The sequence below is a fragment of the Pezoporus wallicus genome, unplaced genomic scaffold, assembly GCF_028554395.1.
Source record: "Pezoporus wallicus isolate ANWC-B61680 ecotype Strahan unplaced genomic scaffold, APGP_CSIRO_Pwel_v1 contig_13071, whole genome shotgun sequence".
In the NCBI taxonomy this organism is placed as follows: domain Eukaryota; kingdom Metazoa; phylum Chordata; class Aves; order Psittaciformes; family Psittacidae; genus Pezoporus; species Pezoporus wallicus.
Genome location: NW_026641407.1, coordinates 623,310 through 690,409, shown reverse-complemented (window position 1 = coordinate 690,409; position 67,100 = coordinate 623,310). Strand labels below are relative to the sequence as shown.

General features: G+C 54.2%; 4 protein-coding genes across 6 annotated transcripts; 3 read left to right on the top strand and 1 right to left on the bottom strand.

Moving 5' to 3' along the window:
• The first annotated feature begins 11,366 nt into the window (after window positions 1-11,366).
• SPDEF (SAM pointed domain containing ETS transcription factor) lies at window positions 11,367-17,964 on the top strand. The gene is made up of 6 exons (XM_057423560.1): window positions 11,367-11,811; window positions 15,622-16,098; window positions 16,584-16,781; window positions 16,859-16,904; window positions 17,325-17,470; window positions 17,569-17,964. Exons 2-6 carry the CDS (start codon window positions 15,651-15,653, stop codon window positions 17,745-17,747), a joined length of 1,017 nt encoding a protein of 338 aa, XP_057279543.1. The 5' UTR covers window positions 11,367-11,811; window positions 15,622-15,650; the 3' UTR covers window positions 17,748-17,964.
• Window positions 17,965-20,170: 2,206 nt separating this feature from the next.
• PACSIN1 (protein kinase C and casein kinase substrate in neurons 1) lies at window positions 20,171-36,004 on the bottom strand. 2 transcript variants are annotated; one of them, XM_057423587.1, is made up of 10 exons: window positions 35,847-36,004; window positions 24,948-25,080; window positions 24,458-24,614; window positions 24,087-24,322; window positions 23,797-23,952; window positions 23,321-23,496; window positions 22,890-23,010; window positions 22,685-22,809; window positions 22,277-22,470; window positions 20,171-21,941 (listed from the first exon to the last, which is right to left on the bottom strand). In XM_057423587.1, the coding sequence occupies exons 2-10, from the start codon at window positions 25,008-25,010 to the stop codon at window positions 21,832-21,834; spliced, it is 1,338 nt and encodes a 445-aa protein (XP_057279570.1). In that variant the 5' UTR covers window positions 25,011-25,080; window positions 35,847-36,004; the 3' UTR covers window positions 20,171-21,831. The 2 variants fall into 2 exon arrangements, with proteins under 2 accessions (XP_057279570.1, XP_057279571.1); XM_057423588.1 differs by lacking the exon at window positions 35,847-36,004 and adding an exon at window positions 30,833-30,943.
• A 761-nt stretch (window positions 36,005-36,765) lies between these two features.
• RPS10 (ribosomal protein S10) lies at window positions 36,766-42,826 on the top strand. The gene is made up of 6 exons (XM_057423591.1): window positions 36,766-36,855; window positions 37,670-37,819; window positions 38,270-38,441; window positions 41,687-41,764; window positions 42,155-42,210; window positions 42,738-42,826. The coding sequence occupies exons 2-6, from the start codon at window positions 37,670-37,672 to the stop codon at window positions 42,777-42,779; spliced, it is 498 nt and encodes a 165-aa protein (XP_057279574.1). The 5' UTR covers window positions 36,766-36,855; the 3' UTR covers window positions 42,780-42,826.
• Window positions 42,827-44,624: 1,798 nt separating this feature from the next.
• NUDT3 (nudix hydrolase 3) lies at window positions 44,625-66,893 on the top strand. 2 transcript variants are annotated; one of them, XM_057423589.1, is made up of 5 exons: window positions 44,625-45,022; window positions 56,838-56,948; window positions 63,927-63,971; window positions 64,506-64,590; window positions 65,851-66,893. In XM_057423589.1, exons 1-5 carry the CDS (start codon window positions 44,924-44,926, stop codon window positions 66,018-66,020), a joined length of 510 nt encoding a protein of 169 aa, XP_057279572.1. In that variant the 5' UTR covers window positions 44,625-44,923; the 3' UTR covers window positions 66,021-66,893. The 2 variants fall into 2 exon arrangements, with proteins under 2 accessions (XP_057279572.1, XP_057279573.1); XM_057423590.1 differs by lacking the exon at window positions 63,927-63,971.
• Window positions 66,894-67,100: the final 207 nt, after the last annotated feature.

Genomic DNA, 67,100 nt, shown 5'->3' with positions numbered 1-67,100 from the left:
GAGGCAGGAAAGGAACCCTGAATTGTGGGGATTTGGGTTTTTTGCTTTTCTTACTGTCTCTGAGGGAGCAGTGTTCCTGTATACCAGGATGAGGATGTGTGAAAGCCTCTGCTTCGGTTTGCCCTTCCCTGGTCATTGCAGGCTGCTCTTCTTTCCCAAGGGACACTCGAGGCACCCAGCCCAAGCATTTGCCTATATAAACTATATTGTGGAGCAGCTTAGCTGAAGCCTTTCTCTTTGCTTACATGTGATTTTGTTACTAATCCTCGCAAGGAGCCTCAATGTGTGCACACGGGGTTTGCTTTTTACCATTTAAATAAATGCCTGGAGCTTTCAGCTGCTGTTTCAGCTTCACTGAAAGCCTTAATGGGAGCAGACATCCTGCTACCTGTGCCTACGGGTATTTGTTTTGTGCCTTGAAGAGAACGCAACCCTTGAGCTCTCGGTGCTCATGGGTGCCCTTGCAACCAATCTGGGTGGGTTGGGGTTGCCTCTCTGCCCATCTTGTCATTTCCTAGTTATTTGCTGATAGAATATGTTTGTCTTTAGGGTTGCAACCTGGCGATGCCAGCGCAGGGCAATACAGGACGGTACAGGGCAACAGCATCGCGCCTTCTTGCACTGTCCCCTGAGCAGCCAGGGTGCCCTCAGGGATGGCTGTAACGGAGGTCATCCTGGCCCTGTGGTCCCTGCATGGGGGCTGGCGGTGGTGCAGGGTGGCAGGGCAGCCCAAGGGCTCCTGCAGTCACCTGTGAGCTGCCTGGCTTTGCTTTTTCTGCCTGTTGATTGTTTCAGAGGGTCCAGGTTGTTGCCTGTTGGATGTTATAAAATAACACAGGTTTTAAGCAGGTTTTGCTTGGCTCCTGAAGCGATGCTGCGGGAGGCAGGAGGGTGCTTTTCTACTGTGTGTGATGAGCTACACTGAGGGGGGCATGCTCAGCACGCTGGGTAGTGCCCAGGACCGAGCAGCAGTGTCCCCTGCTCCAGTGCTCCTCTGCAGTGCCTCGGGGTGCAGGGTACTCCAGAGCCTCCACAGCATCCTGGTACCTGCAGGCTCGAGGGCAGCAGCTCTGACTGCAGCAGAGAAGGGAAGGGCAGGGGCTGTGAGTTCTTTATCCCCTCCACACCAGCCACATGCACTAAATCCTGCGGTGCACAGGAGGTGCTGAGGAGGGGTCTGTGCTTGCTTCACCTCTTCCCTTTGCTCTTGCTTCTCTGCAAGTACTTTGGGGATGCACAGTGAAATATTAACAGGTCAAGAGGGAAAGGCCATGGTGGTGAAGGGGATGATGTGAGGGAGACCCTGGGGAAGCGGTACAGGATCTGCATGTGCCTGCACAGGCTCGGGAATAACTTGTGGTGTAGGCTTGCTCTGGCCTCTTCTGCTGCTCACCTGCTGTACCTGTGTGCTGGAAAATACCCGGTTAAACAGGGATTGCTTAAGGAAACCTAATCTCAAACGCTTCCTACACCATCATAAAACAGCTGAGTAGTAAATGCATGCAGCAGAGACGGAGCCAGGAAGCAGATGGCACACGCAGGTAAGGACCAGCCTTGTTTGTCCCATTGAATGCCGTGGGCAGAAGTGGTACCTTCCCAACAACTTAAAGGGCATAAGGGGGGGATGTTTTACACCTATTCACAAACCAAGTAACCAGTGCAGTGTCCTGTGAGGCTGCTTGGTTGTGTTGGTGACACTGGAGAGTTGTGGCTCCATCTTCTGCCATGGTGCTGGTGTTGGGACAAGGGGATGCTGCGACCTGGGTGCTGGGGTTGACCTGAGCAGGGTGTCCTCTAGAGGAAGAGCTCATTGCTTGGCTCATTACAGTTCACAAGCTTCCCGGAGGCAGCATCCCCGGGCTCCTGCCAGTCAGGGCTCTGTGTTTGAGCACCACCTGCATAAAACCAGTTGTAGAACCAGCTTCCCAGAGGCTCCCATGGGCTGCCCGAGCTGTTCTCCCAGCTGAGGTGTATTCCCATTCAAGCTAAGGATGTTTGAACAAGCCTGGGATTGTACGTACTGACCTTCACCAAGTGATGTGTTTTCTTGCAGCAGTCAGGTGCCAGCTCTTCATCTCTGGGGCTGCCTGGGGCTGCATTGGCTGCTCATGGGAATTCATTAAGGATCTCCACGACCAAGGATAAACCTCCTCGCAGGAGCTTTCCCACTTGCCACAGGGCTCAGCCCTGCGCTGCTTCGCTTGGCTGGCTCCAGGTGCTGCTTCAGGTGTGTCCTGAGAGAGCAGGACTGAGCTGGGCGATGCTGCTGCTCCTCCTAAGGCACTGCGAAGCTCCAGAGCCACTGATCTCTTGCAGGTGAAGGTGCCTGGCCAGGAGATCACGTTGCTTCGCTCCCAGGTATGTTCCCACCGAGGTCAGCGCTTGCTGTGATTTATAAGTGGGAGAAGCTGAGGCTGGAGATCCCAGGTCCCCCCAGCCACCCCCTGGGACTGCCCCACAGGACCCATCTAATGCCAGGAAGTGCTGGTGGGTGCCTTGTCTTTGCTCCACAGGGCTGTGGCTCATCCCTGCTGCCCCGGCTGAGCTTCTTCACCAGGGCTGATTGCCCTGAGGAGGGCGGATGGATGGATGGATGCATGGATGGATGGATAGATGGGCGGATGGATGGACGGATAGATGGGCGGATGGATGGATGGATGCATGGATGCGCTGTGTGTCCTGCACAGGCTGTGTGCTGGGTTGCAGCATCCTCCCAGCTGTGGCTGGGCGGGTGTCACCGTGTCCCACAAGGCCGAGAGGTGCGGGAAGCTGCTTGGGAATGTTCTTTATAACCAGGTTTTCCTGAAGCAGGAGCCAGCAGAGGGAGCTGAGGCTGCTCCTCCATTGGACCCCCCCCCGGAGCTGAGATGCCTGAAGGCAGAGCTGTCCCGTCAGTGGGGATGAGGAAGGTGTCTGAACAGCAGCAGGTCCACGCTGTGCTCCAGTTGGGAGGGTGCTGTGCTGCTGGGGGCAATGCAGGCTGCAGCCAAACGTTGCTTGGATCCAGCTGAGAAAGGGTGAGAGCTTCCCCTTAGTTGGGACCCTGTGCCTGTTGGGGTGCAGTGGGTACCGGAGCTCTGCTGGCCAGGACCCTGCCCTGCCTCTCCACCAGGGTAAAGCAACCCTGTGGTCACCTCACCCCTGCCTACCTCCATGTAGGACAGTGGGAGGGGGGATTCAGTGTTCCTTGGGGTCCTCACGCTGCTGGCAGGGAGCAGCCTGAGCCAGGCAGGGTTTGCCAAGCAGAGGGAACCGCAGCGAGAGCCCGGCGTTCCCGGTTATCTAATCTGCCCCTGCCTTCCCTCCTCCTTGTTTGCCGTGGCCGGGTTTCCTCAATCAGCTCTGACAGCTGCAGGCTGGGCCCTGACGTCAACCACTGGAACCCAAACCCCCGGGGTGCTGTGGGGCAGGCACTGGGGCACGGACCCCTCGCCCCCAGCCGAGCCTCCTGAGTGGGTGACAGCAGGAGAGGCCTGTGGAGCCACACGAGTCCAACAGCAGCGATGGTTCTCTGTCCCCAAAGACCCATAGGATGTCCCTTGTCCATGCTCATGGGACACTTGAACCCATCCCGCTCTTGCCCCCATTGGCGCTGGGTGCTGGTCTCACTGGTGCTGTTGGTACTCGAACAGCGCTTGACTGGACCCTGCACAGGGGTGTGTTGAGCAGTTGTGGACATGGCTTCACAGCAAGCAGAGCTGGGGGGAGAGGGCTTGGCCAGCACCAGGTTCGTTCCTGCTCCCTCTGGTCCCCAGCAAAGCCTCCGGTGCCTTTCCATGGTGGGAAACGTGTGGAACATCATTTTCCTCCCCAACCCTCTCGCTGGCATCACTGCTCCCCTGAGCTTGGCAGCACTTCGCAGCAGCCCCAGAGCATCTGTGTGTGCTGCCATGGCCCGTGGTGGGATGGGGAGAGGAGGATGAGCTCCCCCAGACACAGCTTTGGAGCATCCCGGTTTGTCCATCTCAGAAAGGAAGGGGTAAGCAGGGGCTTGATGCTCCACACATCCCTCCCCAAGCAGGGGACCCCGTCCTGGGATAAGCCTGCCTGCTCCGCCTTGCCTGCAGGCAGCAGAGGGGGAAAGCTGGAAGGAAATGGGTGCTGGTGCCTGAGAATCAGGTTTGTCAGAATTTTAAAGGGATCTAAATAAATAGCGATAAGGAAACGATTAAAGAGCAAACAAATGGAAACTGCTTAAATGTACTCGCTGTTATTTCCTGCGGGTGAAGGGCGCAGCGCCGATGCCATTGGGCGCTGGGAGAGGGCCCCTGCAGAGGAAGATACCCCCAGGCAGCATGGAAATGAGCCTCGCCGTGCCCAGGTGTGCTTCATCCCACCACGAAAAGGGCTTTATGGGTCGTCTGCAAACGCCTGTCCCCAGGTGAGCCCCTTCGTGCAGTCACTTCAGAGCAGGGATGTGCTGCTCGCACCTCCTGCGTGGTCCTGCTCAGGTTTAACCAGGGGCATTGATGTGTGCCTGCCCTGGAGCCATCCCTGCTCTGATGGAGAGCGTTCCCCTGCTCCGCTGCAGGCTGGGGGATCCTCATTGCCCTCGAGTCCCAGCCACACCAGCACTACCAGCCCTGGAGATGCCATCCCCTGCTCCGGGCTGTGGCTGTCACCACTGGGGCTTTGTTTCAAAGGGCAGCTCATTCCCATCCTCCCTCCTCCCCTCCATGGCTTTTTCATCAGCTTTTCGCTGGGGATTAGGCAGGTATTGACAGAACAAACATTTTGCTGCCCTCAAAATCCACCACTGAGGAGAGAAGCGATGTCCTCGCTCTGCCGGTGCCCAGAGCCAGTGTGGGGATGGAGAGAGCTGGGCCCTGGGGCAGCCCTTCAAGGAGAAAGCAGGCCTGGGTCTGGCCAGAGCCCCCAGTGCTGGTCACAGTTCCATTGCCCCCCAAGGCAGGCTCTGGGAACCAAGGTGTTGAGGAGATAATGGGGCTGGGGAGTCAAGGCCAGGTTGGACACAGGGGCTTGGAGCAAGCTGCTCCAGTGGAAGGGGTCCCTGCCCGTGGCAGGGGTTGGAGCTGGAGGAGATTTAAGGTCCCTTCCAACCCAACCCATCCCGTGATGCCATGCCCATAAACTGCCCCCAGGACAAGGGTGCCTTACCCAAGCATTGCTCTCTCTGCCCGCTGCCATCTCTGTCCCCAGCTTTCTTCCAGCCCCATGGGTTTTAACCATGGCCACAGCTCCATGCGATGCTGAGGGATGTGGAGCAGCTTTAACCCTTGTGGGGTCCCTGCCCTCTGCCTGTGTGGGGTACAGAGGAGCCATCCCCCTTCTGCACCCCTGCAAGCCTGGATCCCCAGGGCTGGGCCTCTCTGGTGCCAAGATGGGAGGAGGGTGGCTCTGGTCACTGCTACCTTCCCCTCTCCATTCAGCTCTCAACAGGGAGAGGTGAGCACGGGGTTTAGGGTTATTTGCCCTGTGGCAAAGCCTCCTGCAGGCTCCCCAGGGGTGGATTCATAGGATCATAGAACAGTTCGGGTTGGAAAGGACCTTAAGATCATCCAGTTCCACCCCTCCTGCCATGGGCAGGGACACCTCACACTAAACCATGGCACCCAAGGCTCTGTCCAACCTGGCCTTGAACACCACCAGGGATGGAGCATTCACAACCTCCCTGGGCAACCCATTCCAGTGCCTCACCACCCTCACAGGAAAGAATTTCCTCCTTGTGTCCAACCTAAACTTCCCCTGTTTCAGTTTGAACCCGTTACCCCTTGTCCTGTCAGTGCAGTCCCTAATGACGAGTCCCTCCCCAGCATCCCTATAGGCCCCCTTCAGATACTGGAAGCTGCTCTGAGGTCTCCACGCAGCTTCTCTTCTCCAGGCTGAACAGCCCCAACTTCCTCAGCCTGTCTCCATACAGGAGGTGCTCCAGTCCCTGATCATCCTCGTGGCCTCCTCTGGCCTCGTTCCAACAGTTCCACATCCTTTTTACGCCGAGGACACCCGAACTGCACACAATGCTCCAGGTGAGGTCTCGCAGGAGCAGAGCAGAGGGGCAGGATCCAATGGACTGAAGGCGAAACCGCAGCCAAGAGCCTACCCTGCTCTCTGGGGCATTGCGTGCTGCCCTCCTTGCCTCTGAGCCCATTGGAGCCGCTCGTCCTGCGCGCTCCCACCCTGCCCCGGCGGCTCCCACGCTCCCCAGTGGCCGCTCTATGGGGCCGTTTCCCCGGGGATCGTTTTTCCTGCGGGGAGAAACCCCAGCGGCAGAAGAATGGGGAATTTGCATTTCTCGGTGGCAGCCGCTGTGGGAAAAACGCAGCCGGGCCCCGCAAGCGGGGCTGTGTGAAAAGACAACATCGCGTCTGCTGGCCGCGGGCCCGGCCGTCTCACCTGGCTGCCTCTGTGTGCCTGGGAACAGCCACCGCAGGCGACCCCGAGCGCGGCACAGGGAGGGGATGCTGGCCCCCTTGCCGCCGGTGGGGTGGGTAAGTGATGCTGGTACCTGGCCTGGAGGGGGTTTGGATCGGGAGCATCCCCATGTGTAGGTTTCCCCTTTCTGCACCCCGAATTACTGCTGACTGGGGGGGGGGGGGAGATCTTTCCTCCTCCTGCCAGGCTTCACCGTGCCACTGAGCTGGCGCACCCATGCCACCCTGAGCCATCTCCTCCAACCAGCGGCCCCTTCTAGGCTTTTAATCCCAAGAGACAAAAGCAGGAGTTTAATGAGATTGGAGTGTTTGCTGTTCCCTGCTCAAAGCCCTGCTCTTTTCTTCCTCCAGTGGATCCCATTGCTCCCAGCCCGGCCGGGTGCTCTGCGCCCTCCCCACCTGCGTCACCCGGGGTTTGCGTTTGGGATGAAGCATGGGAGAACCGGTGCTGTGGGTATGGAAAGGGCTGGGGGCAGGAAGGGCGGTGTGGTTTGGAGGTCCAGGATGCTTCTGGCATCGGCCTGATGTACTCATCACCCACCGGCTGGTCCTTCCTTGCCCATCCTGCCCCATGGCTGGGCTGAAGGGGTGAGGATGTGGCAACCCGGAGGCAAACCTCAGAGCCTCCCACTGCTGCAGGGTGTGAAGAGCCTTTGTGCTGACACCTCCATGCTCAGCCGAGGGATGGCTCTGGGACCTCCAGCACCACCAGCACAGAGCAGACACTGGCCCCTGTGCTCCAGGATGGGGCTGGGTTCTCCAACACTGCCTGCAAGCACCCTCGAGGGCTGCCCTGTCATGTAGGTGACACCACTTGGGTATGGGACCATTTACTCTCCTTTAGTCTGTTTGGTTGGGTTTTCTTGCTCAGGTCTCCCTGCCACAGCTGGGAATGCCGGGAGCACCTCGCGCAGCATCAGAGCCCAGCTCTTTATCAGGGTGGGCCCTGCAGGCGGGTGCCAGCTGCAATAATCGTGGCTGTTTGCGTCAAGCATACAAGCATCCCCTGTAAACGGGGTTTATGGCAGCATCTGGAAGATGTGAAGCCAAGCAAAGGTGGCCAGGGGAGGTAATAAAGAGGAGCGGCCCTGCTTGGCCCCGGGGCTGCTTGGGAAACGGGTGTATTTGGGGTGAGGAGGAGTTTAAGGAGATTCAGTTGTCTCCGCTTTGGAGCGGTCTTAGTGATGCAAGAGCTCCAAGCATGATCCTGGTGGACCTGCACAAACAAAAAGGGTGCTGGCTGCTCTGTGCATGCCTCTGAGCTCCTTCCCTTGCACTCTCTGGCCCATTGGTTACCTTCAGGGCTGCAGGGACCTCTTCCCCTCCCAGGTTCCCTCCAAGGGTAGAGGAGGCCTTGGCTGATGCCCACTCGAAGTACCCAGTCCCAGGATGCCCAAGCAGCATCTCCCTCCCTTTCCCCACGGTGGTGCCTGCTCACACCCCATATGGAGGGGTTTGGGGGGACACGAGGGGAGCAGGAGCAGCTCATGTGGATGCCAGTGTTGTGCTTCCTGCTGTTCGCTCCAGTTTGGTGTCACTGCAGACACGCCAGCTGTGGGACTGTGACCGAAGGATGCTGCTCTGCACCGACGCCTCTCACCAGAGCATCTCCAAAACTCACCTGCAAAACCCAGCCTCCCCAGGGCTTCCTGGAGAGCAGGAGCCATGCATCGACCGGTGAGCTGGGCAGAAGAGAGGGGACCTCTCGGAGGGTGGGCTCTGAGCAAAGCACCTGGGAGCTGGGATAGGAAATGTGGCTGGTTCCCACCTCCTGCCCTTTATGGGGAAAGAGGAGCCTGAGGGCAGTGGGTGAGAGGTGTCTGAGACCCGCTGCCTCCCAGGCCTCTGCCTGCTCCAGGCTCTGACCCTCTGTATGTGCGTTAGCTTGAACCAGCATGAGGGTGATGAACCCTCTTGGTGTGAGCTGGGAGGAAGCAAAGTGCTGTCAGCAAACAGCAAGTGAGGAGCAATCAAGATTATGGGTGGCAGGAGGGGAGTGAGCAGCCACCTCTTCCCACCGGGACCTTCCTCCTGTGTGGTGGATCTCAGGCTTTCCTTCACCCTTAGCAGGGATTCCCTGCGTCCTGGTGCTTTCCCAGTAATGGGAAGCTGGTCATTTGTAGGCTGGTTTCTGCCTTGGTGTCAGCCCAGTGCAGGGAGCATCCCCAGAGCCCTCGCAGGTATGAGGGCAGGGGTGACGGTGTTGGAGAGGTGGAAACCTAAAGGATGCTTGGTCCAGTGGCAGCACGGGAGCATCCATCCTCATCATGCTGCTGAGCACTGCAGATCTGGCTCCTATGGGTTCACAGCTGCAGAGCAGGACTGAGCTGGGGGATGCATTAAAGGCATTCAATCTATTTCCCCATTTCCATTCTCATTGGGCTGCAGGAAAGCCTGGGAGCAGGATCCACCTCCTTTGTGAGCATCACCCAAAAGCACAGATGCGGGATGCAGGACGAGGCCTCTCAGAGGGACCCAGACTTACGGCTTTGCTTTGCATGGAGACCACTGCTGTCTTCAGGTGCTGTGTGGGAACCAAAGCAGAGGAAACACTGCTGCTGCAGGGCACCAGGAAACACCACTCGGGTCGGACACAAACGGGGCTCAATCGTCTCTGTGGTTTCTGCAGTGACATCAAGCGCCTTCAATAGTTTTATTATCTATTACATGGCTGCTGATCTATTATTCTTGTGATGGAGCCAGAGATTAGCTGCAGGCAAGCGGGCAGAGAGATTCCTCCAGGCTGATTCACGAGTCCTTTCTCCATCCCTTCCCTTGGGCTGCGTTCCCAAGTTGAGGTTTCAGCCATGGCAAAAGGCACCGGAATTGGGTTGTCAGGGAGGACAAGGGAAAAGCGTTGAAAGCTGCGCACACGGGGCAGAACATCCAGACTTTATTTCCCCTCTTTTGTTGTTTCTCAGGTGTCGCAACCTGTCTTTGCCTGGTTTGCATAGGCAAGCATGTGCCGAGCCACCGATTGCGAAAGGCGGCGGTGAGAGCATTGCAGGGCCGGTGACGCCAGGCGGCTGCAGCCACCAAACCTGCTCTGGGGAGGAAGGCAGAGCTCTCACTTTTGGGCCTGGTTTTGCTGCTCTCCCCAAGCGCAGCAAAGCAAATGTTGTTTGCCTTTAATCTCTTTTCCTTATCGGGATCTCTGGTGCTACTGATAAGAGGAGCAGGGAAAGGTTTTCCAGACCCAGTTTGGCTTCCCGACGGACCAGGATGACCGGGGTCCAGGATGCTCCAAAGCAGGGACCCAGCACCAGGTACTTCCAGCACATCCCCTCTTGCTCGGTGACCTCCTGCTTGTATCCAGCATCTCCGATTGCAATCACTTCTTCATTGCTGGCTCCTTTGGGTGACTGTTTTGGTGTTTGCTCCGGTAACGCATAGTAATGCAACCTAATACACAAGGGAGAGCTGGAGGTGATGTCACAGCAGGAGGTGCAAATCCAGCTCGCATAACCCGTGCAAACTGTAACCTGCTCAGCAAACTGCTGCTGTGGGATGGCCGCAGTGATTTCCTACCATGGCTTGTGTGCAGTTCATACACGGTTTCACTCTGTACCTTAAGTTTTCACAGCCAAGATGCCTGCGTTTCTATGCTATGATAAAGGTACCCGCGCTTGGAGGGCTACAGCCTCATCTCTGGAGCTGTGTTGGGATGCTTCCGCCCCTGGATCCTACGTGGGGATGCTGAGCTGGGACACGGGAGCAGGATTGGGCATGGTGCCCACTGTCCCCAGCTTCCTGCAGTGGCTCTGGCCGGGACCTGGCAGCTCTCAGGAGCTTTGCAATGGCTGCAGGAGCAGGCAGAGCTGCATTGTGCTCGTGGTACCTGGTCTGAAGCAGAGGGGTGCATCGCCCCTCAAGGGGTGCAGGGAGATTTTGCTGTGGGTGCTGTGAGGAGCAGCGCAGAGGGCAGCGGGCGGCTGGGCCCGCTCCTGGCTGTGGCACATCCCCATCTCCTGTGCCTGCCCCATGGCAGAGCCTGGGGCTCCCTCCCCACCGCTGCTGCCCCCCATGTCCTCCCAACCCACATCCCCACCACCACCACCGCCACGTGTTCTGGGCCTGGCTGTGTTTACCGAAACAGGGCAGGAAAGCTCCCCCCCGGGTGCAGGAGCCTGAATCCGGGGGCAACTTTTTCCCCACCGATAAGATAACATTGAGGCGATTCAGAAGGGACAGAATCCCCTGGTCCTGGCGATACCGCGGTGAAGCCAATGCCCGGGGCAGCCGTGACACCGGGGTCGCCTCCTGACGGGGCTGTTTCCACCCCGGTGCATGGTGCCGATGGGCTGCGTGGTGCTGAGCCCGGCTGTGACGGCTGCAGGGCCACGGTGACGTGGGTCTGACCCTGGGTTGCACCACGGCTGTTTGCGGCCGGGGTTTTGTCTGACGTTGGGGTTTAGGGCATGGGAGGGTTTGGTTTCAGCAGCGCTACGTGCGCGGGGGACCTGGCTGAGCTGCTCTGCTCTCTTCATGTGTTAAAGAGGGACAATAAATACCAGCTGGGTGTCTGTCTCGGTCAAAACAGCTTTTTCCTGCTTATTCCGGTGGGGACAACCCAAGCCTGGAGCGCTGCACCTTTTGGCCATGCCCTGGTGCCTTGTGCTGCTCCCAGGCAGCAGCAACGTGGACCCTTTGGATACCCTTGGGGCCATCCCTGCTGTGCAGGGTGGTTGGGTTGGGGTGAGGGGCTCCTGCTGTCCCTGTCAGCCCTGAGCATCCTCACTCACAGTCCCTATTGCAAGCCCCTTGCACTTGCATAGGGGATGCTCCTGGCCCTGAGCTAGTCCAGCATGTGCTGGGGGAGCGGTGTCATGCGGCAGGGTCCAGACAGGGGCTCTAATGCATCCAACAGGTCTCTGTGCTGCAGGGTCTGGCTGCAGGAGGAGCTTTAGGTCTTGTCCCCATCTCTTGGGTGGGTGTCCCAAATGAGGATGGGAAGGGGTTAATGATGCCCAGATTTACCCCACTCCCCTCCTTGGGCCCATTTGGGTCTGAGCCCAGTGCCTTGATGCACTCGTTAAGGGTTAACCCTGGCTTAGGCTATTCAAATACCAGCACCCAGCTTGTTTGTTCAGGTAAATAAGGAAGGAATTGGATATAATGGGCAAAGGAGGCATTTCCTGAGCTGAGCACCTTGTATTCATTGCCGGCTTCCCCTCGCATGCTTTGGCTGGCTTCACCCACCCACCACCCTCAGAGCCGCCTGGGGTGCCCTGTCCTCATCCATATGCCCTGTCCCCATCCTGCAGTGGGGCTACAGGGACGGCACTGAGCAGGGCCGGGTGCTGCTGGCCGCCCTCCCTGCCGGTGCTGGGGCACCCTGCCTTGGGCCATGCGTGCGGAGCACCACAGGGATGGCTCTTCCCCCCCTGCGCTGGGACCTCTGCGGTTTCTGAGCCTCAAGGTAAGCCCTGCGCTGTACTGAGACCTTTCCCCATTCCCGGGGGTCCTACAGCCCTTTAGGCACCCTTTTAGGGTGGATGTGGTGCCACCCCATGTGAGCATCCCCGCCCGCAGCTCCTTGCACCTCCAGGTGCCATTAGGGCTGAACAGGGACAGGTTGTCCCCCAGCGCGAGGTTCCTGGTGCTTCCTGGCATGGCATCACCTGGAATGAAATGGGATTTGCCAATCGGACCCCCCTCCTGCTCAGGCAGCAATGGTGCAATGAAGCCAGAGCCCCTGTGGCCAGCTCACCCGGTACCCACAGGGACACTGAGCATCCCGCAAGCCCCTCTGCCCGGCAGGGAGCAGGGGACAACGTGCTTTGGGGCCCTGTGCTCTGTACAGAGCATCGCAGGTTCTGGGCAGCCCAGGGGTTGTCTCTATGCTTTGAACCCCTTTGCAAGACCTGCACGGTCTCAGCGTTGCTTCTCTGCTGGGTGGTTTTTTTCTCTGTGCTAAAGGCACATTGGCTCTAGGTTTGATTTTTGTGGTTCTGCTTGGTTAGTGAAACACAAACGCCGCTCAGGTGCCAAATCCCCCACAATATGGGCTTTCTCATGGGCAGGAGCTTGGCGGGGAGGAAGGTGCTGCTATAAATAGGAGCTTTCTGGCCCTGCATGGGGACACCAAGCTCTGCTGCTCCCTTTGGGGAACACAGAGCACTGGGGCTCCGCTCAGGCCTGTCCCGTTCCTCCCCCTGCTCCTGCTTTCCTCCCTGCACCGATGGCGAGGGCAGCCTGACCCAGGGTGAGGGGACCCGTGGGGACACTTGGTCCCCGCACCAGCATCCATGCAGGTAACGGCAGGAGGAGCTGGGGGGTCATTGGTGGTGTTGGAGATGGCTGGGTGAGGAGATGGGGTTGCAGGGTCCATGGGATGGGCTGCATCCCTCCTGCGGTACCTCCAGGGTGAGCCCTGGGCTTGCCCTGGCCCCAGTCCTGTCATTGCCAGTGACAGATCCAAGCCCTTGCCCTGGCTGAGGTGCAGATTTTGGCCTCCTTCTACCCAGAGATAAAGGGGGCTGTGTGGTTTGGACCTGGCCAAGCACCATGAGGATGGTGGGTGGATGGGATGTGCTGGCAGCACCCCAAACTGTCAGCAGCTTCTCAGCACCAAGGTGTGCAGCCCTGGCTCATGCAGAGACCCCAGGTCCCTTCACCTGCTTTATGTGGGCCTCATGACATAGCTCGTGTCTTGTGCTGGCCAGCAGTTGTCTGGCAGAGGCAATGGGCTCCGTTGTCTCTCCGTTCCCCTTGGTGCTTGCATCGCCCTCCTTGGGGCCCAGGGAGGTGCGAGTCAGACCAGAGAGCAGGGGCAAAGCACCCAGATCACAGCCCCTCTTTGGGCAAAGAGAGGATTCCTGGGTCCATGGGGTCCTTGTCTGCCTCTGCCGTGCAGTGCTGAGGGATGTGGGGCAGGCAGAGCTGAAGGGATGGGTTAAAGACAAACCCCACTGTCCATGGCACTGCTTCAAGCAGTCCGGGGCAGCTCTGCATCCCCCATGTCCCAAATTCCTCTCTGGACAGCAAAGCTCATCCCTGTCCCCATCCTCAGTGTGGGAGCTGGAGGTGACCCCAGAGCCTGGTCCGATCCCACCACCCGGCGGCTGCTTGGGAAGGGCTTTGGAAGCACTTGGAGACTTGGGAGGCTTCCTGAGTGCCAGGGGCCAGCCCTGCCCGATCTCGGCTGTGGCACAACCTGTTTAACTGCGGATTTAATTCTCATTAACGGGATCATTGTTTGAGGGTGGCAGTTGGGCCCATTTCTTATTTATTTAATTCCTCTTGCTCCCAAGGGCTAATCCCAGCTCTGCTCCGTCACCGGTGCTGGGTCACTGCCCCGAGCAATGGGTTGTGCTTGCCAGGAGAGCTGGGGATGACACAGGAGATCATTGTCCTCGTCCTCAGACCCCTCAGCTGCGGCATCCGCTGCTTCCCCCAGCATTCCCTGCAATGGGGCTGAGTCCCTGCAGCCCCGTGGAGCTGAGCCATGACCTGAACCCCTGGGGAGAGCAGGAGCCCTGTTCCAGCCCCACGCTTTTGGCTTGAAAGGAACGTGTTGGAGCTGTTTGAGCTGAGTTCTTGCGGTGCCCTTTGGGGCTCAGGAATGGCAGGACCCTCCCGGCTGTGCCCTTGGTTGGCAGAGCTTTGTTGTGGGGATGGAGAAACCTCTTGGTTACTCAACGGCTCCATCCTGGTTTGGGATCTGCTCCTCCGCTACCCTGAGCCAGATCCTGCCCGTGGCAGGGTGCAAGCGTTGCAAGAACCAATTCTGTTATCACTTCCCCTCTTGCCCGGAGGCAGGATGAGCCCAAGGCTGCGCCGGTTCGGCTTTGCTGCAGGAAAGCTCTGGTGCGGAGCCCGTGCTCACCGCCAGCAGCATGGGAGAGCCAGAAAGCGCTTGCGGTGGCTGATGCAATGACCAAGGAGCCTTGTTGAGCTCGGGCAGGGGCTCTGGGGGTCCATGTGGCTCCGCGCTCCCTGTGAGCATCCCCCTGCGCCCGGGGCTGCCCCTCCTGCCTCTGCTTTTCCAGGGAACAGCACCCCGGGGAGAGGGGAGGGAAGCGGCTTCTCAGAGCAAACAGGTCCCACCCAGCCCGGCCGCCTGCGGGCGCAGCGGGGCAAAGTCAAACACGGGCCCCCGCCCTGGGAGTACAGCGCCGGCTGCACGGTGGCTGCTCGGCCCCAGGGATCGGGTCCTGCTGGTCCCAGCCGGGATGGGGAGAGGATGGGAGCGGGGCCGTCATCCTGCCCTGTGCCCTGCTGCTCCGTGGCAAAGGATGCGCCAGGACCCCAGAGCATCCCGCAGACACTGGGGACGAGACCCCCGTCCTCTCCCCAGAGAGCCCCGGTGCTGTACATCGGGCTGGAGCTGCACAAGCTGTTACCGCTTCCCTTTTGTGCCGGGAGCAGCGTGGGGCTGGATTTAGCGCTGATCTCCTAAAGCTCTTCCTTTAATCCAGAGCGAATCAAGGAGAGGTTTGGAAGCCAGCGCCGTCTCTCAGGGAAACTGTTTGGGTGGCGGGGGGCAGCTGGGTGCTGTGCACAACCCCATGTGCCCATGGCCAGCCTCTCCCCTGGCACCCGCTTTCTCTTCCCAACGCCTCGGGGTGTCTCGTGGGGCAGTTTCTCCATGGATGGAGCTGTTCCCTGGTGTTGCTATGGAAATTCGGCAGGCTCATCCTCTTCTCCGTGGCCTCCGGGACTCCCGTGTGCTGGAGACAGATGGGGACAGGCTGATTTTGGGTAGTTTTTCTTGCAAGAGAATGAAAGGAAAGGTCTCATCTGGGGCTGTCCCCAGCCTCGGGGAGCTGGATTTGAGCGCTGTTGTGCAGGGGCATCCTTAGGTTAAAGCAGCAAGTCGTGCTTTCCATATGCAGATATCTGCCTGTACGGTTTAGGCATCCTCCGTTGCGCACAGGCTGCCCAAGCAGGTCCTCAGAGCCCCTGCGAGGCACAGGGCATGGGGTTGGGACTGAACTGCTGCCAACCCAGTGTGGAATTCAGAGGGAGACCCTAAGAGCCCGTGGTGATTGGGACCTGCTTCTCCCTCCTGTCTGCTGCAGCAGTGCCCTCCCCAGATCAGGGCAGCCCCCAGCCCCATGGCTGATCCCAAGCCTGCATTCATCCAGGCGCTTGCAGGGAGCCGTGGGTCTCTTTGGATGCGTTTTCCCCTCTAACAGGCTTAGTTCCTCCCTTTGTGCCTGGCTGCTGGGCAGAGGGCAGGAGCCGGTGCCGGGCTGAGCATCTCCTTTCCTCTCCTCCTCTCCAGCAGGGTCGGAGCCGGTGCTGAGCTCAGCAATGGGCAGCGCCAGCCCCACGCTGAGCGCTCTGCCCCCCGGCCGCCTCGCCTGGCTGGACACTGCCCCACGGGACCCCCATAACCAGAGCTGGGGCTGCCCGAGCCCCCCCTCAGCCCCTCAACAGCCCCTGCCCGCTGTGTGCCTGCACTACTTCGACGTGGTTTACTCCGAGGACGTTGCCTGGACCACCGAGGACGTTGCCTGGACCACCAAGGACCTGGGGGAGCCATCCCAAAGCGGTGCCCAAGGTGGGCAAGGGGAGGCACAGAAGGAACCGGAGCAATGTCCCATCATTGACAGCCAGGGCTTGGGGCTGGGGGCCGAGGGGGACCTGCAGGCCAGCCTGCCCCTGGAGGAGCACTCACTGGAGCAGGTACAGAGCATGGTGGTGGGCGAAGTGCTGAAGGACATCGAGACGGCCTGCAAGCTGCTCAACATCGCTGCAGGTCAGTGTCCCCACAGCCATGGGGGGCAACCAGGGAGGGATGCGCCAGGGCAGGAGCTAAAGTGCAGGGTGCAGAGCCCGGTGCTGGGTGTGGGGTAACAACAGCGTGACTGAACCATGCCATAGAGCCAGGGAGCTGCAGGGACACGGCAACTTCCTGGTGAGCCCTTCCCTTCTCTGGAGCTGGGGGTCCCTTCCCCTCCCAGGGCATTGATGTGAGGCTGAGAGGCACCTCCATAACTGCATCTTGGGGATGTGCGTGTAGTGAGGACTTGGATTGTCCTTTTCGCCATCCCATTTTCCCTGGACATTAGGAATGGGCAGAGAAGTGTGTGGGATTGGGGACAGCCTGGAGGCAGCTGGCATTAACTGAGCTAGGGGTAGGATTGGGTGCAAAGGGAGCAGGACAGCCCAGGTCCGAGTCCCCTGGGGTACTGCTGTCATTGGGCATCACCGAGATCCTCCTTGGGGTGTTACTGCCTCCAGACCCCGTGGACTGGAGCCCCGGCAACGTGCAGAAGTGGATCCTATGGACGGAGCACCAGTACCGGCTGCCACAGATGGGGAAGTCCTTCGAGGAGCTGTCGGGAAAGGACCTGTGTGACATGTCCGAGGAGCAGTTCTGCCAGCGCTCCCCTGCCTGCGGGGACATCCTGCATGCACACCTCGACATCTGGAAGTCCGGTGGGTGCTGGGGACCGCGAGGGGGGGCGATCCTGGCAATGGGAGATGCTCCTCTGATGCCTGCTCCTGCCTTCCAGCTGCCTGTATGAAGGAAAAAGCCAGCCCGGAAGATGGGAGATACTGCGATGAGTTCTGTGCGGACTCAGCTCCATCGGCCTCACTGCTGCATCGGACAGGTCTGGGGTGTTTGGGAGGTTGCTCCCTGTTTAATTGCCATTATCTGGTGTGTGGGAGCAGCTGCACCTGCAGCATCCATGTGGCTGCACTCCCTCTGCCCCACAGCAGCCCTTGCAAAGTGCAACCAAGGGGAAATGACCACAAGACTCCTGCACCCTGTGAGTCCCTGTGGGGCTGTGCCAGGGCAGGAAGGAGCTGTTTTCCCAGCTCCAAGATGGGGAGGACAAAGTGATGCTTCCAGACCCAGCCTCTGGAGATGGATGAGCGTTGAGCTGGGGTTTTCCAGATGAGGACTCCTGCAGGTCCCCAGGACAGTGCAGAGCAGCGCGGTTCCTCTCCTCCCTCATCTCACCCATCCCTCTCCACTGTAGGAGGTGATGCTGCCCAGGCAGACAGCGAGGTGGACTCATCCTGCACTGGCCAACCCATCCACCTCTGGCAGTTCCTCAAAGAGCTGCTGCTGAAACCCCACAACTACGGCCGCTTCATCCGCTGGCTCAACAAGGAGAAGGGTGGGTGCTCCGGTGGCCCCACGGTGGGTGCTGGCGGGTCCGGGGTGGCGGGGTGCAGACAAGGCTGTAACCCCCCCCGGGCCCTGTTTCTCTCCCAGGCATCTTCAAGATCGAGGACTCGGCACAAGTGGCGCGCCTGTGGGGCATCCGCAAGAACCGCCCGGCCATGAACTACGACAAACTGAGCCGCTCCATCCGGCAGTATTACAAGAAAGGCATCATCCGGAAGCCCAACATCTCCCAGCGCCTGGTCTACCAGTTCGTGCACCCGGTCTGAGGGGAGGCACCCGCGCCCCGGCAGGGACAGGGCACCCTCGCTGCCTCCCCCTGCCTCCCAGCCACAGAAACCATCTGCCAGCGCCAAGGACCGGGGTGCTGAGGGGCTCCATCCCACTGCCAATGGACCGCGGGACTCCTGTCAGCACCCAGCCTTGGAGAGGAGGGATGAGCCCCCGGCTAAGGGATAAGCACCAGTGTGGGGTTGATGGGGGGGAGATAAAGGCAGATTAAATCTGTGCCTGTCATGGGGCTCCCCACAACCTTGGTGCTCTTTGCCAGGGATTGACGGTGGGAGAGGAGCTGGGGGACACAGGAGTCCTGCCCTCAGGTCTCTTGCCCTGCCACATTGTCCCTTTACCCTACAGCCCCAGGGCATTGCCAGGACACAGGGGCCAAGCTGGACACCTCAAGATCCCCACGAGCATCAGGGGGATGAGAGCCTGTCCCCATTTCACCCCCAGCCCAGCTGTGGGACCTGCTGCCCTCGGTGCCCATTAGGAGTGATCCCGTGCGGTGCAGTGGGGCTGCTCTGGATTGACCCTAACAGAGCATCTCCTGGCCCTCAGCTCCGTTCAGGATGGGGGGGGTTCTGCCCTTTGCTGCACCTCAGCTGTAAGGAAAGGGGCTGCCTGCATTTTGTGCTCACAGTGGCCAGGCTTCTCCCTCCCTCCTCCCCTCCCTCCCGGGGGCTGGCTGCGGGTGGCATCGCCCCAGCCATTGTTTGGGGAGGACAAAGCGCAGGCATGAGCTGGGACAATGGCATCTGAAGGGACGAGGGCACCTGCGGCCGCCCTTGGCTGTGCCCATGCGGGAGCAGCCTGGCACCAGCTGCACCCAGGGATGCCGGGACCACAGGCATCCCCTCAGATGGGCACATCCTCCCTTTGCTTCCCGGCTCCGCTTCGCCCCTCTGCAGGGATTTGGGGCATTTTGCAAAGGGAGCAGCTCTAGAAGGTGGGTGCAGGGCTGTCCACCATGGGCAACCCTGCAGTAGTGGGGTGGTCCCCTGAGTTGGGACCGCATCCTTGGGCATGGCATCACCCAGAGCCTCCCAAAGCCCCCGGGTCCTTGGCCTTGGCACAGAGCTCTTCCCTTGATTTGGATTTGGTTTTTTTGGACTGCCTGATTCCAGAGTTCTGGAAAAGGGAGGTGGCACATTTGCCACTTCCCTCTGGACAGTAAATCAGAAACACAGCCCCGCAAGCCTGGGCTGGGACAGAAACCCGGGGGTTGCTTAAACTGCACATTTCCCAACAGCCTGAGTTACCTGGCGACGTTGGTCTTTTATATTACATCTCTATTTGTTTATTTGCTCTCTGGTTTGGGCTGCTGGCAAGTTGTGGTTTAGGTTCAGATGATGGGGGGTGATGGGCCCCGGGCACCACGAGATGCTCTGTGGGAGCTTTAAAAGCAGAAAAAACCCTGGTTCTTGGTGTTTTGGTTTTAATTTAACGTAGCTGCCTGTGATGGCTCCTGCCCTTTGGGGTTTGCCCTGCCTGTTTTGTACTGCTTATATGGCAGAGAAGCAGCCACACTTCCTCCAGCCCTGCAAGCATCCCAGCTGGAGGGATGGAGGGCACTGAAGGAGCAGGGGAAGGAGGAAAACTGCCTTGGCCTCTGGAAAAATGGAGGGGGAGATAAGGGAAAGGGGGAAGATGTGTCTTGTGATTTCCTGCGTGCGACCGATGCTCCTGCAGCGGTGTGGGAAGCACCGGGAGGATGCACTGGTGGTGCTGGTGCCCCAAACCTCGAGTCTCTGTCACAGGTCCCCTGGCTGCTTGTCACTGTGAGGAAGGTGAGCAGGAAGGGGGAGAGCTGGGGCCAGATGGGGAGGGTGAACACGGGGATGTGGGGACCTGATGCAGCAGAGCCTCTGCAGCAGGACTGGGTTTCTCACCAGACCAAGGGGAAATGAATCCCTTTTTTCTGCCCCCCCTCCATCAACAGCCCAGCGAGCACCCCCATAATCCCGGTCTCACCACCCTGTCCCCCTTGTCCATAGCCCTGTCCTGGTCATTATTCCCAAGGTTTCAGGACTCATAAGGAGCCCAAGAGGCTCTGTCACCTCTGCCAGCACCAACTCACTATGCCAGGGCTCCCCTGTCTCCCACTGCCTGGGTTCTGCTGGGCTGGGGGCTGGTGCTGGGACCAGCCCCCGAAACTGCTTTATCCCAAGTTACCCCATGGCTTTCATAACGTTTTACCCCATGCAGTCCCCAAAGGCAGTGGCTGCTCCTCTCTTTCTCAGCCCCCCAGCATTACATCCGAGCCCCCTTCCCACTGCACCCCAAACCTTCAGTGTGGGGGTGTCCTTGTGACTGTGGTTCCCCGAGGTATGGGGGGGGGGGTCCATAACCCTGACATCCTCCTCCATGGGGGCAAGACTGGCGCAGGGAGGCACGCGAGGACCCGGACCCGAAGGATGCTGACAGAGCTCAGTTATTTTCGCTTGCTGCTTTTCGTTGTTGTATCCACGGTACTACAATCACGAGAGATATATATATTATATATATACTTCTTAAATTACACCATCACTGTACAAAAAACCGGGGTGCATTGCTGAGACAGGAGGTTGGTTGGGTTTTGTCTGACTGTTTTGCGTGGTTTCTGCTTTCTTGCATACCTGGCAGGGGCGAGGGGCAGCGCGGCTCTCGCCTGCCGTGCCCAGCACATGGAGCATCTCCTGCCTCCTGAGAACACTTGATCCCTGGGGCCAAGAAATTCACCAAGCAACAGAGAGGGCAGGAGAGGAGCGGGAGGAGTGAGCGGGGAGATGAGGGCGCTGATGCTGGATGGAAGAGGGGAAACAAAGAGATGATCGGTAGGGAATTGCTCGGGATAGCAAACATGCCTGGGGCAGAGGGGTTGGGGTGACCGTGCTGGGTGGCAGCACCCCTGGGTGCTGAGGGGCTCCTATCCATGCCACGGCCGGTTGCAGAACCCAAGTGCCAGAGGGTGAGAGCCCTCTGGGGAGAAGCAAAGGGCAAAGCTTGCATCCGTTCCCCTTTTGGCATGTCTTGTTTCCAACCATCTTCACCAGGCAGCTGCTCTGCTGCCCGGACTGGGGTCTGCTGCCTGCACCAAGCCTCCTCATCCTCTGGGTGCTGCAGCTCCTGCTGGCACTGTGCAAGGCTGGACGTTGCTTATCCTTCATCCCTGCTCTGCTCCTGCCTCTCTCCAGGAAGGGGGTGGATGGGGACTGTCCCCAGCAGCATCCAAGCCGGTCGCCGCTAGCCCGGGCTGGGTGCGAAGGTGCTTCCAGCAGCGTTGATCTGCAGTGGGTCCTCCTCCAGGTGGGTCCTTCTCGGAACAGAGGTGGATTTTAGGGCCATCCCACCCGGAGCTGGATAACTGCCCTCATGAAGGGCGATGCTGCTCCCTGCAGCACACACGGGGCATCGGCTCAGCAGCCCAGCCCTGAGGAGGAAGAGGAAGCTGAGGAGATGCCACCAAGCTCCACGGCAGGGCTGGTCCCACCTCACCTGGGCACCCAGATCTGCCACCAGCCCTGCCCACGAGCAAGGCCCTGCCTGTGGATGGGGCCAGGTGGCTGCGGGGCCGGAGGGGGTGTTCATTCCCTTCCTTTGGGAAGGGAGGATGAAGCAGGGAGAAGAACATGGAGGCATGGAGTCAGACTCCAATCCACCTCGGGCTTTTGGGATGAATTTGATTAGTCCCAGGAGCTTCAGCGCTGTGCATTTCGGAACAGTTCCAGCCAATCAGAAGGCGGCTCATGATTTCAGTATCTTTAAAAGCCAACCGGTCAGGAGCTCTCACTGGTTGGGATTTAAGATCTTGAGGTATCGGCTTTTTTGTTCAGAGAAAAGATCAACTAACGCAGACGAACAGACGACGTCATCTTTCGCTTCACGTTATCTTAAGAAGAAGAAGAAGAAAGCGGCTATGCAAAATACTCTTCGGAGACAACTCTTAAAAAAATAAAAGCTTGGTCGGAAAATATGTCTGAATCTCTAACTGTGAGGAGTGAAGGACCAGACAGCACCACGGCTGGTTGGTGGAGCAATGGAGGCAATGGAGGGTGGATTGAGCTGCTGACGGCGACGAGGAGCACACCACAAGACTTAGATTGCCTCCACGTAGTTGGCGGGGTAGAGACCTAGCTGCCCGCTGTCCAAGCGCCCTTTGCACCATCCTTGCTCGTCTTCTTCACCAAGTTTGGTTAATTCATCACCTGGGGGGAAGGTGGAAGGGGAGAGGTTTGTTGGGAACTTCTTCTACCACCCTTATTTCTCCGCTGGATGGAGCTGCTTGGAGGGGGGTTAGGACTGATCTTCAGCATGCTGATTTGTAGGGTAGAAAGGCAAGGGGTGACCCATGAGACCTCATGGGCCTCATCCCACCACCTCTTCAGTCCCACCTGGGTTTGGGCTCAGCTTGTGCCTTCCCCTTGCTGCCAGTTCAGCTTCCTGAAGGGCTGGGATAACTCGGAAGTTATTTGAGGGATTTCCCACCGAAACATGGGGCACCTGCAGCTCCAGCAAACCCGGCACTGACAATGGACTCTACCTGCTTTGAAGCTGAGCTCATCCTGCTCCTGCCCGTCGTAGTCGTACAGAGCCCGCACCCGCACGCCCTTCCCCACCGACTCCTCGTCGAAGGGGTTGGTGCCACCATTGGCCTCGCTGGTGTTGAAGGAGTTGCTGCCCTCATCATCGGACCACTCGGCGCTGTAGGTCTGCCCGCGGTCGTGGCTGCTCACGCTGCAGCAAAGAGGAAGAGGGGCTGTAGGAGTGGGCAAGGGATGGAGGACTGGGGCAGGCACCGGGTGCCGCTGGGAGGATGCTGCAGTTTCCCTGAGGCTGCAGGGGAGCAGTGGCTGCAGCACGACCCCAGCCCATGAGGACCAGGATAATCCTGCGTCCCCATAGCACTCGCAGTGTTCCCATAGCATCTTCCCACCCTGCCGGCCCTCACCTCCCGCGCTCGCCCGCCGGCGCCCCGCTCTCGCCCGTGCTGCCAGTATTGGTCAGGGTCACCCCCTCGCCTTTCTTCTGCTTCTCCTTCCGCGTTATCGTGTGCGTCAGGTCCGGGTTCCACTCCTGCAGGCACAGAGCAAGCAGCCCCTGAGCGCCCGGCTGCCCTGTGGGGCTGCCAGCACAGCCGTGGTGCTCAGCCTCACCTCAAACTGCGGCCAGTTCATGGGCATCCCGGGGCCGCTGGTGCTGCGGAACCACCGGAGGTCCTCCTGCGCATCCGAGAGGCGGATGGTTTGCTCCAGCTCCCGGTAGACGTTGGCATAGCTGCAGGGAGAGGTGGGGGTCAGGGTGCTGCAGGGAGGGTGGACCCCACTGGGGATGGGGTTAGATGGGAACATGCCCAGGTGGGGTCATGCACGACAAGGCACAGGCCTCCTGCCATTCCAGTGCATCTTAGTGACCATGGCCGTGCTCATGCCTGGTTCTGGCCAACACCATGGTCACCAGGATGTAGTGGAGTGGCAATGGGCTGTCTGGAAGCACTCGCTCCCTCCAGGGCTTTATTTGCTTTCCAGGCACCATAAGGAGACTTTGCATGGGCACTTTCTGCCCAGTCGGCACAGGAGGCACCTACCTGCTGCTCTCGGCCAGGTTCAGGTGCCTCTTGATGTCCAGGAGCACTTCCTTGAGGAAGTTGAGCCTCTTCTCCTCAAACTGCTGGCACTGCTCGAAGACTTGCTCCATGCTCTCGATGTACTGCGGGGTGCACTTGTTCAGCTCGTCCAGCACCTTCTCGTACTTCTCCTGAGTCTGCAAAGGCACCTTGGTTATACCCCGAGCACCTCAGAGCCCCTTTGTGGGTGCTGAGAGGGCCTGGTTTGGGGGCTGCCATGCTGGGGAGCCCAGGCTGAGAGAAGATTCTCTGTGGGTGAAATCAAGTGTGTTACCGGAGAGATTTTGCCCCCATAAAAGGGGTGAATCTCTCCCCTGAGCACTGTCTGCAAGTCATCACACTTCTATAGGAGCGTGTGATGGGAAAATGGGAATGAATGGGAGGAAAAGGGCCACGGTGGTCATTCCCACTGCTTTTCCCTACCCAATGCCTCGTACCTTTTGCACATCCTGCTTGCACTTCTCTACTTTGTCCTGGAGCTTCTTCTGCTGCTCGGGGGTGTTGGACTGGTCGGCCTTGCTGTTGGCTTCCCGGGTCATGGCCAGCTTCTCCTCCTTGCATGCTAGGTGGTAGGCTTTCTTGGCTGTCTCCAGCTGGGGAGAGAAGACACATCAGAGGAGCAGTCACAGCTCCCTGCCCATCCCTCTGCTTGCAGGGAGCTGCCACTCAGACCTGGAGCCGGGAGATGGCAGGGGTGCCCCAGGACATGCAGCGCTTCTCCTCTCACCTCCTTGAGCTTCTTGGCCCAGGGCTTCTGGGCTTTCCTGAAGCCATCCTCAGCCTCCTTGGCCTCCTTGAAGCCTCCCATGATCTGCTTGTGGTAGGCATCCTTCTGCCAGTTCTTGACCTTCTCGAAGTCATCATTCAGCAGGCTGTTCTTCACGTCCTGGTGCAGCTCACTCACCTTGTCCGCCTCCGTCATGATGGCACCCCACGCCTTCTCCAGGCTGCCGTACTGGGGACCTGGGGGGAGGCAGAGGGCACAGCTGAGCATCACCGCACCGCCCTTACCCCTCCACCTCCACCAGGTGAAGCTGTGCTGGTGCACGGGTACCCACGGGACCCGGCTGTCCTGGGGGAGCCGTTTCTCGATGGCACCTTTCTCAATGAGCTGCCTCCACCGCTTGGACCAGTCGGTGAGCTGCTGCGCGTAGGACTTCTCGATCTTGGCCCGCTCGTGCACGCAGTTCATGAGGTCATTGCAGAGACGATGCCCGTCATCGATCCGCTTCACTGTGCGCTTGTAATTCCCCACCTGGGATGGGGATGCAGGCAGACAGGCATGGGAGCTGCGTCCAGAGAGCCCTAAACCTCAGCTGGCCTTTGGTGGGGATGGGGGTGGCACCAGGCTCTTTGGGGCTACAGGGATGGAGCTTTTGCTTTGGGGCTGCTCAAACCCAGCTCTGTTTGGTCCCTTCCATTGCTCTTCACCTCTTGGGGAGTGCCGAGCGTGAGAGCTGGCTTGGATGCCCAAGCCACCATGGCAGGGATGCTTGCAGGCAGCACTGTCCCCTGCCACATGGGGCCACCCTGGGTGCAGTGACAGCAGTGGGGGGCCCCACGGGAGCAGAGCATGGCTGGGACTCACCTCCCAGAAGCTGTCGGTCGTTTCCTCCGCGGCCGCTGCCGACTCATCATAGGAACCCGACATGGCTCCCGGTGCTGCCTGCGGCGTCCGTGCGGGCACTGGGTGGCTCTTGGGCAGGCACCAGCCTCATGCACTGCGGGAAGAAGAAGGGGTCATGGTGGAGGTTGAGCGGGGGACCCCCATTGCTCCTGCCCTCAGCACCATGGGTCAAGCATCCGTCTGCAGGGGGTGGGCATGGGGATGGTGCCCATTCCAGCCCCTGCACTGCAGGCTCCTCCAGCGCCTGGACCCACTTGGTGCCATCCAAACCTGCCCCAGAGCCATTGGTGCTGGGAGGGGACATGGTGGGGATGGTGGCAGGAGCTCACCAGCCGGGGTCACCAATGAGGGGCCATGGTGGGGATTGCGGGGGGGGATGTACCACACAAGGAATGCTCGTCTGGATATTCCACCCTAATCCATCCTGATCTTCAGGAAAACGGCATCCCTGGAGCATCACGTGGCCCCGCTGCACGGCTTAACCCTTTGCTGCTTTGCCTAAAGCTGTGCCTGACGATGGCAGCTTGTGAGGATGGAGAGGGGGCTGCAGTGGCCATAAGCACCGTTGGCATCCCCATCCTGCCCGGGTTTCCGACAGCGCTCCCACAGGAAAGCGCTGGCCCTGTCCTGAATAGCATCTGCCACTGGCATGAGGACAAAGTAGCCATGAATTGACCCCGTTTCCTCCTGCTTTGTCCCCAAAAGGGCTGTGGGAGTGGGAGATGTGGTCATGGCCTCCATGTACCATCCCTTCCCCTGGGGAGGTGGAGCAGGCGGTGGGAAACCTGGCCATCTCTCCTACCGTGCGCCTGGGCAATGAGGTGGGAGGCCAGGACTGGGGGGAACAGGGTCCCAGTGACCCAATGCCCACCCGTGGGGAGCAGATGGTCCAAGCTCTCCAGCTGTGCACACAGCTGGCTCCAAGGAGCCCACGGTCCAGGGCAGGACGTGGCTCCAAGAGGATGAAGGGCCGAAACAGTTACTGGAGCGCGGCACAGGGCTTGCTGTGCTGGAACTAACAGGGCCTGGCAGGGATTTAGTGATATAACCAAGGAGGCACCAAGCCCGCCCTCCCCAGCCAGTTAAAAATAAACGCGTGGCTGTCCCTCACTCAGCTGCCACGATGCTGATGGAGGGGGGACCACAGCGATGCACAGTGCACCCAGAGCCAGTCTGGCACCCGCCATCCTCCATGGACACCCGTGGGCTGCCCCAGTGCACCTGAGCAGTGGCAAAGCACCCATGGGCTGCCCCTTCTGCAACCCCAAGCATGGTGCTGCACTTGGCACCTGGGGCTTGGTTTGTGTCTCTAGTCTGTGGATCTTCGTTTTGCTGCAGAGGCTGCATCGGCGAGACAAGGGCATCCTTGGGGCGACAGCCCCAGTGCTGCTCAGGGCTGGGACAGGGACCCTGGGGAGGGAGCTCGTCCATAGCTGGGTGTAGTGCTATGGGATCCATGGGCATGTGAGCCAGCCCCAGCCTCTCCCTGCTCCTTCTCCTCGGTGCCACCCGGTCAGAGCCACAGCCTGGGGGTTATTTTTGGCTCTGCATCACCTCCCATCTAACACCGCTGCCTTGTCGCTGCTCTGCTGCCACGCAAACCCCCACATGCGTCTGCCCCCGGCCCCGGGCTGCCCCACAGCGCAGCCCCATGCCCGCTGCTGCAGCCCATCGCATCGCATCAGGGCTGCTGCTGTGATGCCCGGTGCCGGCAGCCAAGCCGAGCTGCCAGCCCCAGCCACACACTGCTGCTCGGGTACCCTCAGCCAAGGGGGCTCTGCTGTGCCCCCTCCCAGCCCCATGTTTGCACGAGGCTGCTGGAGAGGAGCCACAGAGCATTTGGCATCGAGGGATGGTGAAGTTTGCCCCAGCTCCTGCGTGCCCTTGGGTTGCTCCGGCAGCAGCCGCCCCCCTGCATCTCTGTCCCCATCAGCCCGCTCGGTGCTGAGCACCGGCGCAGCTCATCTCACACAGCTCCTGCTGGCCTTGCAGGGGGGTCTGTGCCCTCCATGGGGACCAGGGACGGTGCTGACCCTGTGCAGGCAGGAGGTGCTGCAATGCAGAGAGCTGGCGCTGCCGACACTGCAGGCACACGGCAGTGCCCTGTCCCCGTACAGCCCAGCTTTGCTGTCCCTGCCCCCGGCAACGGGGCTGCAGAGCTTTGGGCAAAGCACTGCTTGGGAAGGGTGAATGGGCCAAGCTGGCTCCCTTGGGGGGGGGCAGCAGGACCCCTGCCTCTCCCTGCTCTCTCTGCCTTTGCCTTTGCTGTAGCACCACCATTACATGTGCACCCCCCAGTGCCATGGCCTTGGGGTGTGCTGTCAGACTGGGGTGCCCCATCCTGGGCTCTGGGGTCCTCAAGTGAGGTGCCAGGCACCAGCCCCAGCTGCAGGGATGCTGCAGCCAGGAGGCAGCTTGCTCTGCCTCCAGGTTTTCTCATTGCCCTGGCCCCAGCATCCCTGCTGCAGCCAAAAAGCAAGGGACGGGTATGTGATACAGGGAACAGGCAGCTGCCTGAATGTGTTCCCATCCTGCCTGCCTGCACATTGACTGAAAACGGTGGGGACCCAGAGCTGCAGAGCCTCCTGGTACAGTTTCTCCTGCTGCAAAGAGCCCTTTGCCAAAACAGGATGGTGGTGGATGTGCTGCAAGGAGCACCCTGTGCTCCTATCCCTGTCCCCATCCTGTCCCAAGGCAGGAGGTTCTCATTTGCAGTGAATGGGAGAGGGCTGGGTGCTGTGGAAGGGGAGTCAGGGGGGAAATCACTGGTGAAAGCACCCAGGAGAGAGGGATGCCACGCTGAGCTTTGCTCCCTCTGTGGGAATCACAGCAAGCAGGAGCTCCCCGACACCAAACCCAGCACAAACCAGTGCAACGCATGATGCTCCTCTGGTGCAGAGCCCTTCAGGAGCTGCAACCCAACCAAGGGCCCTGGCTGGAGCACATGAGCCGGGGATGGGAAGGTAATTTGCTATGTGCTGTTGCCTTGTAGTTACCTGAGCCCTCCCAGTACAAAAGGCAAAGCTCAGCAATTGGAAAGGACCCAATGGTCTGAGCTGGTTTTCTTGCAATTAAACACTGGGACTGACCTGGCCTGTCAAATCAAACCATCCATGGGGCTGCAATGTGAAATAGTTGCTGCATTTTGGCTCCTTTTGTAAGCATAAGGCTACATAAGGTAAGTGCAGGGGTTATGGGGAAGGGAGCCAGGCGGGGATTCCATGGGGAAGGTCATTTGCTCTCCCTTATGTTGGCACAGAGCTGGTCTAGTGTCTCTCAGGGGGTGCAGCACCAAATGCCACTGCAACACATCAGTGCTATGGCCACATTATGGCCAGCATGGGAAAGACAAACGGACTAGAAACAGCCAAGGAAGCCCAGGGCAGCCTGGCAGCAGCATCTCCCATTGCATCGCAGCAGCTCTGGGGCTGCCTTGCTGCTGCATCGGCTGCTGGTGGTACCCGACCTCAGTGCTGCATCCACTGCAGGCACCGGTGCCTACGTGCTGCTCCCTCTGTGCCCGAATACGGGTGGGTGAGATGCCCTGGCACGATGGCAGGGCCTCAGGTAAAGCTGGTGACACCGAAGTGCTCTGCAAGAGGCTTTGCAGCAGCAGGAGCTGCTCAGACCAGACCTGGCCGGGTGCTGAGGGTTTCCCACCAGCACAGGGCTGGTGCATGAATCCATGGGGCTGGGGCAAGGGAAAGCAGCCCATAGGGATGGCAGGGGTGGATGCAGAGGGGTTGGCTCTGGCATGGCTGAGTTGTCCCCTGCTCCAGAGCCGATATGGACCCTGCAAGGAAACGGTTAAGCGGGCGCTGCTGATTCACTCTGGCACTGGGCATGGAGGCAGGAGCGTGAGGAGGCAGGAGCTGGGGACCAGGGCTCTGGTTGAACAGCCTGGAGGGTCGTGAGCAGAAGAACACCCGTCCTGCCCCCTCATTATCCAACTGAGCCCAAGGCCAGGCAGGAGGTGAGCCTGAGCCCTTCCCAAGCTGCCGGCTCCCTGCGAGCAGGCTGCAATCAGGGCCTCATCCTGCAGCCCGTGGCAAAACCCCTCCAGCTGCAACACAAACGGGGTTGGAGGCGTGGGCAAACAGCCAAATCCTGCAGCCAGAGCCACGGCCAGATGGGAGAGGATGGGAGGCACCCACACGATGGGTGCTTTTCCGTGGGATTTAGGCCAGGGCAGTGCCGTGGGGCTGGCCTGGACCCGGTGCACTCGGTTGCCGGAGCAGTGCACGAGGTGGCTGTGAGGGCAGCAGGTCCCTGGGGGTAGCACGTAGGGAATGGTGGGAAACATCTGGGAACCACTTTTCCAACGAATCCCGTGCTGGATGTGCCAGTGGGCAGCTGCCTTGCTCCCACTGGGCTGCCTGCATGGACTGAGGGGAGCTGAGGATTGGGAAGGGGATTTGCCAGCTCAGGGATTGCAGGATCCCCAAAACCAGAGTGTTTGCAGAGGTGGGTCAGTGATCCAGGGACACTATGGGGACCCACACGTCCTGCATGCAGACGGGAGGACACCACCTCTCTGTCCGGGGTAGGGGCCACGCTGCGGGGTTGCAGTAGGTGGGGAGATGCGTTTCCTCCAAGAAAACAGCTTTGCATCCCGTGTGTGCTCTGCAGAAACCTCCCCTTTCCTCCTGCACTCCCCACAGCTCCCCTGCTCAGAGCACAGGGCGCCCATCCGAGTCTTCCCAAGGATTTTATAAGCCTTGTGAAAAGATTTCTGGAGATATGCATGGCATTTGCAGGTAATGCCAGTGCTTCTCTCCAGGGAAGCTGCAGCCCAGCTCAGGTACAGCTGAGGATGTGCCAGGAATGTGGACAGGCACCATAGCAAGGTGCGGAAGCAGGATTGCCAACCCCATGCATAAGCTCAGGCCTGGGGAAGGGAGATGGGGCTTGTAGGGTTTCCACTTGGCATCCAACTCTGCAGTGCCCCTCAGCCTGCCACCTTAGCTTGCCGCTGTAAACAAGGATGCTCAGGCTCTCGAGCAGGGATTTTTGTGGTCCCAAGGGGCAGGGTTTAGGCAGAAATCCAAACATGAGGTTTGCAATTAAACCAAGAGGCAGCAAACGATGGTGGTGGAGTGCACGGAGGTGCTGTCCCCTGGCTTCCGCAGCAGGGAGGGGGGGACCCAGAGTGTCACACACTGGCACGGGATGGGCTGTCCCATCCCCTGTACCTTGGCAGCTCAGACCCAGGGTTGGCAGTGACAGGAGGTGAATGGGGCTGCCAGGAGCAGGGCGATGTGGAGGGACAGTGGGATTACAGCTGCCTGTAGTGGTAGGAGGAGGAGACACGGAGCCGGAGGGGGCTTAAAGAAGCGATGGGAAAGCAGGGGGGAGGACAGTGGGGCTGGAAGGGGGAGAGGAAGAAGGAAGCTGAGGTGACAAGAGGGCCATCAGGGGTGGGATGAGGGACTCATTTGGGCAGGGGACACAAGGACACGGAAAGCACAAGTGTCCCCCCCCATCATTTGCAGCTGGGGAAACTGAGGCACAAACCCAGGAGCTCAGCAGCGTTGCAGAGGGGCTGTCCCCTACCCCGGCACCCCACCAGGCACACAGGAGGGGTGAAGGTCATGTCCCCCCCGGCCTCCCTGCCTCGCAGAAGGGCTCGGGGGACACCGTGTCCTGCCGGGGGGCTGCAGGGGGGTACCAAACCCACACAGCGCTCCCCGGCCCTTGCGCAGCATCCCCCTCGCCCTCCCCACGTCCCCGCAAGGGACCCGGGTGCGCCGCAGCCCCATCCCCACCCGCAGCCCCATCCCCACAGCGGACCCCATGGCACCAGCGGCCCCTTCCCCCGGCAAAGCCCCGCGGGGGCCGGTTCTTACCTGGGCCGGGGCCCGGGGCTGCGCCGGGACGGGCCGGTCGCGCCGCTCCGCTCCGCTCCGCACCAGCCGCGGGGGCGCGCACGGCCGCGGGCACGCGCCCTGCCTGCAGCCGCCCGTTGCCACGGCAACCGGGATGGAGCCGCTGCCCGCAAAGGCTGCAAGAGCCGTCGGGGGAGGCGGGGGGGGGGGGGCTGCGCGCAGACCATGGCCGGCACCCTGGGAGGGGGGGGGGTGCAGAGACCCTCAGCGCCCACCCATGGGGTGCTGCGGGAGCATCGCTGTCGCTGCGGGCTCCGTTAGGGCCACGAGCGGGGTCCTTCCCCCCTCAGGCTGCACTGCCGAGAGGCTCCTTGGGGGGCTGTGAGAGGATGCCCCGGGGTACCCTCGTCTTCGGCCGCTGTCCCTCCCGCACAGGGCAGAGCAATGCGCTCCCTCCTCTGCTCCCCTGGGCGCTCTGCCGCCTCCATGGCCCCGGGAAGGGGATGCAGGGAGGGATTTGGGGCTGAGACGCAGTTTCTGCAGGAATAAACACCCCAAAAACGCCTCCAGAGGAGCAGACGGTGCTGCCTCCGTGCCAAATGTGCCAGCGGGGAAAGGCTGGCAGGAAAAGCAGAGGCTGTCCTTCCCACTCAGCAGGGCTAGGGAATGGGGTGATGGGGTGACAGGAGCTGCACCCCCCCTAAGGCTTCTTTGAGACCACGGAGCCAGGCAGCTCCTTCCCCACTGCCATCTGCCTGCTCCTGAGCACAGAGGTTCGCGCCTGGGGTCAGTGGGGCTTGGCACAGGATGCACATCCCCGAGTGGAGCAGAAGGCTGGAGCCGTCCTGCCCCACGGCTGGGGATGCTGCGGAGCCAGGGGGACGCAGATGGGGGGTGCAGACAGGCTCTGCCCCTCTCAACTGCCCCTTTGCACCGGGTCTGCGCTTGCCCCAGCTCGCGGGTAATGTCAGGGAAATTAAGAGCCAGCAGGAGGGGAAAGCTTCCAGCCGAGTAACCGAAGCCACAATAATGAGGCTGCCGGGGGCCGCTGCCGCCAGGATCGGGTTGCCCAGAGAATGTGACCCGGTCCCAGGAGGCTCCGACGCCGGCTCAGCTTTCCCCTGACAAGCGCCTTCCACAGCTTAATGAAGCTCGATGGGGCCCCATCCTGCTCCTTCCAGCTTCGTGCCATCCAAGGGTGTTTTCCCACCTCACGAATGGACTTCCTGCCCCCAAAGTGTTGCATTCCCAGCTGCAGCATGTGGGACCCCAGCAATGTGATGCTCCCCGATCCCAACATGTGAGCAGGCATGGGCTGCGGTTCCTGCTGGTGCCAGGGCATCTTTGCCCCTTGGCATTTCAGAGCAAGGAACTGGAGGGTGCTGATTAACTGGGCATCATCCTGCATGCAAGGAGCTAGCGGTTCTCAGCACAGGGTTGCTGCAGTGCAGAGGAGCAAATGTTGCTCTGCAAGAGGGTGATAGGGGGGACTCAATGACTTGGGAGGGCTTTCCAGTGCTGACAGCCCCACTGCCACCAGTTTGTGGCAGATGTGGCCCATGCAGGTAGGACTGACCCAAGTCTCCTTCCCCAGCAGCTCAGTGGAACCTGCCTCCACAGCATGAGGCTCTTGCAATGGCATCTGGTTCCTTCACCACAAACTTTCCCCTGGCTCTTGCTATCCCATTGCTTACTACTCCTCACGACAAGTCATTTTCCCCCTGTAAAAGAAGTTTCCTTGTGGGAAGCAGCAGCCAGCGTTGGCAGGAAATAAGCCCTGATTTATCGTGCCACTCGCCACTCTGAAATTACGGCTCTGTGAGCACCATGGCAAGCTGAGAGCAGCAAATCAGCCCACACCGTGCTCTTGCGGCTGCCAGCAGCCTGCCTGCGCAGCAAGCTGGTGCGGGCAGGGGAGGAGAGAAATGCCACCAGCTATCAGCCGTCCTGCCCATCACCCAGCCACAAATGCCAGCTTTTACATGAATAAGGGGGGGGGGGTTTCCACAGTGGCTTCATCCCAGCAAGGAAAGGAAAATGCATTTCCTAAACCATAGCAGAGCCCCCTGTTCTGGTGCTTTCTGCTGAGCTAGCTGGGGCTGGGAGCAATGGGAGAGCCCCCAGTCCATGGGAAGGCTGCTTGGGGTTGGGAGCAAAGAGGTCCAGCATCCTGCTTATCCTGAGCTCATCCATGGCTTCTCCCTGCCCCTTCCCACTCAATACCAGGGGCAAACAGGAACATTAGGGCATCTGGCTGCCCTCAGGGCTTATGGGGCCAGACGGGGCCAGGGCCCCTGCGCTTGCCCCATGCCCAGGATGTGCCCCCACCACGGATGTGCCGCCGGTCCCAGGAGCCTTCTGGGGCTTGCTGAGAGAACGCAAGTGAAGCTATTCTGCATCTCTAATTAGCAGCGAGGATAATTGGCCGCTCTGCAGCCATCACACAGAAAGGCAGCCATTGTGGAGGGCTCCAACGCGGGGCAGGTGCTGCCAGACACCCAACTCCCACCAAAACAATCCCCTTCTTGTGTGCTCATGACTGGCCCTGGGGGCATCCCCCCGGAGCCCTTCCGGGGAAGGGGCTGGGGATGGGATATAAAGGCTCTATTTTTCCTGGGATGCTGCATGGTGCTGGGACCTCGCTGCCTCCTTCCCCCCCCCCCCCCATGCTTTGCCATGCCGACGGCAGCTCGGCTCCTGCGGGAAGCTGCCAGTTGAATGCGCCCTCTCCCTGCCCAAGACTCATCTGCAGAAGCCCGGGAGGGTCCCTTGTTTGTCTTCAAGGTGTTGCACAAGCACCAGCTGGTCTGGCCACCCTGCGGGGACAAAGTCTGTCCCTGGGCAGAGCTGCTCGATGAGGCCTCCTCCTCCTGCTGCCTGTGCCAGCAGAGCCCGGCTCCATCCCAGCTCCATCCCGGCCCTGGCACGGCCAGGGGGATCACCAAGGTTGAGGGCACAGGATTTCTGGGAAGCAGGATCCCACACAGAGCCAAACCCAGGCTTTGGCTCGCTGCAGGACATGGCCCTGGTGTGGATGGATGCACATTGCCGGTGCTCATGTTCCCTTTCTTTCCCTGCCCTTGTGCACGTCACCAGTTGATGCCCGCCAGCTGCCCAGGCTTTCCTTCCTCAGTCCTTTTACAGTTAAACCCAGCGCCCATTCTGCTGCACCCCCTTTGGTGGCCACACACATAGGGAGAGGTGGAGAGGAGGGGGCAGGTCATGGATCAGTGCAAACCCCAGGGCAGGGTCAGCACCATCAGCAGCGGCTGAGACAGCGGCAAAGGGAACACAAACCCCAGGAGGTGGGGAGGACCCCCAGGGGTTTGGGGTCAGGCACGATGGGAGCCGCAGTTGGGCACTGAGTCCCCCTTGGTGCCAGCGATGCGGTCTCCTGGCTGTGCTGTGCCAACGGCCTTGCTCCCAATGCACGCCTTAGGGATGGGTTTGCCTGGGGAAGGCGGCGCGGGGCTGACGGAAGCAGGAGCAGCCCGAGAGGCTGCCGGGGAAGCTCTAATCCGTTTAGCAAAGCGCTTGCTTTGCCATTCCCGAGGCATGTGCCAGAGGAGATGCAGGCAGAGGCAGGCGGTGCGGCAGGACAGGCAGACAAGGGCAGCAATCCCGCTCCCTGGGATGAGCCGGGAGATGCCTTCCTCCCAAGGGTTGCTGCAGGATCCCAGGGGCTGCTCTGCAGGAGGCTCCATCCCTGCTCTCCCAGAGAGGGTGATATAAAATGGGGCAAAGCCCCAGGATGGCCCCGGCTGCTCCAGTGCCTTGGACGTGCTGCATCCCTCCTGCCCCAGGGAGGCACGGGCAGCCCAAACCATGCAGGTACCACCCCGGGGAGGGAGTAATGAGCCTCTTCCAGCCCCATGCACCCTGCAGGGACCCCACTGCTCGCTGCAGCGATCCCAAAATCACAGCCATAATGCCCCGTGTGCCTCCACAGCAAACATCCTGGGGCAAACGTGGGCTGGGGGGATGAGCACCGGCCCCTGGGCAGGCAGAGCCCCCCGGCAGCACCCAGGCTCAGCCTAAGCCGCCTTGCAGAGCCTCAGCTCCTGCCAGCTGCCCCGGTGCCGTGCCTTGCGGCTGAGGGGATTAGGGGAGCTCTGGGGGGTGCCCTGCTGTCAGCTTGGCCCCACAGCATCCGGGAGCCGCTGGTGCAGCTGAACCCCTTCGGCTGCGGGGCTTGGAGCAGGAGCCTGGGCTTCGCACCGGGTAAGACGACGTCAAACGCGTCCCAGGGACGTGAGAGGGGGATGCCAGCTCCCAGACCTGGCCGCAGGCTGTCCCCGCTGGGGTCCCAGCCCTTTATGCATCCACGGGGAGCAGAAGGGACCCCACACCCAGGGCTGAGAGCACCTGATCCACCAGTGGTGCCAGCCCCAGCCTGGCAGGGTGAGCACAGCCCTGGGGCATCCCTGGCCCCACAGTCAGTATGTGGGGCCAGAGCTGCAGCCCGGACCCCCCCCCCCCGGGAGCCCTGGGTGCCATGAGTGGGCTATGGGGTGATGGGCACAGCGTGCAGAACAGGGCTATGTGTGCACCAGACTGTAGGTGCTCTGGCAGGCACAGCAGCCGGGCAGGACCTGTGGGACCCACAACTGCCTTCCCACCCGACAGAGACACCACCAAGCCGGGAGGAACAGGTAAACCCGAAACCGGGGTGGGGTGGGGGGGCACACACTGGAGGCAGACAGTGATCCCCACTCAACAGAACCCAGCAGGAGCTGGGAAGTGCCTAAACGAGTCAGGGAGCTGCCCTGCTAAAGTGGGGTTCATTTCCCAACCAACAAGCGACCATCGGCACAGGTTGGAGCCCATTTCAACCCCCCCCCCCCCACCACCAACCAGGAAGAGACTCAGGGTGACTGCACGGTCACAGCGCACCGAGCCCCGGCATCCCATCGCCATCGGGGGGACATTGCCACCTCCATCACCGTGTGAGCTGCACCAAGCCCCGGCCAACCCACTGATGCCAACCTCCCTCCTGGCCCCAAACCTGCCGGGAGCCGCATGGGGTGGGGGGTACCTTTGGACGTGGGGAACGCGGCAGAGCGGGGCTGGCTGCGTCTCGCCGGGGCTGGCTCTGCACATCGGCAGGAAGGTCACGGCAGATGGGGAGGAGGGGGGTAAAGATCAGCATGGAGATTAGGGAAGCATTTTTAGCCAACCAATCGCCGCCCCCGTGTAACGACTCCTTGGCCGCACAAGGTGAAAACGCGACCGTGGAGATGGAGATGGGGATGGATGGGAATAAGCCCGGAGCCCCGAGGCTGGCGGCGGTGGTGGCTGGGGGTCCCCAGCCTCCCCGTGCTCCTCTGTGTGTGTTCATCCATCCCCTCCCGTTCTTCCCTTGCCCTTCGAGCCTGCTTTGCACCCTGCCAACCAGGGACAGGTCGGGGGGTGCCCTGTGTGAAGCTCCCATGGGTCTGGGATGTTCGAGGGGTGCTCAGACCTCCGGGCAGGGCAGAAGCAGCCGCGCTCTATGGGGGGGGGACATTGCACACAGGAACACAGCTCCGGTCCCTTTATCCCCCTGCCTGGGGCCACCGCATCTCCCCCCCCCCCCCCCCCCCCCCCCCCCCCCCCCCCCCCCCCCCCCCCCCCCCCCCCCGGGCACAAAGCGGACTGCGCGCGGCTCCAGCGAGCCCCGAGCCCTTTGCCTGGGTGTGAGCGGGGCAGGGAGCACGTCGGGGAGCGCCGCAGCCCGGCTCCAAAGGGCACTGCCACGGGGATGGGCTGCGGGGGTGCCCAAGCGGGGCTCCTCTCCCCGGTACCCGCAGGGTGGCAGCGGGCAGCGCCCCACGGCCGGGGGGCAGCCGAGCTGGTCGGGCTCAGGATGGGACGCGATCGCGGCGGAGGAAGGGGGGGTGCGCGCCCGTCAGGCACCGCGGAGGGCAACCCCGCGCCCCATTTGCGCGCTCTGCTCAGGCACCGCCGCCGTCACCCTCGTCTACTGGGGACCTTCGGGAGGCCGGAAGCGGCCGCTCGGCGCCTGCCCCCTCCTTTCCGCTCTCGGGGCCGCCGCCGCAGTCACGGTGAGGCCGCGCTCGGGGCCCGCATCGGCCTCGCATCGGCGCCATCGCTCGGCGGGGCCGCGGGGCCGCTGCGGGGCAGGGCCGGGGAGGCGCGGCCCGGGCCCCCGCGGGGGCATTGCCGCGGTGGGGGGGCTCCAGCTCCGAAGCTGACGGGGCGGGAGCGGCCGCGGGGCGCTAGGCCGCGGGGAGGGCCCGCTACCGGGCAGCCAGGCTTTGGCGCTGTGGCGGCGGCCGGGGCAGGCCGCGGCGGGAGCCCCGTTGTGGCACCGGGCTGTCCCCAGCCCTGAGCACCGGCACCGGTTCCCGCTGCTCGAGGCAGAGCCTCCCGTTGGCGGCCCCTGCGTGTCGGGAAGCGTTGGCCCGCGGGGTGCGGCGGCAGCGGTGTGGCTCTGGTGCACGGGTATGGGGCTCGGGTGCGCTTCCGGACCCTCCGGGAGGGCAGTGTGAGCGGCTTCCTCGGCTCCGGGCTTCGGTGGATTGACGAGAGCGGCACAACTGAGCCCGGGTCTGGGGCGGTGGAGCCGAAACAAGGCTCACCCCGAGCTATATCTCTGCCCCACTTGTGTCAGCCCTTGTCTCGGCTGAGAGCAGATCGTTCGTAGTCTTTAACACAGTGATGTGGTTTAATGTTAATGCTCAGAAGTTCAGATTGCTGTTTTCCTTCACAGCAAAACCATGGGAAGGGATGCCCAGCAGCCCAGGTGTTGAAATCCTTACAAACTAGCACTGGTTTTGTTTAGTTGCTTCTGGTAGACTCCTGAATGCGTTTACTTTAAATTGGCAGCATTTACTGTCTACCTCTAATCTCATTTAGATGTTGATGCCCAAGAAGAACCGAATTGCCATCTATGAGCTCCTTTTTAAGGAGGGAGTGATGGTGGCCAAGAAAGATGTCCACATGCCGAAGCACCCCGAGCTCGTGGACAAGAACGTGCCCAACCTCCATGTCATGAAAGCCATGCAGGTATGGAGGCGAGGGTCAGATGCCACTAGGCGCAGCCTGGGCACACCAGGGTGCTGCCTACCTGTCAGCAAGCATCATCAGCCATGAGCAGATAAACACAGTCAGAAGTTGCATGGGCTGTTTCTTTCCTATTACAGCTATTTCCCATTTTTCCTGATTTTTCCCATTTCCTCTTTGATTTATTGTTCCCCCCAGACCACAGGTTATTCTTTTGTGGATGCATCTGTAGTTCCCTTTCTGAAGCTGTGACCCCTGTGTGTGTGTGTGTGGTAACCTTGTGTTTTTCACAGCATAGAAATGATGCTGTAATTTAGACCTGTGCCTGTGAACCCCCCCCACATACCCTCGATGAGCTCTTGTGTTCATAAAGCCATCTGGTGAGGATATTGATCAGAGGTGTTGAATGAGGATCAGGCTCAGACGTGAAGTAATGCAGAGTTCTCTCTCTAGTCTCTGAAATCCCGTGGTTATGTGAAAGAGCAGTTTGCGTGGAGGCATTTCTACTGGTACCTGACCAACGAGGGCATCCAGTACCTGCGTGATTACCTTCACCTGCCCCCTGAGATCGTCCCTGCAACCCTGCGCCGGAGCCGCCCAGAGACAGGCAGACCACGGCCCAAAGGTGAGCTGAGAGGGGGCTGTGCTCAGGAGGAGAAGAAGGGGACAGGTTGAGTGTGCTGGTGCAGGTGTAGTGCGCAGTCAGCTGGACATCAGCTTCCGGAGCAGAGCAGTGTCAGCTGTTGTGATTTTTGGACTTCTGAACGTGAGCAAATCAAGGAGACGTGTAGGTTTTACTGCTTCAGTATTTGGCACTCATCTGATGGCCACTGGCCTACTGAGAGGGGGCTAAAGAAAGCTGTGAGGCTGACTGGGTGAGCCGCTTTGAGTGAGAGACTGGGCTTGTGGTGACACTGGTGCCTGGAAGAGCCGGCCTGTTGGAACTGCAGGCTCTGGGTTGAAGCACCAGTTGGTTCCCAGACATGGCTGAGGTCTAGGACAAGGGATGTCTCTGGCTTTCTGGGGCTTTTCAGAAGTGGTTCTTGTCATTTGGGAAGGGCTTGCTGCAATTCTTCTCTGTTGTTTGGGAAGGAGGATGGTGTGTGTGCTGCCCACCTAGTGCAGCAGGAGCAGGGAACCTTGTCTCTGGCTGAGTTAGAAGAACTGCCTGGAAGGCTGGTGTGTGAAAGTTGAGTGGCTTTGGCTGGGGTGGGTGAAATGGGGAACAAACTTGGGGTGCAGGATTTGGTGACTGACTGAAAGCCAAACCCTGGGTGGTGGATGTGCTTCACATGGGAGTTAGAGCTTGGTACCGGTGGGCAAGTTAAACATCCATAATTCTGGTTTTATCCTGTGTGTTTCTGGGCAAGTCCCATTATTAAAGCTCTCTTCACTTTTCTAAAGGTTTACAACAAACACGTATGATGTGTTGGGTTTGTAGCTGGTTTTGTTTTCGTGGTGGGTTTTCATACCCCAAAGTGAAGGAGATGGTGGTCATGCAAACAGATGTGCTGCTGATACTGAGTGCTCGCTTGCCTGCAGCTGCCTCTGCATGGGTGCCTCCCTGCAAAATGTCTTGTAGACCCACCTGCAGATGGCTGAAACCTGTTTCCAGAAGGTGTTCTGGTTGCAGATAGGAATATTAAATGATGAGATTCTGAGTTGCAAACCTGCCCCTCTAGGCCACCCAAGGCAGAGGGTACGCTTTTTCCTTGTGTATGCTTGGTATTGGCCTGTGAATGACTTGTGAACCATTTTGGTATCCTTTCTGGTGAGCAAAGTCATAGAACAGTGCAGTGTAAATAAACTTGAGGTGGATGTGCTGAAGCCACCATGCCCCTTGGTTCAGTTCTAAACAAGTTACTGTGTTCCAAGCTAGTAATTCGGAGTAGGAAGGATGATTATGTTGCTTGTATGTGCTTAGAGATGCTCTGCAAAAACCCTTACGCTTGGTTTTCCTGGTTTCTTCTGTCCAGCAGTAGAGAAGAAAACCCAGTGCAGAACATGGACAGTAAAATTGCCCAGAAGGTCTTGGGGGAGATAAAAACTTCTGGAAACTTAAGGGAAAGGAGGGAGAGAATCACTGCAGCTGTGGTTGGCAGGACAGCGTTGCAAGGTCTCTAGGGGCAAGAAATGCATCTTCTCCTTCAAGGCAGGTGATGGTAGGTTTGTCTGCCTTGTGTGGAGTTGCCTCTTGTGTTTACCAAGAATAATGTAGGATGTCACCCTGCCCATAAAGACCTACTCTGTGAGAGGGGAGGCCTGCATGACAGAGCTCTTGGTAGCAGTCCACTCTTCCTGCTTCTGAGCTGTGTCATACCCCATTAGCAAGGTGCTAGATGCTGCGCTTCACCTCCATTGCCTGCAATTTGTTCTTTAGCTTAACAAAACTGTAGCATCATGTGCTTCAAAGGAAAGCATTGCATTGGAATTAGGAAGGTGTTGGTTTCTTTGATCTCTGAGAAGCTTTGGATGTTGCCAAATTTATTCTTTGGATGCTGTGTTTATCCAGCAAGCTGAAGAAATTATGTCTCTAGCGGGAGCGAGGGGCTAAAACTTGCTCAGGGTTTTTGCAGAGGGGCAGCTTCACTGTACAGCACTGCAGCCCTTCTCACGGCAGCGCCAGTGACCTCAACTGGTCCACACCTTGGCAGGGTTAGCTGGTAGGGCTGCACATACTGGCTGTGTTTCTGTGTGGATCACCTGCCTGCAGACTAAAGGTTGCAGAGCGTGTGTGGATGGTGGTGCAGAACTTCTGGGTCTTGCTTGACCTCTTGAGGTTTTGGGGCCTTTCCTCTACTTCCATGCAGTGCTCCTGACTTTCTCAAGTAAGGCTTGGTACAGAAGCTGAAGCAGTTAGTCTAAAGCAGGTTTCAGACTCCTGTGTGTTCAAGATTTGCAGTCTGTTTCTCTGTTACAGATGTAATTGAATTGTTAGAAATAAAGAATGAGCAAGTTTGAAGTTTAAAAAACCCTCCAAATCCATTGTCTCTGGGGTTTGCTCTAATGTTTTAACCTGACAGAAAGGAAGGATGTAAAAGCACTTGTAGGATAAGTTAAATCTGTTTGCATATCAGTGGGTGGTGTTTCTCTTTGTAATAAAAGCATCCATTATAAGTACTGTGTTTTTATGGGGGAAAGCTAGTGCCTATAGTATAAATGAAGCCTGTAGAAGTGCATGGGTCGTGTTTCTTGCTGTATGCTTGACACTGCTGGCAGCAACTTTAAATGTGTTCTACCCTTGAGGGGAAGACCTCAGCCTGGTGCTGTGGGACCTGTTTGGTCTCTGATGCTAAGGGTGAGCTCTGGAAGAGTGGGGTGGCAGTTCCACCATGGCTGTTTCTTTCCCACAAGTGTTCTCTGTGATACTAATCTGAAGTTACATAGATCATCTCCTCTTAGTTTTGTTAATCTCTTCCATTGTGGAGGATTTGTGATACCGACACTGCAGCTGTATTGTGGGTTGGGATCAGAATGTCATGTGTTTTGACTGAGCTGGGAACAAGCTTGTTGGATGTGACAGATTCCCTGTATCTCTGATTTATTTTATCATTAATTTTTGGCCCTTGTTTGAAGACTGTTGAAATAATGCCCTAAATCCATTTTTCACATTATTTGACTTTAACCCAAGCACAAGCTGGTGCACTTTGGCAGATTTCCTCCTTAAAGTGAAGTTTTCCTTACAACATCACTTTTCTTGTTGAGGTTTATATACACTGAGCTGTCCCAGCTGCAGCTCTGCTGGTAGATCTAATGATTAACTGTTAAAACTGGAGGGCTTTTTTCCCCACCTTGGGATGCAGGGTCACCAGGGAATGAGTTTGTGTTCTAGATGAGAACTACATTTGATGTCGCTGGTTTAACTTTCAGGTCTGGAAGGTGAACGTCCTGCACGCCTGACTCGGGGAGAGGCTGACAGGGACACGTACAGGCGCAGCGCTGTTCCACGTGAGTGTCCATCCTCTTGCTGGGTTAACATGGGGCTGACCCTGCTGTTTGTGCAACTTATCTCTTTGGGAGAATTGCCTTCAGTATTGGCCCCTGTTCAAGAAAAACGGGAAAATTAGACTCTTAGTGTAGCAGGGGCACTTGCACAACAGAGTTCACCTGCATCTGCGCATAGATAGGAGTCTGATCTTGCATTTTGTCAGCCTGCACTATGGGCTTTTCTCTGGGGTGGGTTCAGTAACTCTCGTAACAGTCTCAGTAACAGCAGTTTTACTTGGCTGTGTTTAGCCTTAGTTTTAGTCATTTTTGGTAAAGGTTAAATTGCAAGCAGGAACACTGTACTTGGGGAGCGGATTCTTTGGTTAGTAACTCATTCTTCTTTCTCTTCAGCTGGTGCAGACAAGAAGGCTGAAGCCGGTGCTGGAGCAGCAACTGAATTCCAGTTTGTGAGTATTTGCAGTCAGTGTTTGTTTCCTTTATTGAAGCTTTGATTAGGAGAAACTGGCTAGGTGATACCTGCATGCTATTCAGTGTGATGCTTCTCAGGTGTTTGGCTCTGATTGTTTAAGGGAGGCTGGCAGCTGCGCTACCCTTTATGCCCAGCTCCCATATCACATTCCTGTTGGGGAAACTATGTGATGGCTGTCACACTGCTGTGACAAGAAGCCAGTGACACGTTTAAGAAGCAGGCTGAGCTCTCTGGAGGAAATGCATGAATTCAGACTTCAGAAATAGAAGAGTTCTAGACATGATCTGCCGAGCTGTTTAGGATGGGTTGGTTAACTTGTGTCAGGAAGCTAGTTTCAAACAGGTCAGAGTTAGGCTATGCTTGGAGCAGGGGATACTTAAGAAAGTAATGCAGAGTGGAGGAAAGACAGCTCGTTTGTGATACTGGTGCTTCTGGCTGCTGGGTGTTTGCCACTGTCACTTGCTTAGTACAGTGACTTCTAATGCTCTTCTTTTTCTGTTGCAGAGAGGTGGATTTGGTCGTGGACGTGGTCAGCCTCCTCAGTAGAACTTCCTGCTCATGTTTTGTGTATAATAAAATAGGTGAAAATGCCACCTGGATTGCATCACTGTGTCTTAAGCACATAAATCTAGAGCTTGCGTAGCAGAGAAGTGACTCAAACCTCTGGCATGTGAAACAGCAGCAGTGAAATAACTTGTGATTAGAAAACAGGTTATAGAGAAGGAACTTTGTAGGTTTGGTCCTTAGGGTTTTCCTGGTGTGTGGAGGTGTTAGTAACGGGGGGGAGTGAGGAGCCTTAGTTCATGGCAGCACTGCAGGCAGTTCTCTGCCCTGGAGGATGCTCATTTCTAGTAATTCCAGTGATGCAGGAAAGCAGGGCTGAGACAACGCTGTTTTTCAGAGAGAAAATTCATCAAGTTCATCTGTGTCAGCCCCTGTGAATCGGACACAAGCAGCGCAGGCGGGCGAGCACGGCCTTTATCCCACTTCTGAATCGCTGCGTTAATTCATTGTGGCTCCAGAGAGGTGGGTGTTGGTGACAGCGAGGCGCAGGGCAGGCGCCCTGCAGTGCGCTGCCCACCAGCAGGTGTCACTCGCTGGCTAATGATGGGCTGATGCTAGTTAGGAATGGGTCTCTGTAGCCTGGTAAATGGTATAATATCCCAGATGTGAACCCAGGGGGAAGAGAGTTTGTTCCAGCCCTGGTTTGGGATGAGGGAAGTGGTGGGCATGGGATTTATTTCTTTCTGGGGGAGTTTGTTTCTTACTAGTTCATCCTCCTGTATAGCAGTAACGTTTACACTTGCTAGTATTCATTTAGAGTTGTGATTCTGTTTGGGAAGCAGTGATGTGTTAAGCAAAACGTTTAGCCTCATGGAAAAGTAGGCAACTATTTCACATTACTTGGAGTATTCCAGTGTGTGGTGGTCGGTATGAAATGCCACCTACTTTCTAACAGAATATTTGACTTATTAAAGGGAAGATCCAAACAAGCAGGTAAAAATGGCTTTTGTTTTGTGGTGAAGAACCCCAGTCTAAATAGAATTCCACAAGGAAAGTATTACCTCCACAGCTTTAATCTACCAGTCTTTGAACCTGCTGGTGTGGGGTAGGGAGCGGAGCCTGTCCTCATCCTCGCAAAGCTTGTGAAGTGTTCAGCCGCCTGAGCTGATGGGGCCGAGGGGCACGGCTGGTCCATGGCACCTCCTTTCCAGATGGAGCCTCCAGTGGGATCCAGACCTTTGTGTTCCACCCTGTACCGAGTCAGAAGATTACAAAGGCTCCAAGCCCTACCCTCCGTGTCTGTCTCTGTTGTGCAGTGGAGGATGCTGAAGCCAAATCAGCGCTGGGCAAATGCTCTTCAGGGACACGCTCTCCTTGGCCAGGGTTTTCCTGCTGGGGGAGCACACGGAGCTGCGGCTGTGGCACCCCTCGGCCTGGTGCTGAGCCCTGAGAGCGGTGTCTGCAGCGGGGCGATGCTGATCCTGGCTGCTCGGCCGTGGGACCTGGGAGTGCCTGCGGTGCTGGGGGGGCATGCGAGTGAGCTCCCTCCCCATGAGGCTCGGTGCAGAGGAGCGGCTGCGGGGTGCGGAGCCCGGGGGCTGCCCCGCCGTGTCCCGTCCGGTCCCTTCCGCTCCGCTCCTGCCGCGGGGTACAATGAGACCCCCGTAACCGCGCTCCGCCACTGGCGTAAACCGCCCCCCCCCCCCGCCTTGCGCAAGATGGGCATTCTTCCCTTCCCGGCGTCTGCGCTCTTTGCGTAGCGCCGCTGTCAAAGCGGAGCCATGTGCGCGGCGGACTCCGGGAGCCGGCCTTGCCCCGGCGCCTTTTGCGTAACTGCCAGGGCGCCCAGCACGCAGCCGCCCGCCGGCTTACGAGCAGCCGGGTCGTCGTCGGCGGTGGCCGGAGCGCTGGCAGCGGCGGCGGAGCGGCTGGAAGTGAAGGGAGGGATGAGGCGGGCGAAAGGCGGCAGCGCGTAGCGGGCGGCTCCCGGCTGCGGGAGACAGAGCGAGACCGAGACAGAGACTGTCGCGGGGAGGCGGCCCCCCCCTTCCGTGCCCCCCCCCCCCCTCCCCGTCTTTCCCCGCCCGCCCCTCGCGGGAGCCCCGGCGGGTCCTGCCCGCCCTCGCCCTCTAGGCCGCGGGCCTCGCCGCGCTCCGGCCCGACCCCGCCGCCCCTCGGAGCGGAGGATGATGAAGCTCAAGTCCAACCAGACGCGCACCTACGATGGGGACGGCTACAAGAAGCGGGCGGCCTGCCTGTGCTTCCGCAGCGAGAGCGAGGAGGAGGTGAGGGCCGGGGCTGGGATGGGGGCCGCAGCGGGGCTGTTCTCCTTTAGGGTTGACATGAGGCGTTGCTGTAAAAGTTGGTGTTTCCTTTGCTTCTTCATTTCTCTCCTCTAAACACGAAAAGAATGCTCAGTGAAAGGCGCTGTGCGGTGGGGTGGTGGAACAGTCTGGTAAGGAGCGCTGTGGCACGGGATGGGGTTTGGCAGCGGAGTGGACCGACCACGCTGGCAGCACTTCAGTCCAGCACATCACATGAGATGGGAGAGGAAACCTGACCTTGGATTTATAAAAAGAAACTGGGATAAAAGGGGACTGATGGAGTGCCAGAAGTTGCTGTCCAGAGAGGCTTGGGAGGAAGTGGGAATTAAAGGTGGATTGGTTCGTTTGAGAGCAGCTGTGTTGCTAAGATGTTGTGTTGCCCGTGGAGTTAAAACGAGAAACTTTGCTTGGATGTGCGGTGTTTCACTATCCTTGGTTTGATATCCTCTTAGCGTGGGCATGGAGGGCTCATGGCCATGCTTCTTCTGGAGTCAGGTGTGCTTCATTTCACTGAGCGGCTGTGTTAAAGCCTTTGTTCTCCTGATTATCATATTTGTAGCTGCAGGAAATCGGAAGGGAATGCACACACTTCACTGCAGGGAAGTAAACTACCATACTGGCGGGTTACTATTTAACGTGAGAAAGGAGGCTTGACAAACCCTTTGGAGCTGTGCTGTCATGGTGAAGCGTGTCAACATTACAAGTATCAATGGTCTGAAGTGAAAACGCTGTGTTTGGGTGCAGTGTTCTTACAGCTGGTCCCTTCCCACTGACCTTCAGGACATTTATGGTTCTTTGAACAAACTATGGAGAAGAACATAATTGTGTTGTAAGGATACTGGGCTTAACCAGCATGGGTGTTTGCAGGCATCTGAGTTTCCTGATGGGGGTTTTACACAGTTTGTAAGGCCAGTGTGGCAGTTCTTCTCAAGAGTTAGATGCTTGGCCGTGTTTGATTGCAGTATGGGTGAAGCTAGAAATGTACTTTTAATGGCCACTCGATGCAGTCAGCCTTTGACTGGTGGTCACTCTCTATTTTACAACATCACACGGGCTCTAACTTACCCCATGGTCTCTTGCATCTCCTGGGCAATGGAACTGGTGTCCCTTATGGTGTTGGTGATGCAAAGGTTTGTTAACGTGGTGGTTTCACAGTAGTGAGCCAAGATGGTTGAAGAAGGAAAAGTAAACTCATTCCAAAGAGCCATGGAGGCTCTTGAGCATCTTTATCTCCCTTGAGCTTTGCTCAGTGTTAATGTTTGGCCTTGTCTTTGATCCCCCCAGATCATCAGGTGGTGTGGTGAGCTGTCCTGTGACACAGGAAGGAGCATTAACTGCTTTGTAAGTGGTGCAGTGTGGAATGTAGATTGATGTCCCACATGCATGATGTGCTTCTTTGTGAGGGAGCCACAGAAATGGTGAAGCAATGAATGACAGTTTTGTTTGAGTTTGAAGTGGCCTCCTGAAGACATCTCGCAGCCTTCCAAACACCATATTTCTGTAGGGTCTCTGTGTGTTTAATGCAGAGCTGAAACTGCATCCTGTGTTCTCATCTCACAGAGTGGACTTTTTGAGCAGATGCGTTTCAGAACGTGATGATGGAGTCACACTGAATGGGCTCCATTCGCAGATACTGCTCTTGATCTTGGTCAAAAGGTTGAGAAGCCATTTGAGTTATGCTTGTATTGACATCAGCAAGCAGGAAACCTTGGGTTTTATTCATTTATCATTATTTCTTAGCTTTCTTTTCATTTGTTGGCACTTAGTTAAACTTTAAGTCAAGAGAAGTCTACTTGTTTAATCTTACTGCTACTTGCTCTTTTTCAATGACAAGAAAGGTGTTGCCTGTACACATTTAATGATACACTTCAGCATATCTGAAAAGATTTCTTGGTTGTTTGGGTTTTTTTTTCCTCTTGGAGAATAATAACTTTTTGGTGCCACTGACATGTTATTATTGATTACTTCTGTTTAAATAGAAATTGAGATCTGTTTGAAAAGGGGGGGGAACCAAACCCAGAGTATGTTAGTTACAGATCTATTAAAAGCTTTCTGTTAAAAAAATAAATAGAAAAGGCATGCTTTGATAAATAATTTAAACTTGCTGTATTAAAGTGGTATTTTTTTCCTAGGACTGGCTGTTTCTGGTTACTTTTAAGCACTCAAAGAATAGTAGAGCTGAACCCTTGAGTTTCTTCTTCATTTCCTGCTATGAATTTAAAACCACACAAGTTTTCTCCCTTTTTGAACCCTGAATTAGTTCCTTAATGAGATAATTTCAAATGAACAAGAAGAAATAAGAAGAATCCTGTTTCCTTTTCCAGAGCAGGCTCTTTCTTTTTAGGTGTTTACCCCCTAACTTTCAGTTCATAGATTTAATTTCCTTTCCAATCTCAGCAACCAGTGGAGATTGCTAAACCAGCACGTCTTTGGTTAGGTGTTACATTTGCAAAGAAAGGTTCTTAACATAATAATGCTTACTTTGATTCTTTTTTAGTTTTGAAGTGCTTTAGTTTTTCCTTATGCTGCTGGAAGGTTGCACATTTTCCCTGTATTGAGTTTGGAAGCTACTACTTTTGGGCATGATGAAAGAAGCTCTGGAACATTTCTGGAAGACCAAGCATTGGCTGAAAAGGTGTCTTTGTGACAATATTCCTTTAAGAAGCAGTACAGGGAGAGTTCATTTAAACGTGGATCTCAAATAGAGCAAAAAAAAATACGTCTCTTAATTGGCCTGTGTGGAAAAAATCTGCATCTGTGTTGTTTCCTAAACAGCAAAGGCTCTGCAGTGTAGTTGGTGCCTCTTTGGGCAGGAGGGAGAACAGGGGAAGCAGCAGGATTCATTCAGAGTGTGAACAGACTTCAAAGGCCCTTTTGGCAACCGAACGCCAGGATCCTGCTATTTTCATCTTTTAGGAGAAACTCCCTTGATATTTGCTGCTTCTGCAGCAGTGGGGAAGGAGAACGTGCAGATCAAGAGATCCCAGGCTTGTGTTACCTCCGAAATCACTCCTCTTACTGCGTGTGGTGTCAGTGCCTCTCAGTATTGCTATTATGGTGTTATTTTTAAATAACACAAGTATATTTTTTATGTGTAGACCAGCTGTTTCGCCGAGGAAATGTGCCAGAAAATTTCACTGATGTCTTACTATTAAGAAGCAGATGGAAGCCTGCTCAGTGGCAGCATCTCTGCTTTATACTTCAAAATAAATCAAAAGGAACCGTTTGGCTTTAAGTCCCGCACTGGTCCAGCTACAGGTTTAAGCATGCCTGCATTGTATCTGGTGAAAGGCCAAGCTGCTCATTAACAACTGGTATTTATAAAGACTTTTTTTGGAGGAAATGCTTTGGAAAGAATAGGATCCGGGGTTGGTCATCTTTTCTTAATTGTGAATGAAATCTAAACTGAGAGGAGAAAACAGAACTTTCACACAGGGTCTGCCGAGGGCCAGCACGCTCATCAAAGCTACATTTATGTAGCCCCACAGCCTCTGTTGGGGAAGGTAATTTGAATGCAAACGAACCCTTTTCTTCTTGCTTCTGCTGGGTCAGTTTTAAAGCAAGCTGCGATGTAATACAGCAGTTCTCAACTTTTGACTGTAGGCACACAGGGATGATCACAACAGTGTTCCTGGCCATCCTTTGTGCGTTTGCTCCAGTATAAAAAGAACAATAGCTAAGCCCACTTGGAGTACTTCAGTGTTGGGGTATAAAGGGAGCCCACATCGTGTGGTCATTGAACCTTCCATGGAATATAGCCTTACAGTCTCTGTTCTTATGGCTTGGCTTGACTCTGTGTGTTCCCTTCAGCTACATAAAAGGGTTGTGGTGGAAACCCAATTAAAGTTCTCCCCGTCTGTTGCTAACGCATTACTACATCTCCAGTAGGATATAGGCCAGTAAATGTTTCTCTTGCTTGTGCTTCTCCAGTCCCTCTCAGCTGTGCCTGTAGCAAGGTTTCTCCACCCGCAAGAGCATAAACCTCTAGCTTTCATCTTAAAAAGGGTTTAGCTTTTCCATGAATAAACAATTTTAGAAGCACTTCCATGGTCTCTTGTACTTTCCCAAACTGGGGAAGGATGCAAATTGTTAAACTTTCACTTAATTTCCTGGAAGCTCTGTAAGCTGTTGTGAAACTGAAGAACTGAGGCAGTTTTGTTCTGCCACAACTCAAGCAAGTGTTGAATATGGAAAGAGAAGGGAGTCTGCTCCAGCCCTGCTTTGATGAGATGGACCCAGCAGTGGTGGCTGCTGCCTCTTCTCCTCTGAAGAATGCATCTTTGACAGCTTCAACTCAGATCCATTTATTGCCTGACCAGAGGCTGTAACTTATTTTCCCACCTTTCATAGAATCATAGAATAGTTTGGGTTGGAAAGGACCTCAAGATCATCCAGTTCCACCCCCCCTGCCGTGGGCAGGGACACCTCACACTAAACCATCTCACCCAAGGCTTTGTCCAGCTTGGCCTTGAACACTGCCAGGGATGGAGCATTCACAACTTCCCTGGGCAACCCATTCCAGTGCCTCACCACCCTAACAGGAAAGAATTCCATCCTTGTATCCAAACTTCCCCTGTTTAAGTTTGAACCTGTTACCCCTTGTCCTATCACTACAGTCCCTAATGAAGAGTCCCTCCCCAGCATCCCTATAGGCCCCCTTCAGATACTGGAAGGCTGCTCTGAGGTCTCCATGCAGCCTTCTCTTCCTCACTCTGTGTTCTGTCTCCCCTCTTTAGTGGCTGTGCGTTTTGGCTTGGTGTGTTGAATCGTATGCTTGGTTCCCTGACAGGGTTCATCTCGGCACCGCTCGGATGTGCTGCTGGAGTGAGGAGGCAGGTACAAGCAGTTGGGGTGTACCAGCAGGTACTGCAGCCAGACAACCTGATCTATCCAGGGATGGGGTCTCAAGTTCTGGAGAAGCAGCTCTTTCCCTTCTCAGTTGAAGGAAAGTGATGATGAGGTTGGACTTTATCCTTATTTTTTTTGAGACAAGGAAAGTCTCTCCTGGTTTGCACACACCTCTGTGTGTGGTTGTGCCCTAAAATTGGACAGAATGAAGCGAAGAAGCTCTTACCTCTACCTTATGAACTGTAGACATCAGTGTTCAGGGGCTGTATGTACTACCCAGCAGTTGGGAAGCAGGTGCTCAGTTTCTTTAAGCAGTAGTTGTTTTCAGTCCACCCCAGACACTGACTGCACGGACCAGTCAGGACCTTCCACATTTTGTGCACGTTGACACAGCAGTATGTGTCTCTGTGGCTTTGTTGTGCAGTGGTTAACACACACTAACTCTGTTCTCAGACATTTCATGTTAACGTGAAGTTCAGAGGGATACAATTACCTACTGGGTAGGGTTTTTTTCTCTTAAGATGCTTCAGATGGTTTGAATGTTATTTTAATTTATATTGACTTGGGTGGTTACTTTTTCTTGTGTAAATAACATGTATTGATGTTAGGCATAGAATTAACTACTTGCATCTGAAAAGCTTCTCAAGTTTGCATGGCTGTAGGGTTTCTGCGTGGTTTATTTTATACATAGGACTTGTTACTCATAGAATCATCAAATGGTTTGGGTTGGAAAGGACCTTAAGATCATCCAGTCCCAACCTCCCTGCCACAGGCAGGGACATCAAACCCGTAAGTGTATACATGTGCAGCTGCTGACATCCAGATTCATTTGGTCTGTGTCAAAGGCCTAAATACTAATTTTGTGATATCCCCCTCCTTATTAAACAAGGCAGTTTAGAAGCAGGCATCCCTTCTGGAAGAAGTCTGCCTGGATGAGGTGTGTAAGTACCGAGCGGTCAACAAACTGACTCTGACAAGCAGAAACAGGCTGCTGGGGTTGGGGTCTTTCACTGGGAGTGCCTCCTTATCAGCCCTTTGCTTCTGAAACAAGTGGCTGCTGGTTCAGGCATTTCAGCTGTTTTCTCTGTCCTGGCCCTGCTGTGAAAGGCATGTTGCAGATAATGGTTGTGGTTATCTAAAACATAATTCTGATGGAGGGAGAGGAGTCCGGATTGTGTTCTTCAGTGAGATTAAACAGTCACTCTTAAAGTCACAAGAAAACTGTAATAGCAGCAATATGACTGTGGTATTTTGAAGCCAGTGCAGCACATGATGATTTATGATTTGTTATTCTAAGTAGCAGCCTAAATCTATTTTTCCTCTATGGTTACAGTATTGTAGGTGCAATCAAAACACTTGAAATGACTTGAACTCCTTCCAGTTCACCTCTTACTCCTGTTTCAAACTTGTGCTTTACTTTGGTCGAGTTCTGTAGCACAAATACTTTCCCCTTCTAGCTGTTGCCATTAATTCCCAGCCTCCAGTTTCTAGGTACCATGCTGCAAGTTAGATCGCATTGTGCCATGTGGAAGTAACCATAGTCTAAGGAAATGTGTTCTATGAGGATGTGCTGTAATGGTCAGGAAAAGGTTTCTTTGTGGCCTGCTCTTGAGGTAATGCATATTCTTGTCTTAGCTAAAGGTATTGTCGTGTTGAAAGCTTGCTGACCACAGGCTGTACTTGTTACTACTATGTGCTAACTCTGTAACATGCCCTGAATAGCAAGAAGGTGGGAGAAGCCCTCCTGTAAACCTTGTCCTGTGTGTTTCGACCATCCTGCATTAGCAGTTTGGCAAAATCCCTGTTTTGTTGTCTTGTAATTGAGGCTGTGTTTCTGCAGTTAAATGAGATTAATTTTTGCCTGGCTTTGCTAACTGCTGTGTCTCTTTTCCCCTCCTGTTCCTCTTGAGCTAATTTGTCAGCGTATGCTCTTCTTAGTGTTAAAAAGTGGTTTGTTGTGGTCAAATTGAGATCCCAGTTTTGTCAGATATAACAGCCTTAAGAGCAGTAAGGGTGTATTTGGATTGTGAGAACTTAGAGATTGTTAACTTAGAGTAAAGCATGAAAGGTCTTTATTATGCTGGACACAGAGCTGCACCAGCTACAATATCCTGCCTGGTCATAGGGTGAATTGCAGAGTCTCCAGCTCTGCTCAATTCCAAACTCCTGCATACAGAGACTCTTATTAAATTGAAACTTTCAAACAAAGACAGATTGTACAGGCCAAAATCATTGGAGTCAGCCATCTTCTCCCCCAGTTTCACTATGGTGTATTGTGAGACCTTATTTTCTTGTAGTTCCTGTTCTGATAAATAATGCTGAGTGTGAAATGAGTTGAAATGTGCTTTAGTCGCTATGCAAAATACATTTTGTGGCTTAATATTGATGGAAAGCACGAAAGAAAGCGCAGAGGCCGTTTCAGTAGCCAGTAGCTATAGATCGGCTTCTGGCAGCAGGATGCTGGCTGGCCCAAACCCCATGCATTTAACATCTTGTCTTCTGTTTCTTACTGACTCTGCCAGCTTGGTTGTCCTTAGGCTGGCACGTGTGGGTAGGACTGGCTCTGCCTGGGAGCCTGGAAGATTCACAGCTCATTTGCTAATAACGTTTGTGGCCCATCTAATAATGCTGGAGCCCTTTTGTCTTTGTTGTGGAGCCTCTTTCTAGGAATCGTGTTCCTTACAGCGTAGCTACTCCTGTTTTATTTATGGGTGGTGGTGGTGGTTTAAATCCACCATAGCATGAAAGAACCTGGGAATCCCTCAGTCCCTGTTCTGTTAACTGGGAATGAATTCTCCGCCTCATTCTGGTTGCCTGGTTTCTGCTTTGCAGAGCACCATTATTTCTGGGTGAGAAAAAGAAAGAGGGGGAAAAAAAAAACCCCAAACCAACTGATGTGCATACAAAGGGTTGTGAGGAATTAGGTCGCTCACAGCATTGTGTTTCAGGGACTCCCAGATTTACCCAGTGACTAACACTATTCCCTTTTCCCATGGAGCGCCGAGGTTTGCGTGTGGAGACCCAGGCAGCCTTGGGTCTCTCAGCATGTTTCCTGTCTCCCCTAGGGAGATGTTGGTGGGCAGCTCTGGAGCTGTTTGGAGTTGGGTGTGCGCGCTGCTTTGAAGGTTGCTTACCATGAGGCCACGATCCAGCACTGTTTAGGAGCCCCTGCTGCAGGCTTCAAACTTTGCTTGTTTTTCTTACCTTTCTCTTACTTGTTTGATCCTGTGTGAGAGCTGCTTCGGGGCTGCCTTGTGCATTGCCACAGAGGCTCCTGTTGCTCATTTCCCTGCTTTGAAATGACATCATTGGCTTTCAAAGCCTGGAAAACAGAGCTTGGCCGGGTGACATGATACCTGCAAATGCTTTTCCAAGAAGACTGCAAGACTTGGCTCCGAAATCTGCCTCAAACCCCTTGTAGGCTGAGAGAATAAAATGGTTTGTGTTTGGTCTGATGCAAAATAATAAGTTGTGTCATTTTTGATGTATTTTTTATGACTGTTTTGATTAAAATCTCTTCTTTAGCCTATATCCAAATCAGGAATTTAATGTAATAAAGAAGTTAATGAGCAAAAATGAAGATATCAAGGCCATACAAGGTGGTCCTTTAGAAAACAGTGTACTCTTTATTTTGTAAAGTTTGTGAGGATTGGAAATTTTCAGTCTAACTGAGCAATTGAATACATGGGATTTTGTCGTGTTACGTTGTAAAATGAATGTAGAATTGCCATTCTCTGCTTTATGTCTTTTTGGTGTAAGTTACCCTGATGCTATATCCTGTGTTGTGAACTTAGCAGATAATTCTGGCTTGGCTGTGGCAGCAACACAAGCTATTACATCTCTTCTATACCTGCTTAGCTGATATCTTTCCTTCCCCCAGGTATTTTATGGTTGCCCATTCAGCTACTGGGGGGGAAAGGTTTCTGCAGGGGAATGCAACTCTTCCCTTGGGGACAGCATTTAGGCTGTTCCCCAAATACTAATGGCTTTCTGAGAGAGCTGGTTTATCAGCACATCTCATTTTACTGCCTTGGGGGCAGTTTTTAAGACGTTTGAATGATGCTGCCTTGTGAGGGGGGCAGGTTTGTGACCACCTGAGGAACGTGAACATACGTGAGTCTATGGGACCCGATGAGATGCATCCCAGAGTCCTTAGGGAATTGGCTGATGTCGTTGCCATCCACTCTCCATGATACCTGAAGTGATGGCAGTCAGGTGAAGTCCCAGTGACTGGAAAAAGGGGAACGCTGTGCACCCCTGTTTAAAGAGCGCTGAAAGGAAGACCCTGGGAACTAGGCCCCTTTGTCTTGGGAGAGCTCATTGGTAGCAATATCCTGTTTAAAGTTGTTTTAAAAGAATGACCTCGTAGGGCATGTTTCCTGCTCTCTTGATGGGATTTCCTTTTTATTAAACAGGAAATAGTCTGATTACATAGAAGTGTGAGAATGACAGGTTTTTCCTTCCCACTGGGGGTTGTTCATGTTAATTCTATTCAGAAAATGCTCAACTGCCAGAGCAGCTGAAGTTAATTTACTTTGCCTAAAACTGTTGTTTACACCTCAGAGTTCCTACTGGTGTGTTGCTAAAGCATTGTCTCAGGCCGAGCAGTCCAGCAGGCTTTCCTGTACGAGTCTTTGTGCAGGGATTTTCTTAGCAGATGCTTTTTCTCACAAGTGGAAGGTGGCAGGAGTTCAGTGGTTATGAATTGTGCTGTGGTCTTTTTCTGCAGCTTCTCCTCATCTTTTTCTCTTGGTTCTTTTAATTCAAGCTGGAACTCTGAAATCGGAAATGACAAAGATGATGCTTCTTTATCCAACAGTAAAACATACGAGAAATGTCAGTTGCCATCCTTTTAACTTTGTCCTCAGGGTCACCTGCTGAAGTGAGGAATCCCAGTGGAAGCTCTTCTGATAATGGGTCAGGACAAAGGAAGTCCAGCCCATGGCACCCGGCTGCTGGTTGAACCGTGAGGGCTCTGAGGATGAATAGTTTCCATTCCCTCTTCAGGCATGGCTGTTGATCATGTTTCATGTGGATTGGATGGTTGGGGGAAAGGAATTCTGTCTTTGGAAGGCTAAATACTATGGGATTTACTATAAAGTAAATGCCTCTCCATTGCAGCCTAAGCCAGAACGTACACCAGGTAGTGAGCATCTCCATTAGGAAACTGCAGAGTTAAGGTGGCTCATTCAGCTTAACTCATTCCTAGTGTGCATTTGCCTTGGTTCAATAGGTTGGGGAGTGCTCAGGGATTGAAAAGGTGGTGTTTGGTAAATGATGCTTCTTTACGCATTGCAGGTTCAGGTGCAGGGTCCGACTGAAGCAGGAAGAGGAGGCTTTGAGACATTATTGTTGATGAGATTCATAGAAAATTGCTGATGAGAGGAGTGCTGACACTCGAGAACAGTGAGTTCAGTTCCAGGCTTAGGAAAGGTTAGACCAGCAGTTGCCAAAATGTTTGTTGTGAACCCTCTTCAGTTTCTGCCTTCAGCTTTGCTAGTCCTGGTTTGGGAGCCATTGGTCAGTGCCCCTTGCTTCCTCACCCTTGTGTGTTACAGTCTGTGGTCCTCTTTCCCCTGCACTGAGCCTGGTCTGGGTGGCCTGGAGAAGGAAGATCACATTGGTGGTGGTCAGGTGGCAGCTGGGACTTCGAAAGATAAAAGAATTGGGAAACCCTGGAAATCCTGTGCTTGGTTTCGCATCACAGGTTTGATTTTGAGCTCTTTAGTAGGTTTCCTCGTGGTAATGAGTGCAAATCTGTTCCTATCCTACTGGTAGATCAACATAGATGCAGCAAAGCCTGGGATTTGAGTATCTTGCACAGTCTAACTTGGAAATGTCTGAAGCTGTTACAGCTGGCCTGTAACCTAATTGGACTGGTATGTTGGAAAGTTTCTGAAGCAAGTCTCTTTGCCTCTAAGCTTTGTGCCAGTGAAATTATGAAGTATAGCATGATGACTCTAATGAACCAGCTTTGTTCAGAGAGCTGAAAACTGGTATTTGTTTTTAGTTTCCATCTCTACTCGTGGATGTGTTTCAAGTAGATCTAATAAGCACAGCGCCTCGATGTTCTTTGGGGAAAACTTGTAGCTGGTTGAGATTGTTGGGGTTTTTGTTCCTAGAAGACGACAGAACAAAAAGTGAGCTTGTACAGAGCAGAATTGCACTGGAATGAAATGTGTTTCAAGGAGAACTGCCACAAAGCAAGCTTATGAAGAGCTGTCGAAGCTGATTCAAGGAAGTCTTTCCTCCTGTGCAGTGGTTTCATGTAGGGTTGTATTTTGTTTTTATCTCACTGAACAGCCCCATCTAAAACAAAACTACAGAGCTAGACCCTGGTGCCTGCTGCAGAAGAATAGGCAAACAGGGAAGTTGAAGATCTCTGTTAAAACAATAAAACAAACTGCACATGAATGTTTCAGTGGGCAGTTACCTGGCTTGTGTGTGTCACCAGTGTAACTGCAGAGGCAGTCAAGGCCAAAGGTACCAATGAAATCAAATGAAGGTACCTCTGCGAAGGGAGAAGGTGCTGAGCAGCTTCTGTACCATCTTGTGCCGTTGCATGGTGTGTATCCCAGGCTGTCAAGACTTAAGCAGTGACTTTGAGTAGCAAACCCTTCCACTGTAAGTGCTGTGATGCTGTATTAAACAGCAAATCGTTCTGGTATGCGGAGGCATAATTTATTCTGCGACACATCGGAGCGGTGGGGAGGTAATGGCAGAAATAATTGAGAGTGTTGGAGTGCCGAGGTGTCACTGATAATGCGGTTTGCACAGCTGCCTGAGAGGGGCTCAGGAGGTTGCCTTGGGAAGAGCGGAGTGTTCTCAAGGACTTGGTGCTGTTTGGAGATGTGAGGGAAGGAAAAGCAACTCCTCCTCCCCAGGCGGGTGCTGGAGTTCTCACGTTGCTGTGCTCTGCTCCCCACAGGTGCTGCTGGTGAGCAGTAGTCGTCATCCTGACCGATGGATCGTCCCTGGGGGTGGCATGGAGCCCGAGGAGGAGCCCAACGTGGCTGCGGTGCGGGAGGTCTGTGAAGAGGTGAGTGTGTGGATGGGAGGTTCTCAGTTTTGTTTTCTCTCTATGAAGAATGGTTTCTTAAGAGGACTTTAAAACACAGCTGTGCTTTTGTGGGGCTCTGTAATACTTAGGTAGAAGGTAGCCAAAATTCCTAATGTCTTCATGGTTTGGGGTATTTTTTTACCTGAAGCCATTTCAGAAAGGAGATAAACACAGATCAGTTGTCTCTATGGGGAAGGGGTATTTTTCTCTTAAAGCTGGAAGAACAATCTTATTCTTCATAGGGAATTTGAAGGCAGCAAATGGCAGCTGAGTGCCTTGTGTGTAAAACGTGTCTTTAGATGTCTCTTCTGAATATTAGCAAATTGGAGACATGCTTGAATTCAGAAACTATGAAAAGATTATATCTGGACGACCAAGTAGGTTCACAATTATATAAGGCAGGATTAAAAATGCTTTCAAGAGGGTTATAAATCTTTGTGCTGCAGAACAGAAGTCAAGAGCTAATTGATGGGAGAAAGCTTCTGCAATGGTGGCTTTATTCAACTGTCTGGTATATGAAGGGTTTTCTCTGAAGTATTTGCAAGTACCTCCTGCTGCCTAACAAAATGCTTGGGCCTTTGGACTAATCTAATGTGGCAGTTCCTGAGTTGGATGTTTTTATAATGCAGCAGTTTCTCAGAAAGATATGAAAGATTACAGAGTCAGAAGTTGCTTTGGGGTTTTATTTTAAGTGTCTTTAGGTCCCTCTTAGTATTGGAGATTGCTGCTTGCAAGTTTTGTTTCCAGCCTATAACATGACTCCTGCTTTTTCAGTAGCTTGGCAATCTTACAAACAAGTTACAAGCCAAAGCGAGTTGAACCAGAACAGTAGGAACATTTTTAGCTTCAGACTCCTGCTTTACCACCGAATCATTACTAATAATAAAGCTATTTGGTACAGAAGTCAAGGGTTCATTCAGGAGATGCATGGCTTTGCCTTTCAAATCCTCCAAAGAAATGTGTATCAACCCTCCCCTCCCCTTGGAAGCATCACTCTCTTTCCATGACAGCGGTGGCTGAAAGGAGGCCTTGGCATGGGCTCAGTCTGCAGTGGAGAAACTGGTTTGGGCTGGCTGAGATAATCCCCTCTCGCTCAGCTGGTGTTCCCTGGCTCACGTGGACCAGTGCCGAGAATGAGAGTGTAATTCAAACCGTGGCAGCCTGGCAGGGTTGAGTCATTCCCAGCGAAGCACCTATCTGCTGCCTGCCGCTCCGCACACGGTAAACAGGGAGAGCTCCAAAAGCGCAGGATGGCCCCAGCTGCTAACCTCAGCGGCACCTAGTCAGGTGGGAATGTGAAATGGAGCTGTGGGATGCTGTTACAGGAAAGGCTTTCCTGAAAGTGGGCTGCAGAATGGCAGCCTGTCACGTGTGGGACATGACTTGAGCACTTGTACAGCTTAACGGGGAGGCTGCTGGCAGAGGCGGGGAGCACAGGCTGGCTCGGAGGGGTGCAGGGCCTTCCTCAAATAGCTTTGTGTTCCAGGACACTGCTTACAATCCACACACAAAATTATAGTGTAGACAGCTGTCTTAAGCTCAGGGATGTGCATGTGGACAGGAGTGTTTGCTGTATTACAGCTGTAATGCTGTAAGGGACTTGTGCAGCCAGTTCCCCGGCTTGTGCTATTCATTTGGCCAAGGAGGTGCTTTAGAAGACTGCTGGGTAACTGGTGTGCATGCTAGCTGGGAATCCTTGCTTATCCTTTCATGTGAATTTGGCTTTTCAGGTATCTGTAGCCGAGGCTGATCCCCAGTAGGTTTGATGTCTTTGCTTCTCTCCTGGGACAGGTGTATCTGTCACTTGCACAGGAACAAGAGGTTAGCTGAGCAGGAGGAGACTGCTGCTTGTGTTGGCAGAGGGAAAATCCAGTTTGTTATGTGTCAGTGAAAACAAAGGAATTTTTATCCTAAAAGAAGGTGTTTTGCATGCTGGTCCAAAGTTGTGGAAGGAATCTGTGGGCTTTCTTTCACTGACTTTGGTATGCCTTTTCCAGTTTTTAATAAGAGACAGTTGGAGGAGCTGTATAGACTCATTACCCTTTCAGTTGCTTGTGGTCTTTGACGATGACAATAGGCTGGGTTTTCTCAATTCATTCTTTTTTGCGTGGTATGCATTTTCTTTTTAAAATGCTTCCCTAAACTAAGGTTTTCAACTTGTGCATTCACTGTTCCTGTGTTACCGTGTGCGTATTTGAGTGTATCCGTGTTATTGCTGGAATAATTGTCATATAAAGAAAGCTGATGTTTCCCTCTTCCAAATTTTTTAAGATTAAAATGAAATACTGATTCTGAGTGGAACCTGTGATCGCTCTGTCCCACTTTGAGTCAGAAGTCCTTGTCCTAGTTTGATGTAGTCCTTATCTATATTAATCTCCGCAGCAGAAGTATTAAAGTAGACAGGTACCGACTCTTGTCTTGCTGTTGTTGGCATAAAATCCGAAGTGACTTGGATTCTTGGGCATTGTTTCTAAGCTAAATGGCAGTAGACAAGCACGCTGGCTCTGAGTGAGAGCAGAATAAAGCCAGGTTTGTTTCTGACAGGTTGTTGAAAGTGATGTGGTCAGTCTTGCACAGCTGGAAGCTCCGGGTATGTTCTAAGGTTACCTTCTAGAACCGTGGGCCCTTCTAAACCAGGCATTACTGCCAGTGTAGCACATGTTTTGCTTCTTCACTCTTGGATTTTTTAATGCTGTTGCATTCTCTCCCCCAAAATCAGTTTCATGTTAGGAATAAGGGTTTTTTTATGGGTGTGAGCCACTGGTGAAGAACATGTTTTAGAAATAGATGCCTTAAATTGCACTTATTATAGAGTGACTTTGAAAAAAGCCTCCACACTCATCTGTTAAACCCAAAGACGTTTCATTTTGCACTTACAGCATCTTTCACATCCTGACCTTTAAGTACTTAGTAAATGTCAACTTCTATAAAATTACGGGAGTGTTAGTCATGCTTTCTTCATGGGAATCAAAAGCCAGATAAGTTCTGTGATCAAACAGGCAGTTGATGCCAATATGAAATGTAGCCCATCATGATAGTACTTTGATCTGGTTGTGAGATCTCTTCTTTACCCCTCCTAAGCATGCTTTATAAATACTCTTTTCTATTTCATGTATTTTGTTAGTGATTTAGAATATGAATGTTGATGGCTGTCAGTGCTAAAATAGGAAGGTATTTCTTGTTAATATTGCAAAGACCATGGATAAATGACTGAGATGATGGTGGTGTGCTCCTCCTAGATTTAGTAATACAGAGCAAATAGTGGTCTGAATTCACTACTGGCTGTTATCCTGTACTTGAACTTCATAAAAATGGGTGCAGCATCTTAAAGTTCTTTGCTCTGTCATGGTAATTCATTTCTATTTCCCAAATGTAAAAGCATATATTGGTAGTAATGCAGTAAAGAATTGGATTAATAATTATAGCCCTCCCTGAAATGCAGTAGAGACAGCAAGAAAATTTGCCTGGCAGGTCTGTAATTGGTGGCTTTAGGACTTGTCTGAGCTAGCAGGCTCCATGGGTGTGATTTACTGCCTTCAGTACTGCAGGTATTAGAGCAAAGATCTGGGTGTTTTACCGCAGTCCTCTTGCCCAGCAGTAGTCTGTAGTAGATGCAGGCTTTGAGCCGAATAGAGCAAAGTAAAATAGCTGAAATTCCAACCCACATTTTCCTTAGCTCAGATGGAAGGAAATAAAAGCTGTCCCTAGGAACAGATGGTGTTGCTGCAGGCTGCTTTTTGCATCTGACCCAAACTTATTTTCAGCTTTGAAACCTGAACCTGCTGTTCTTGGATGTCTTCAGTCATTTTTCTTTATTAAAACAAGTTGTTCCATGAACAGCAGAACTAGTAAAGCTTCATTTCCTCCAGATTCTTGTTGCTTGTCCTGAACACCCATCCCACCCCTCTGGGTGTGCGGCAGTGGTTTGAAGCCATGTGCTGTTTTGGATCAGCTGGCTGTTACTGTGCCATGGGTGCCAGATCTATCTTTTTCTCCAATGAGGTCTATCTTGGATGTTGGAAATTGGTTTGGATCTGTGGAAAAGGAGCTCATTTTGCAAGCTCTGTCTGTCCTCTTTTTATACCTGGATGTGCCTCTTCCTGAGGGATGCTGTGGATGGACTGGTTTGCTTTACTCTCACACCTGCAGGTAGAACAGTTGGTGCTGGTTGGTACGTTTAATAGCATCCTCCTAGGACATGTGTGTATTCTGAGGACTGCAGCATGGCCTCTGTGCTTGGTGGGGGAACATGTGCCTAAATAAACTGGTCTGTCTCTGCCAGATGCTGTGGTATCCCACGAGGGTGGAGGATTCTCAATCCGTTTACTAATGAGGAGAAAATTCCTGAGTCATCTGGTGCAAATTAGGCTTTAGGTCCAGCTTTAATCGTGGGTGAGCCTGTGACTGTGCTTTGAACTTGTCAAGAAAATGCTCATTCTCCTGCAGTGAAGTCAGGAGGATGCTGAAGAGCTGGCCCATAGCAAAGCAAGAGGTATGCAGCTGGCCCAAAGAGGAGCCTGGCAGCTATAGATCATTTTCTTGGATGTCTTGAGTAACTTTAATGGTGATAACTTGTGTGAGAAGGTCAATGGCACTTCCATTTTCGTTTGTTCCTCTGAACAGCGTGTGTGGTTGTCCAGAGACTGTGACTTTCCTATTTGTGTGTGAACAAAGTGCTTTATCAAAAGTAGGTGTATAACAGTCCAGTCTGTCTGTGCTGGATATACTGTATGTTGTCTTTAAAATCCACTATGCCAGTAAAATAGGATGAGAGCCATTGGACCCCAGGATGTAACAGCTGATGTGCTTTGCAGGCTTTGATAAGGACTCTCTTTATAAATTCAGCCCAATATTTGTTTGAATCAAACCATTAAATTATGTCGCCGTTTACTACTGCATGTGATAAATTCATATGTGAAGAAAATCTTAGCACTTGTTTGAGTTGTCCAAGTGATAATTCAATGTAATGTGGTTTTCCTGCTGTGTATGTTTGTCTTGGCATTGCTTTTTGTGCCTTTATGGATGAATAAGACCTGGCAGAACAGAGAGGGATCCTACTTTGTAGAGAGAGTGTTGTTTCCATCACCTCTCTGTTTAACCAGAACAAAAAGAAGGGCTCCTCACCTGCCTGTGTTACTTCAAGCACAGTTTTAGAGCTGGGAATAAACAGCTTGGGAGGTTGTTTGTGCAGTATCCATGCTCAGTTTCAAGGCTGGCTAGTTGCCTGGAGATAAATTTGTTTCTAGTCAGGCTTGAGAATTCACTAAACCATCACCACAACATCCCTGCCTTTTGATTCAGTGCCTTTACAGGTAAGTAAGGAGAGCAGAAATTCAGTAGCCTTCCCCAGGAATAAGTGAAGAGGATCGGCTTAAGACAGTTACTAACCTTTAACATTTCATCATGTTTCACCTTTTAATGTATGTGTATATGTGTTTGTGGAGGTGGAAGCTGTGTGTTCCTCCGGCTCATTGAGATGGCTGCTTGAAAACATCAAGAACAAAAAGCCCCGCTGTCTGAGGAGTCCTTTGAATGAAATTCATTTGAAGAATTTGCCTTCCAGCTCACTTCTGAGAGACATAAGCCCAGGTTAGCAGCAGCAGCAGCAGCCATGCGGATGAGATGGAACTGCTCACCCGCAAAGGTCAGCGCCAGCACTGTCCCGGGCGCTCTGGGGCGCGCATACGTGCGAACGCTGACCTTCATGGAATTGCTGTTTGACTCCAGAAATAGCCTGGTGGTTCACAGGCAGTGCTGCACCTATGGGCAGAGCGGGATGTCACAAATACTGATGAGACAATAAATTTTGTGTCCAAAACCAACACAATGATTCAGTTGAAAAGCTCTTTCCTAGAAGCAGGGGTCAAGGAGCATGTTACAGAAGGGATTCTAGATTTCTAGGAATGCTTGTAGAAAGGGAAGCCACAAGTCCTTTTCTCTTGGAGCAGTTCTGCCATCAGCTGTGGCAGATGAATTTACCTTCCAGACGCAGCTGGATTGTATGACAGACTGTCTGTGTTCATCTAGACCAGTTAAGTATTGGAGCAAAAGCTCACCTTGCCTGTAGCATTGAGTTCCAACCATTTACAGCTGGAAAAAGAAGGGAATGTAAATTAGCAGGGGGAAAAAGGAGGGGTCTGGTGGCAAAGAGTGGGAGAGCGTTTTGCACACATGCATGGTGCAGCGTCAGGGAGCAGAGATGAGAAACAGCCCTTTGAGAAGGCGACTGAGCCACAGTGGTGAGTAGATGTATAACAACTGACAGAAAACGAGGTTAAGTGGGTAGGTCTTTGGTCATATGCAAACAGAAGACAAAACTGTTGCTTAGATCTTCTCTTGATTTGTGTCTGTGCTCAGAAGTCTTCTTTCAGTGTGCGTCTGTGTTTTGTGTTACATCCAAAATAGTCTTGCTGCTGTTGTGGAGGCCACATTCCAACACTGCAAGTATTTTGTGTTTATATTGGCTTGCTTCAACTGCATGCAGGACACCCCTGAAATACCTTGTAGCTGTTGTGTTGCTTTGATGGTGTAAATGGATGCCTTATACATGCTTCAAAGGTATTTTCATTTTAAAGGCGTAGAACTGCTGAACCCCAAAGCACATTGGATCCATGCTTAGGCTGTAATAAACTTCAGAGCTGATTCTGGTCATTCACAGTGTATTGGTATGCGGTTAGTAAGTAATCGTAGAACTTTCTTTTTCTCCACATTGAATTAAAAATAGTTTGAATATAGAAAAAGAAGAAAAAATTCCTGGGAATTCTTGCATGGTTGGAGTTGGTTCTGCACTTCTGTCCTTTTTCTTGGGATAGTGTTGTTTTAGGATTAACAGGAATTTACTGCGTTTGCTTCCTGCCCTAAGGGAACTGCTCCTGCACAACAAGTAAGGAAATGTGTACTGACATATGTATCTGTATGTTGTTAAAGCATGTTTCTTTCTCTTTGAACTTTTCATAGGCTGGAGTGAAAGGGACGTTAGGAAGATTAGTGGGAATTTTTGAGGTAAGTTTCAGACCACTGAGGCTGTGAAATATTGATGCAAAAAAACAGTTGTCTTGGAGTAAAACTCACTTCCTCGCATGCTGTGAAGTAAGCTGGATAACTGAAAATTCCCCATTACATAGAAATGGATGCTGATCCCATCATCTGCAGTTTCCACTTCAGTTGCAGCCACTGGTGATAAGCCAGTGAAACAGGGAATGTTTCAGTGCCATGGAGCAGCTGGGAGCGGTGTCCTTCCACTGTCACCCATTGCCCAACCTGTTGCAGATAGACGCCTGCAGTGTGGTATCCGTCCACCTTATACTGCCTTACACATTAGGAGCTAGACTTCTTGGCAGCAATCCCTGTTAATTACTTTCAGAACCTCATTTAAACACAACAGTTTTGAATGGCAAAGAACGAGCTGCAGTGTGAGAGCAGCTGCAATAAGGTACCGCAGCATCATCCCAAGGCAGCTCGCACCTTGTAGTCACTACATGCCCTCCTGCCTTTTTTCCCTTGGTAGCTTTGTCCTTTCTCCCTTTTGCCTTCTAGAATCGGGACAGGAAACACAGGACATATGTTTACGTACTTATCGTCACAGAAGTGTTGGAAGACTGGGAGGACTCTGTCAATATTGGTAAGCTCTTTGTGCTTGCTAGCATTAACTGGTTTGATGCAGACAAAACACTCTGGGAGCTGCAATCCTTGTGAGAACAGTCAAGAAAAGTGATAGTGGTGTATCCTTTGGTTGCTTGGGGAAAAAGCCTGTGGTCAGATTGATGCTTTTGTAACCCCTGTGACCCAGGAGAAGTCAGTTCAGCTGTACAGCTGCCTCTGCAGCAGTTATGTGTCTAATTCTTGGGCTTCAAGATACTAAGCAAAGAGCATGAAAAGGTGTCCTTTCTAAGGCTAAAAGAAAATACATGTGGGCAGCATGGATTAATCATTCCCTGTTATCTTTTTGAACTCTTTTCCTCTGAATCAGATTCCCAAATGCAAGTGATGCTGTTCCACGTGAGGGTTGTGGGTAGCGCTGTAGTGTCTGTACCCTCACTTTCATCATGCTGTGTATGGAAGAGTTTCTACAGAATCATAGAATCATGGAATAGTTCGGGTTGGAAAGGACCTTAAGATCATCCACTTTGAACCCTCCTGCTATGAGCAGAGACACCTCACACTAAACCATGTCACTCAAGGCTTTATCCAACCTGGCCTTGAACACCGCCAGGGATGGAGCATTCACAACCTCCCTGGGCAACTCATTTCAGTGCCTCACCACACTAACAGGAAAGAACTCCTTCCTTAGATCCAATCTAAACTTCCCCTGTTTAAGTTTTAACGCATTACCCCTTGTCCTGTCACTACAGTCCCTAATGAAGAGTCCCTCCTCAGCATCCTTATAGGCCCCCTTCAGATACTGAAAGAGTAAGAAATGAGTGATGTCCACCAAAAACTGAGGTTAGCTTGCAGATGGATAGGAGTTGAGTGGTGGTTGGTGTGTGTTGTTGTGGATTGTCTTAAAATGAGTATCTGACTTGAACAGAAATTAGGGAAGTAGGAAATAAGTGTGGGGGGTTTAAATTAGGGAACACAAGGCCAGTTTGTTTGGACGGTGGATGTACTGCCCTAAAGGAATACCTAGCATGGGGACAGAGGAGCCATCAGTGTAGTGTTGGGAGGCGGTGCCCAGAGTAGTCTGGAAAAATGGGGGAAAAAAATCTGGAAAAATGAGGAAAAATTTCCCAGTATCTTTTGAACTGACACTTTGCTGCACAGTGGAATGATTCTTGCCTTATTGGTGCACGTGATAACGGCTGAAAGCTGTTCACAGTACTGTTTAAACATAGAAAGTGTAACTTTGTTCGACTCCACCTCCTGATTTTTCTTTTCCCAACAGGAAGGAAAAGGGAATGGTTTAAGATTGAAGATGCCATAAAAGTTCTGCAGTATCATAAACCAGTGCAGGCCTCGTATTTTGAAACCTTGAGGCAAGGTTGTTTGGCAAACAACGGCACTCCTGTCATGACCACGACATACTCTGAGAGCTCTGTGCCTGACATCAGATGACTGAAGAGGTCCCTGTGAGAGAGGTTCTGAGAAACAGACTGAAACATGGATTTCCCTTCCCCGTCCCCTTTTTCACATGCCTCCTCTCTCAAGCCAGGCATGGGCAGCAGCAGCCTGTGGCACAGCAAGTGGTGAGAGTGCTGCAATTTAGCGCAAGGTGGGATTTATTTTTTATTTTTTTTTTTCCTTTTTGTTGGCTTTTTTTTTTTTTTTTTGGCTTTTTCTGGGATCTGTATTTTGTAAAATACATTTTGTGCATGAAGTGCCCCTTTCTTTCCTGTCACACTGCTTCCATGGCCTGGCGAGCGAGGCTGCCAGTCTGGCCTCTGCCTTGTGTTCTGAAGTGTCCCGTTTGTGTCAGCCCAGCCATAGCCACTTCTTTTTTGGGGTTGTTTTGGTTTTTTTTTTTGTTGTTTTTTAATTAAAAGACTTCAAATGTGAGATCAACTCTTCTAAGTCTTAGTCTGTACTGTCAGGTGCTGTTCAGACCTGTGGGGGGGTCACTTGCAGCGCATATGTATAAACTTTTTTTTCTTAGATGGAGAATCTAACGTTTTAATTCTTCAGGAATTTGGTTTAATCCTGGGCTGCTCCTGCAGGAAGGGTTTGGAATGAATCTGTTTGCCTTTTGTTCTTGTTTCTTAAAAACTCCACGTTCTGTGACAGTGCTGGTGGCTGGGCCAGTTTACTCCCCATTCGGTATCTCCCCATTCAGTGCAGTGACACTTGAAGTTGAGGGCAGAGTTTTCATCACCTGCAGACATCCCTGCTGCTCCGTTGCTTCTCCTCCAGCTTCTGCCAATGTCTCTGCATTTGCATCAAAATGAAACGAAAAGGAGTTGGTCTTTCAACACTTGGCCAAAACAAAATGAATAGCCTCAGAGATGCTACGATAGAAACTGAATTCATTGTCTGTGGTAGGGATCCAGAGTGGGGTCAAAGCCTGACAAACTGGAGCGTCAATCACCAATGCTGTCCTGCTGATCCTGCTGCATCCCGCTGGTGTCTCCTCTTGTCCACATGCCTTATACCACGTGAACTGGATACCTGTAACTTGTGCTAAAGCGTCGGGTTGTATTT

Excerpts from the sequence above, each read along its gene's own strand:
- SPDEF (XM_057423560.1), top strand. The coding sequence starts at position 15,651 with ATGGGCAGCGCCAGCCCCACGCTGAGCGCTCTGCCCCCCGGCCGCCTC. Across the intron at positions 16,782-16,858 it reads CCTCGACATCTGGAAGTCCG|CTGCCTGTATGAAGGAAAAA; the intron begins GTGGGTGCTGGG and ends CCTGCCTTCCAG. Across the intron at positions 16,905-17,324 it reads CCGGAAGATGGGAGATACTG|TGTAGGAGGTGATGCTGCCC; the intron begins CGATGAGTTCTG and ends ATCCCTCTCCAC.
- PACSIN1 (XM_057423587.1), bottom strand. The coding sequence starts at position 25,010 with ATGTCGGGTTCCTATGATGAGTCGGCAGCGGCCGCGGAGGAAACGACC. Across the intron at positions 22,810-22,889 it reads TGAACTGGCCGCAGTTTGAG|GAGTGGAACCCGGACCTGAC; the intron begins GTGAGGCTGAGC and ends CTGTGCCTGCAG. Across the intron at positions 22,471-22,684 it reads CCGGCGGGCGAGCGCGGGAG|CGTGAGCAGCCACGACCGCG; the intron begins GTGAGGGCCGGC and ends TCTTTGCTGCAG.
- RPS10 (XM_057423591.1), top strand. The coding sequence starts at position 37,670 with ATGTTGATGCCCAAGAAGAACCGAATTGCCATCTATGAGCTCCTTTTT. Across the intron at positions 41,765-42,154 it reads CAGGCGCAGCGCTGTTCCAC|CTGGTGCAGACAAGAAGGCT; the intron begins GTGAGTGTCCAT and ends CTTTCTCTTCAG. Across the intron at positions 42,211-42,737 it reads CAGCAACTGAATTCCAGTTT|AGAGGTGGATTTGGTCGTGG; the intron begins GTGAGTATTTGC and ends TTTCTGTTGCAG.
- NUDT3 (XM_057423589.1), top strand. The coding sequence starts at position 44,924 with ATGATGAAGCTCAAGTCCAACCAGACGCGCACCTACGATGGGGACGGC. Across the intron at positions 56,949-63,926 it reads TGCGGGAGGTCTGTGAAGAG|GCTGGAGTGAAAGGGACGTT; the intron begins GTGAGTGTGTGG and ends AACTTTTCATAG. Across the intron at positions 63,972-64,505 it reads GATTAGTGGGAATTTTTGAG|AATCGGGACAGGAAACACAG; the intron begins GTAAGTTTCAGA and ends TTTGCCTTCTAG.